The following is a 70,160-nucleotide window of genomic DNA, read 5'->3' as shown; positions in this document are numbered from 1 at the left end:
GCTCCTGCCCAGACACAAAAAAGCAAAACCATTTCCTTGTCTGACACCATTTATAGAGACTTTTCCTGCACAGTAGGCCCATGCCGCACCATCTGCCACCCTGGTGGGCTCCATGAGCCCTGAGCTCGGGCCCGCCCCTAGTGCTTGCAAAGCCTGGGCCAGAGCACAGAGGGAAGCTCACATACTGTCATCTAAATATTTGACAGTTATAAATCAAGCTAACAAACTGTGAGGACATCCTCCTGCTTTGACGCAAATACACCTTCCTAATGACCTATGACAGATTTGAATTTCAAATTCTTGAGACTTCTGAGTGTGGTGGCCCTGAGAGATGGAGGCCTTTTTTTCCTAGCCCAAAGCACAACCCTCCCCCTTTCCCTTCTCACCCTCAGCACTAGCCCACAATTTAAGGGAGCTCGTGCAGATGCCTGTAATCCTCCAACCCACATCTCCAAGCTCTGTCCACACACCACAGACCCACAGCTACCCTTGGCCGTCCCTCCTACTGGCGAGGGGGGGGCGTCACATGGGCAGCACAATCCACTCTTGAGAGGACAGAACCTGGCAGCAGGTCTAGGGCCAGCTAGACAGACAATGTCAGGATCCCAGGTATTCTGAGCAGGGTCTAGAAGCCATGAGGCCCCGGGCATGCACGTGTCGGCCCTGCAGACTTGTTGCCCCTTGAGGGGGAGCTGGGGGCTAGAGGGCTAGAGGGCTAGAGCATACCCTCTGATGTGCACAGCCCGAGCTAGAGCCCCTCTTGACCCTGGACCCCTCTGCCTCCTCCCCTTCCCATCTCTGGGGCCTAGTCAAAACATCCTAAGATCTGACCTCCATCCTCCCAGGTCATGCCAAGCTCCCTATGACCTGAGAAGGTTCTCCCCAACCCCTATTTTCTGGACTTCTTCTCAACTTGAAACATAGGATCCATAACAGAGAGCCCAGCAGTAACCAGGATCTTAACAGCAAGAATCAAGAATGCAGGCACTGGCAGGCCTTGGGACAGCTTCATGTAAGTTCAAGACCCAGGCTGGTCACAGGCCCTGGGCCTGCGCTGCACTCTCTGCTGGCCTCCAGGGTGGGAGGTCCTGCAGCGCCCTACCTTGGCCTTGGGCCTGTGAACCTTGACCTGAGGGGATATCTGGAAGAAGATAACTAGAGGAACAAGCAAGGCTTGGGAGTGAAACGTGGCGGGCTCTGGCCGGCCTGTTCTTGACAAAGCCTTACCAGCTCAAGGAACTTCCTGTTTCAGATCCTGTTCCCCCAAAACAGAGCTAAAGCACCTACTTCACAAGGTTGCCATGGGAATTAAAGGCAACTTGGCCCCGGGGAGAGATGGGAGGGGTTGCCCCGCCCTCCTGCCAGGCACCCTGCTGGCACAGCGGCCCAAGTGAAAAGCCACCTGCCAAGACCCTCTTGAAGCTGAGGGCCAGAGGTGGTTTGGCTCTGCAGGTCACATACTCTTCAGAGAGGTGTGGAAGGAGGTAAGGGGGCAGAGGGCAGGCTTCTGCTTCTGTGCCATTCCCTCCCCCCCACCCCCGTTCCGGTTTCAGCAGGGGAGCCCTCAGCGCAGCACCAGCTTCCACGATCGCCCATTTGGCTGTGGTGGTCCCGGTGCCGGCAGCTCTGGGCTTCCTAAGGGACCAGGGAGCAGCAGGCTCACAGATGGCCTGGGGGAAAGTCCATCCAGAAAGCACAAGCTCGAATCTGGGTCCTCTGTACACCTGTTAGTCTCCTCTCATGAATCCTTCCTTCGATTACCTCTAGAGAATTCCATTCCCTGCAGCAGAGCCCACGCCAAAGTCTCTACATTCATGGCTATTATACAGGCTAGGAAATGGAAATATCGTTTGCCAAAGCGAGAGGAGGAAGGGGTGGATAGCAAGTTTTATGTCCTGGGCCATTCCAGATTCCTGTAGCTCTTTACACAAGGGGATGGGAGGCTGCTGGAACTGTAGGTCAGGGAAAGTGTAGGCAAGGATGTCGAGGTCAGGGACTTTGAGAGGCTACAACTTCCCACGTCCCCATCCCTGTCACCATGCAACCCCCCTCACACCTGATCTTGTTTAGCTTGGCAAGAACCAGGAGGACTGGAGACGGGCTGTCAGAGATGCAGGGAAGGGCTCTTCAAGCCCGAGAAAGATTTGGGACAGGGCCTCCAGTTTAGAGGGGAGCTGCAGACTTGGCACTGAGGAGGGAGGTCCACAGACAGCAGGCTGGGGCCCCAGGCCTAGGGGCAGAGGAGGGGGACCCAGCCCAGGCCAGAGAGGCAGCCCCGAACTTCACCGGGAGACTGGACCCCATAGATCAAGTCACAGAATTCTCCAGTGAGGAGTGGAGGGCAGGCAGATTGCTCTGAGTCAACCAGCCAGAGACCCTGCCATCTGGGACTCATGTCGGGATGTTCTGGGACCCAAGACAAGCATGAAGGAGAGGATGCTCCTAGAGCTCAACACCACAACTGAATTCGGGAGGGGGGGGGGCAATGCTGGAACAGGGCCAGGAACAGGCCCCAGAGTGACCCTCGGAAGGAGGAGGAAGACCCAGTGAATGTAGAAGCCCAGAACCTTCACCTCTGCCTCACATCTGGCACCAGGTCTCCTTTCTTGCAGGTAAAAGTGCCTGTGGGGCTAGAGGAGGAACAAGCATTGTTCCCTGGAGGAACAAGCATTCATCCATGTGGAAGACAGCAAATTCAGGGGGGCCTACAAGCTACAGTTGGGCACTTGAAATCCGGGAAATGGGGTGAATTGGGGCCAAGAGAAAGTCCAGACCCAGAACTGGATTCTCCAACCCCATTGTCTAAAAATTCGAGAAAAGCACCTCAGCTACTCTGAAATTGCCTCAAGTGCTGCTGCCGCCCAGGAATAGACTTCAAGGGCCTTCCCAGAGGGAGGGGCTAGCAGTGCTCCATCTTTACAGATGATGCAGGAGGAGGCCTCAGACAGGGCTAGGGGAAAGCCGCTGGGTGCCATGGCCTTAAGCTTCAGCCAGGCTGGGGGACCCCGGGACAGCCCCAGCTGCAGGCCTGAGATGCTAGAGCTTGTGAGACCCCAGACTCTGCCCCCTACCCTGACCCCTCCAGCAGACATGCCCCTCTCTTCTCCCATCTCACAACGCAAGTTCATCCTGAACCTTCCCCCAGGAAACAGGACATGAGCTATGGGCTGCTTGGTAAGAGCCAAGAAGCAGCAGTCTCAGGAGACTGTGGGCCAGGCAGCTGCCACCTTGAGACAGCAGGGCGGGGTGCCCCAGGGTAGCTGAGAGGAGACGGGACACCAGCACGGGCTCAGACAGGGGCTTTTCCAGAGGGATTCCCCAGTGCCCACCAGTTCTCAGGGAGGTGAAAGCGATCAGCGCAGACCCATGGGCCAAGGGCCACCAGGGCCATGGGGACACCTGACCCGGGGTCAGAGCTGCTGCGTGCCACCGTGTGACATCACTCACAGAAGAATAGCTGGGCGCCAGCGAGTCCACTCAGAGGACCCCCATAGCGATCCAGGCTGAATCCAAGGGCTTCCCGGGGCGGGTGGGGGAGGAGTGGTGGTGGTTGGCAGCAGTTGGAGAGCAGGGGTCCGTGCAGCACAGGGTGGCCTGGGGAGATGAGGAGGTGGGGCTTGCCCAGGCCCCACCTGAGCGAGGGTTTCCCTGGATGAAGACCTGAACTCCCTGCCCAGCCAGAGACAAGTTACATCTCTTGATCCCTGAAGGAGCAGGGGCGGTTCCTAGCTGTGCAGGAAAGGGCAGCTGGGGAATGAGGCAACCAGGAGCCCAGGTCAGGGGTCAGCCCAGCCTGAGGCTGCCCTGGCTGTGGCCTGCAAGAGGCTACCTTGGGGTCCCACAGACACCTTGACCACCCAAGGCAGAACCAAGAGGCAGGCAGGCCTGGGAGAAGCCAGGTCCCGGGGGGCACGGGCCAGTGGCTGGGGTGTGCAGGACCGTGCCTGCAGAGACTTGCCTCTGAGAACCAGCCAAGACCCAGTGACGTCCCCAGTGCCCTGCAGGCACAGGGCTGAGCTTGCAGACATCTCCAGAGGAAGAGATTTTGCTGCTGTGGAGTAAGGGGAGGTGGGAGCCCAGGGGAGGGGACCTGAGCTAAGGGACTGAATAGAAGAGCAAATTTGTTGGCCCGCAGCTATGAGAAGGTCACAAAATAACCCTAGAACTGTGAACTCCTTCAAACCAAGCCCGGGCCGAGCCCAGAGAGCCATCCCGGGAGCATGCTGCCAAGTGGGAGCCCGCGTCTGCGGGAGGACTGTTGGCGAATCTTGAGGAGACGGCGGTCCTGAGGGGGCAACTCAAGGCCAGAAAGACAGGATGGGGCAGTAAACTTCCTGGAGAAGACAGAAGAACCAGATCACCTGCGGACACTGGCTTCCGTGGCACAACCCAGCAAGTGTAAAAAGAGGGGTCTCCTCTGCCCATAGCGCCCAGATCCCAGACCCCAGCTGAAATCTCCGGTACGTGGGAGCCCCAGTCAGCAAGAAGGTTTTACCCCCAAGTGCCCACAAGGCAGACTCGTTGGGTGACATGTGTCTCGTCACTGGAAGAACACCTCCTCACCCCAGGAAGAATAAGTAGGTACGAAACCCACGTGTCACGTTTGTAGGATTCACATCGGCATTAAGATACCTGGGCGTATTTAGTGTTTTGGGTTATTTGTGCTGTTTGCTCTTGAACGCACCAGAGTCCTTGAAATTCAAATGGATTGTTTGTATATCGGGAATGAATTCGGGATTGTGATTTTCCTTGAAAATACCACTCATGTGATAAGAAGATTGGTACATGACAAGAGACCAAAGTCACCCTAGGAGCAAGTAGAAATCTGTCAGGATGTAAGGCTTTGTTTGTTCTTCAAATAAATGAAGTATTTAAAAAGGAAATCAGATAGACTGCATTTCTGGATAAAGTTTGGGGCAGTTAAGGACATTTGATTAATTGCATTTTGTAAACAGGACCTAAATTAACCCAAATCCCCTTATGTGAATACGAAAATTTACTAGACTTATAAATAGAATGAGTCCTGTACCAAAATGAAAGAGCTAAAAGGTCTTTGCATTTGTACCTGAGTAATAACAGAATGAGTCTTTCTGTTCACAAAAGCAAAGTTGTCCTTGAAGACACTTCCAAATTTCCAGTAACTGCAGATGACCCTAGAACCCCTGTGGAAAGGAACGTGGGAGTCCGAGTTGCTTAGGGTCGCAGGAATGGAATGACCTAGACTGGCCTGGACCCCCCACCCCCACCCCGGCTCAGGCCCACCTTGGGTCATGGCTTTGTATCCTTGGGAATAATGAGACCCCCTCCAAAAGGAAAGGCCCATGCTGATGGAGACGCTGGAGCAAAGTGTCACAGGAAAGTGTCTGGGCAGGGTGGTACCGAGCCTCGGCCAGGCTGGGGGACCCCGGGACAGCCCCAGCTGCAGGCCTGAGATGCTAGAGCTTGTGAGACCCCAGACTCTGCCCCCTACCCTGACCCTTCCAGCAGACATGCCCCTCTCTTCTCCCATCTCACAACGCAAGTTCATCCCGAACCTTCCCCCAGGAAACAGGACATGAGCTATGGGCTGCTTGGTAAGAGCCAAGAAGCAGCAGTCTCAGGAGACTGTGGGCCAGGCAGCTGCCACCTTGAGACAGCAGGGCGGGGTGCCCCAGGGTAGCTGAGAGGAGACGGGACACCAGCACGGGCTCAGACAGGGGCTTTTCCAGAGGGATCCCCAGTGCACACCAGTTCTCAGGGAGGTGAAAGCGATCAGCGCAGACCCATGGGCCAAGGGCCACCAGGGCCATGGGGACACCTGACCCGGGGTCAGAGCTGCTGCGTGCCACCGTGTGACATCACTCACAGAAGAATAGCTGGGCAGCCAGCGAGTCCACTCAGAGGACCCCCATAGCGATCCAGGCTGAATCCAAGGGCTTCCCGGGGGGGTGGGGGAGGAGTGGTGGTGGTTGGCAGCAGTTGGAGAGCAGGGGTCCGTGCAGCACAGGGTGGCCTGGGGAGATGAGGAGGTGGGGCTTGCCCAGGCCCCACCTGAGCGAGGGTTTCCCTGGATGAAGACCTGAACTCCCTGCCCAGCCAGAGACAAGTTACATCTCTTGATCCCTGAAGGAGCAGGGGCGGTTCCTAGCTGTGCAGGAAAGGGCAGCTGGGGAATGAGGCAACCAGGAGCCCAGGTCAGGGGTCAGCCCAGCCTGAGGCTGCCCTGGCTGTGGCCTGCAAGAGGCTACCTTGGGGTCCCACAGACACCTTGACCACCCAAGGCAGAACCAAGAGGCAGGCAGGCCTGGGAGAAGCCAGGTCCCGGGGGGCACGGGCCAGTGGCTGGGGTGTGCAGGACCGTGCCTGCAGAGACTTGCCTCTGAGAACCAGCCAAGACCCAGTGACGTCCCCAGTGCCCTGCAGGCACAGGGCTGAGCTTGCAGACATCTCCAGAGGAAGAGATTTTGCTGCTGTGGAGTAAGGGGAGGTGGGAGCCCAGGGGAGGGGACCTGAGCTAAGGGACTGAATAGAAGAGCAAATTTGTTGGCCCGCAGCTATGAGAAGGTCACAAAATAACCCTAGAACTGTGAACTCCTTCAAACCAAGCCCGGGCCGAGCCCAGAGAGCCATCCCGGGAGCATGCTGCCAAGTGGGAGCCCGCGTCTGCGGGAGGACTGTTGGCGAATCTTGAGGAGACGGCGGTCCTGAGGGGGCAACTCAAGGCCAGAAAGACAGGATGGGGCAGTAAACTTCCTGGAGAAGACAGAAGAACCAGATCACCTGCGGACACTGGCTTCCGTGGCACAACCCAGCAAGTGTAAAAAGAGGGGTCTCCTCTGCCCATAGCGCCCAGATCCCAGACCCCAGCTGAAATCTCCGGTACGTGGGAGCCCCAGTCAGCAAGAAGGTTTTACCCCCAAGTGCCCACAAGGCAGACTCGTTGGGTGACATGTGTCTCGTCACTGGAAGAACACCTCCTCACCCCAGGAAGAATAAGTAGGTACGAAACCCACGTGTCACGTTTGTAGGATTCACATCGGCATTAAGATACCTGGGCGTATTTAGTGTTTTGGGTTATTTGTGCTGTTTGCTCTTGAACGCACCAGAGTCCTTGAAATTCAAATGGATTGTTTGTATATCGGGAATGAATTCGGGATTGTGATTTTCCTTGAAAATACCACTCATGTGATAAGAAGATTGGTACATGACAAGAGACCAAAGTCACCCTAGGAGCAAGTAGAAATCTGTCAGGATGTAAGGCTTTGTTTGTTCTTCAAATAAATGAAGTATTTAAAAAGGAAATCAGATAGACTGCATTTCTGGATAAAGTTTGGGGCAGTTAAGGACATTTGATTAATTGCATTTTGTAAACAGGACCTAAATTAACCCAAATCCCCTTATGTGAATACGAAAATTTACTAGACTTATAAATAGAATGAGTCCTGTACCAAAATGAAAGAGCTAAAAGGTCTTTGCATTTGTACCTGAGTAATAACAGAATGAGTCTTTCTGTTCACAAAAGCAAAGTTGTCCTTGAAGACACTTCCAAATTTCCAGTAACTGCAGATGACCCTAGAACCCCTGTGGAAAGGAACGTGGGAGTCCGAGTTGCTTAGGGTCGCAGGAATGGAATGACCTAGACTGGCCTGGACCCCCCACCCCCACCCCGGCTCAGGCCCACCTTGGGTCATGGCTTTGTATCCTTGGGAATAATGAGACCCCCTCCAAAAGGAAAGGCCCATGCTGATGGAGACGCTGGAGCAAAGTGTCACAGGAAAGTGTCTGGGCAGGGTGGTACCGAGCCTCGGCCAGGCTGGGGGACCCCGGGACAGCCCCAGCTGCAGGCCTGAGATGCTAGAGCTTGTGAGACCCCAGACTCTGCCCCCTACCCTGACCCTTCCAGCAGACATGCCCCTCTCTTCTCCCATCTCACAACGCAAGTTCATCCCGAACCTTCCCCCAGGAAACAGGACATGAGCTATGGGCTGCTTGGTAAGAGCCAAGAAGCAGCAGTCTCAGGAGACTGTGGGCCAGGCAGCTGCCACCTTGAGACAGCAGGGCGGGGTGCCCCAGGGTAGCTGAGAGGAGACGGGACACCAGCACGGGCTCAGACAGGGGCTTTTCCAGAGGGATCCCCCAGTGCACACCAGTTCTCAGGGAGGTGAAAGCGATCAGCGCAGACCCATGGGCCAAGGGCCACCAGGGCCATGGGGACACCTGACCCGGGGTCAGAGCTGCTGCGTGCCACCGTGTGACATCACTCACAGAAGAATAGCTGGGCACCAGCGAGTCCACTCAGAGGACCCCCATAGCGATCCAGGCTGAATCCAAGGGCTTCCCGGGGTGGGTGGGGGAGGGGTGGTGGTGGTTGGCAGCAGTTGGAGAGCAGGGGTCCGTGCAGCACAGGGTGGCCTGGGGAGATGAGGAGGTGGGGCTTGCCCAGGCCCCACCTGAGCGAGGGTTTCCCTGGATGAAGACCTGAACTCCCTGCCCAGCCAGAGACAAGTTGCATCTCTTGATCCCTGAAGGAGCAGGGGCGGCTCCTAGCTGTGCAGGAAAGGGCAGCAGACCCGTTCGGAGACCCGGTGGGACTGGGCAGGCTGCCCGGAAGTTGGCCTGACCACTGGCAGGTGACCCGCTGGGCCCCATACCCCCCCACCCTCTCCAAGGGCAGAGAACAGTTGCAAGCAGGCCACCGGCCAGGGGACATCATCCCCGTACATCAGCTGAGACTTGTAAGGCCCACACCCTGTCCGTCTCTCGGATCTGGCTGAATGCAGGGACGGTGGAGGCCAGGGGCCCCACAAGGCGAAGGAGGGCAGCTGGCAGAGGGCTGCCCAGGTCCTCAGGAAGAGATGCCACCAGGCCCCCTAGCCAGCCAGGCTTGTGGGGTGCAGGGGAACCCTGACCCTGTCATCTCCTGCTGGCCCCTGCTCTCTGGCACACACACTGCTTTCTCCCTTGACCAGGGTGGCGGCTGCCCATCCAGTGGGCCGCACACCTCAACCCTGCGTGCGGGGTGGAAGTGCTGGGACACCCTCTTGGCAGGGGCCAGTGAGGGGAGGGGGCCAGGGGGCAGGGGGAGGGAGGGGGTCGACATTCAACACAGACCTCGGCCCCATTGTTTTAAATAAGAAATTTATTGCAAATATAGAAATTGATTCTCTCCATACAGGAATCTCCGAGTTGAGGAAAACAATTTCGTGCCATTCAGTTTAAAACAGGAAATCGGGAGGAGGGGGAGGCAGATAGAGGGAAGAGAAAATAAATGAAGTTATTACCCCCCCCAAAAGAAGAAAAGGAGAGGTTTTGGGCCACCCCCCCACCCCGAGGAAGGAAAGGTCCACACACAGCTAGGGGTCACAGGTTCATAGCCCAGGGCCGGGAGTCCAGCTCTGCAGTACCCAAACCAGGTGCCAAGCCAGCCGCAGGTGCCCACGGGGCTGGTGGCTCCTTGTGGGGGGAGGGAGAGAGCAAGGGAGAGAGGAGGGGAGGGGGGAGCCAGGAGGGACCCCTGCCCCTGTCCAGCCCTGTGCTTGTTGGGCGAGGGGCAAGAAGCAAGAGAAAGCCCACAGCCTCCCGCGCACCCCGTTTGACACCCCCTTCCTCTCCCTCAGCTCAGCAGCAGTGAGGGACCTTTAATGAGGCTTCTGAGGCAGGCAGGAGAGGCAAAAAGTGTAAATACTGGTTCTGTCTTAGAGGTGGGAGGACGTGGGTCAGGATGGAGGACAAGGAGCCCTGCAGCTCCTGGGACGGAGGGCGCACTGCGGAGCAGAAGCCTCAGTGGGGAGGGATGGATCGAGCAAGCCCCAGCCTTCCCGCCAGCCCCCCTGGGCACGGGTCAGCCCTGCCCCCTTAGGCCCCTCAGGGTCAGACACCCCCAGTGCCGCCACCCAGAAAGAGCCCCATCCCCCCCGCTGCTCAGCCACCAGTGGGGTGGGGTAGGCTCCCTCAGAGGGGGTGGGAGCACCTGAGGAGCTTCTTGGGGATACCCAGCCACGCCTCACCCCCTTCCCTCTGGTCTGGTCCTTGCAGCTGGTGGGTTAGTCCTCCTCCCAGCGGGGCCCCTGTCAGAGGGGTGCCCTGAGCCCCTCCCCCATGCCCTGAGCACCATCCCCTCCGTTTTTATTTTTTAATTCTCCACACAGTGTCCCCCACTGGGGAACATTTTGTGGCTGTCCCTTGTCTGCACGGGAGGCCTTTACAAGCTGGGGCCTGTTACTCCTGGTCCCCATGCCTGGTTCCCCTTCCTGGACTCGGTCCAGCCCTATCTGGTTTCGAGACCCTAGAAGATTTCCTTCCTTTCCTGAGCTTCTGTTCCCTCTCTGTCAAATTTCCAGGAGTGGGGATGCTGAGCGGCTTCCAGTCCGCAACTTGAAAGAGCCCCAGGGCCAGGGCCAGCCTCTCCCGTGCCCCTCCAGCCCTTGGGGCCCTGCAGGCCTACTCTTGCTGTCCCATGGGTCTTTCCACTCCCACCACCCCACAGACAGCCCTACCCCACCCCACCCCACCCCCAGCCTGGACTGGGGGGCAGCCTCCACAGTCCTCTGGCACTGTCCCCTGGCCCCCTGGGAGCCGTGCAGAGGGGAGGGGCCTCCCGCAGGTAGGGGCAGGCCCTGGGACCCCTGTGGAGGTGTCTACACTACACTAAGGTGTTTTTTTGTTTGTACCCTCTCGCCCCAACCTCTGCTTTTCCCTTCTGGAAAACCATTAGCTCCAATAGAGGGTTAGCAGCGCCAGCCCTCCCGGTGACAGTAGCCCTCCTGGTGCCACCCTCCAGCGATAGGCACCCAGGAATTTCCTCTGGAGATGCTCTAACAGTGACAACAAAGCCCAGGCACAACCCAAGGTAAGGAGGCCTCCTCAGGAGGTCCAGGGTACAGCACCCACATCTCCTCCTCTTCCTCGCCCTCTGACTTGCCCAGTAGCTTCCCCTTCCCTTCCCTCCTGCCTGCCCACCCTCCCCACCTGCCTAGGCTCCGGCCCAGGCCCACTGTGCTCATCGCCGTTACAAACACAGGGCCTCGGCCAGCCTGACGCCTCAACGGGAATGTTCATTTGTGTCTCGTATTTTGCTCACGGCTGGGAGAAGAAGTATCCTGAACAGGAAGATATAGGACACAGATGCAAGAAAGCCTCCAAGGTGGGCTACGGTGCGCTGGCACCTTTCCCAGGTGGAGGGCACTGGCTGGGCAGCTGAAGATCCAGCCTGGCTGGGAGGCCAGAGGCCCAAGTTAGATCCTGTTCTGTCTCAAAGGTTGGCGTGATCTAGGTTGTGAAGGCTGATTACCTCCCAAGGTGGCAAGACCCTCGCCATTAAGACGGAGACCTAGCCTTAAAGCCCCCAAAGTAAGATGGCCTGCGGTTTTTAGAGGTCATCTTCAACCAGGAATGATGGGGGAATGGCAAGGGTGGGGCTCCCGCACCTGCTGCCAGGGGCCCTCCCCGGGGGAAGCTCCATCTCCACTGAGGCCAGGCCACCCTGGGCCCCAGCTCCTTCCATGGGCTCCCCCCACTCAGGGCCCCAAGCCTTCCCATAAAACCACCCATGAAGCCCTGAGCTCTCAGCCCCCAGTATTCAGCAGTGTGACTGTCCTCCCACCAACCTGATGGCCAAACCACCCAGCCCTTCCCTCTTCAGCCCCCCCCCCATCTTCATCTGAGAAGGGCAGCAAGTGGGACAAAGAGTTCCTCCCATGCTCCCTTCCCTGGGGCTACCCTTCTCTGGCAGGGAGGAGGGGGAAGGAGGAGGGCACAAACTGGGACCCACGGGGTGAGGCAACGCTTGCAGGATCCACCATTCAGAAAGACAGGAGACGGGTACGGGGTGGGGGCTGCGTTTCGGTGGCACCTGTTTTGGGTCTTTTGCAGAGCTGGTCCCTCCCCAGGTTTCAAGAGCTGCTTGTCAGATCACAACAGAGGGAATGTGGGCAAGAGGGGGTGGCGGGAGGGGGGCCTGGGAGTCTGGACAAACTGGCACATACACGACAGATGTTTGCTCAGAAAAATACAGTAAAATCGTCATGCAAATATAACAGGAATCTGCTTTCTCACACCACTGGCTTTGCCTGCTTGCTGTTCTCAGTTTTGCCAATCTGGTGTGAGGAGGGGTTGGGGGGGGCCAGGTTTCAGGGGCTGAGGGAGGTCTGCTCTGCGTTATCCTGCTGGCCCCCTCCTCTCTATTCCCCAGAAAAACAGTCCTTTCTTTGCAAATGTCACTCCCAAAGTGAGCCCTGGGCTTGGTCTGTCCCCCAAGTGGGTGTAAGAGAGGCACTCCGTTGAGCCCTGGCAACCCCCCAAAAGACCTCCCCCAGACCCTACCCCTGGCAGAAAGGTCGTTAGACCCCCCCACCCCAGCCCAGGAGATGGCACTAGCTTTCCTGGTCAGGACTGCCCCCTACACACAGTACAGGTCTTGATCCCACCCCAGTGCCCACCCTCACCCCACAGCCACACTCCCCAAATCTCAAGAAACCCAACGGGTGACAGGCCAGAGGCTAGGGGGTCTCCAACAGGGCTGTGGGGGGAGCTGAGTGGGCTCCTCCCCATCCTGAGGTGGGTGGGGAGCCAAGCAGCACATTGGCAGGTGGGCAAAGCTATAGTTGTCCCCACCGCCCACTGGCCCACGTCCTAACCTCAGCACCCTGACAGTGTGCTCAAGCCCCCACAGCCTCAAGACCCCAGGTCAGCCTCCCCACCGCCCTCAGACTCATCCCTGAAAGCCCCTAGCTGTGAGAGAGGCCACAGCCACCTGGCCCTGCCCTCCCTTACCACCCTCCACCGCCCACACTGAGAGAGAACCCCCAGGAGCCCAACAGTCCCAACTGCCAGGCCCTGGGTTGCCATGGAGACAGAAGCTGGCCAGGGAGAGGGAGGGGCCCCAAGAACCTGCCTGTGCTCCCCCCCCAGCAGGGAGGGGTGGTGCTCACTGTTTGTGCTTTGTTCGATGTTGGGTGGGGGTCTGCAAGGGGAGGAGCGGCCATTTCCATGGAAACATGGGAGCCCCTCTGGCCAGGGGGTGGGGAGGGAAGGGCAGCCAAGAAGTGGTGGGTGAGTAAGCCTGGGAAAGCCCTCCTTCCCCTGCGCAGGCCGAGAGATGCTGCCCCCGAAGTCCCACATGGGGGTCAGGCAGGTGAGAGGCCAGGACATGTGGGCACAGGCAGAGAGACCCCCGTGACACCCTGCCTCCCCACTGCTCCCAGGCATCACAGTTCACTGCTGCCCTCTGGGATGAGTAGGGGGTCCTAGAGGCCCAGAGAGGCTGGGGGGCTGGGGCAAGGGGGCCTGCACCTGAGAGGCGGTCGGAGCTGGCCCGCTGCTCTCTCCTCAGACCCCGGAAGCAGCTCCCAGGCTACTTGGAAGACACTTGAAGGGGGCTGGTGGAATGGCCCCGTGCCTCTGCTCCTTTCTCGCAAGCAAGACCTCCCATCTCTCCCGGGTGCTGGCAAGGGGGCGAAGGACCCCCAGTGTGATGAATCACAGCTCCACGCTTGGGGTGGGGGGCATGGCTGTGGGGCTTTCTAGAAAGGAAGAGCACCTGCCTGATTCTCAAGTTCCTCAGCCCCAGGAGACCACAGCTCTGGAAGGGGGTGGCGGGCGGACGAAGGGCGGGGGACACAGCATGGGGCTGGGAAGTTGGGCAAGGGTCTAACCTGCCACGTGTGGCCCTGGGGTTATCACCTCCTTTCTCTGAGCCTCAGTTTCCCCAGCCATAAAGAAAGGAAATGATGCCCAGTATCTGCCTGGTGCTAAATCTCCAAGTGAGTGACCTGTCCCCAGAGCCGGGGGTGGGAGAGGGGAATCCTCTCCCCGCCCCGGACTCCTCTGCCCCCAAACCCATCCCTAGCCCTAGAGCCCCAGACCCCACACCCCCTTTCAGCTTCTTTCCTGGCCTGCGCCCCGCCCCCCCAGCCCCGCACACCCCAGCAGAGTCCCTGGGCAGCACAGTAAAGACGACTGGTTTCGGTATCAGTGTGTAAACTTTAAGGAGAACGTGTCTTTGTTTTCCTGTCCGTTATTGTCGGGTGGTGGTTGTTCACAGTCAGGTGGTGGTCAGGTGTGTGCATGGGTGCGTGCGTGCGGGTGTGCGTGTGCGTCCACTCCTCGGCCTCGGCCCCCAGCGCCCCCCGTCACCCGCCCTCCCCGCCCCGGCCGGGCCGCCGGGCCCTTCCCCACGAGCCCCCAGCCCTCCCCCTCCGGCCTCACCGGGAAGGAGAGGGTCACAGCTTCTGCTGGGCCGAGACCCCCTTCCAGTAATCGAGGATGTCGTGCAGGTCCTCGTCCTTGGCGAACTGGACCTTCTTGCGCAGGGCGTGGCCTGCGGCCATGTACACCTCCTCCCGGTGGTGCTTCTTGTAGGGCCGGAAGCGCTCCCAGATCTTGTGCGTGCTCTCGGATGAGTACTCAGGGCTGGACGAGTAACCTGAGTAGTAGTGTCTGGGGGAGAGCTGCGAGTAGGTGGAGTCCCGCTTGGAGCGGGTCAGCGGCTTGAGGAAGGACACGCGCTGGCTCAGGCTGTCGGCGCCCTCCTCGTAGTACAGCGCCGGGAAGCTGTGCCGGTGCTCGCTGCAGTGGTAGGCGGGCTTCACCTCCAGGTGGTGGATGCCGCCGCCGCCGCCACTGCCCGCCGGCACCAGCGGGAGCCGGTCCAGCGGGCTGTTGAGGGGGCTGCCCTTCTCGATGTACTTGGAGTCGCCCTTGGCCAGCCCTGCGGCGGCCGGGTGGTCGGGCACGTCCAGGCTGAAGACCTTGGCGCTCTTGATGGAGCCGCTGGACGACACGCTGCAGGTCTTGCGGGCCACGGCGGCGTCGGCGCTCAGCTGGCGCTGGAGCGGGTGGTGGGAGCTCTCCTTGTACGGGGGCGAGAGGAAGCTGGGCCGCTCCAGCGCCCCAGGGGGGGCAGCCGAGGCGGCGGCGGCAGCGGCGGCGGCGGCCGCGGGGAGGGACTGGCACTCGAAGGCCAGCTCGGGGTCCCCGCTGCCGCCGCCACCCCCCAGAAACGAGGCCGAGTCCAGCTTCAGGGCATCGATGCAGTTGTTAATAATCTGGTTGACCTTGTCCACCTCCTTGGCGATGGTGGAGATCTCGGCGGCCGAGCCCTGGCCGTTCTCCAGGTCCGGGAGGTCATCCTCAGGCCGGGCCAGGCCATCCCCACCCGCGCCTGTGCGCACCTCGATGTAGTTGCCCTTGGTGGCCACCTTGGGGGTGTCCAGCCCAGCCTCCAGCCCCTTGGAGGTGGGCAGCTTCTCCCCAATCATGGAGGGGATGGAGGACATGCAGGACACGGGCAGCACGGGAGGTTCGCCCAGCTTCTGGGCGGCGTGGACCACAGAGCCGGCATCCACATCCGCCCCGTAGCGCATCTCCAGTATGGTCTTCTTGACCTTGACCGACTTTTGCTTCTCCTCCTGCATGCGCCGCTTGCGCAGGCAGTAGTAGACGGCGCCCAGCACGATGACCATGCCAAAGAGGCAGCCCAGGATGGTCATGATGTAGTGGGTGGTGGTGGAGGTGCTGGGCGCCAGGTCGCCCGGGACGGGGTCCCGCGTGGTGAAGGTCAAGCAGGTGTGGTTGAAGCGGCGGCTGTTGCGCAGTGAGGTCACGCAGAAGGTGTACTCGGTGTGTGCCCGCAGCTTGTCGAGCGTGACGATCTCCTTCTTGTTCTTGAGCGTCATGACGTCGGAGAAGTAGCTGTTGTTGTACTGGACCAGGACGTACATCTTGCTGTAGGGGTGCGGGATGATGACCACCAGGGTGGCCGAAGTGAAAGTGACATGGTGCAGCTTGATGGCGGGCCCCGCTGATGCGTCTGTGGTGGACGAGGCCGGGGGCTCCACCGAAAGGATCTCGTCGGGGTTGAAGCCCGAGTTCTCATCGGGCTCCCTCTGGGCGTCGGTGGAGTAGGGCGTGGGGTGGCTCGCAGGCCGGGCGGGCAACGAGCCATTGCGGCACTTGGCCTGGAGCACGGTGATGGCGTTGAGGCTGTGGTAGGGCCGGGGCACCAGCAGCGGGTAGCCAGCGAACTCGCGTGGGGACTCGCACTGTAGCCGGTCGTAGTTCTTGGTGACATTGTTGAAGACCACCAGCCAGGCGAGGAAGCCGAAGAGGTCGCACTCACAGTTGAAGGGGTTGCCGGCCAGCTCACACACCATGAGGCTGGCCAGGCTGGCGAAGGTGGCGCCGTCCAGGCGGCTGAGGCGGTTGGAGGACAGGTCGATGCTGATGAGGCTCGGGCACTCGGAGAAGGCGGCGGGCGTCACCACCTCGATGAGGTTGTGCTGCAGGAAGAGGAACTGCAGGCGCCCCATGCCGCGCAGCATGCCCTCCGTCAGGTTGCTGAGCTTGTTGTACCCAAGCTGCAGCACCTGCAGGCTCGACTGGCCCAGGAAGGCGCCGTCCTCGATGTAAGAGATCTCGTTCTTGGTGAGGTTGAGGTCGGTGAGGTTCCCGAAGCGGTTGAGCGAGGAGTAGAGCACGGCCTTGAGCTTGTTCTCGTTGAGCCGCAGGTCGTGCACGGTGCTGTTGATGTGCTGCGGGATGGTCTCATAGGGTGGCTGGTTCTGGCTGCAGATGGCCAGCCACACGTACCCCTTGTCGCCCTCGATAAGCCAGCAGTCGGCGCGCACGGCGCCCGGCCGGCACACGCACAGCAGCGCGGCAGCGCACAGCCCCAGGCGCAGCATGACGCCGGCCGTGGCCCCCCTGGAAGGCCGGGCTTGGGGTGAGGGGGGCCCGGGGCACGGGGGACCTAGCAGCGGGAGGCTGGGGCTGGCGGCACAGTCCTCCCTGGGGCCGCCACCATCTTGGGGGCGACCCCCGGCACAGGGGTCCCCCCGAGGGAGCAGACGCGGCCGGTGCCAACCGCGGTGGAGAGCAACAGTGGGGGGAGGGTCCTCCCAGGGGTGCTACTGGCAGGCGTGGGCCACCGAGGATGGGCCTGGGACGCACCCCCACCACCTGTTTCTGGAAAGGTGCACGGGCTCTCAAGACTTCCTCTCCCTCCTCCTCCTCCTCTTCCTTGTCTTCCTCCTCCTCCTCCTCCTCCTCCTCCTCCTCCGGTTCTAGGCTCAAACTTCAGACGATTCCCACGATTCCCACAGGAGGCTGGAGAATGAAGCTCTGAGGAGGGAGCGCGAGAGATGGGACAGGAAGGAAGAGACCCATCTGTCTCCTGGCTCCTGAAAGGCAGCACCGAGAGGGGGGACAGATCAGTGAAGGCTCAAAGCAGCCCCAGTGAAGCTCCAGCGGGGCCCTGCTCCTTCTCCACCCATCCCCCGGGGGCCCTTGGTGCCAGCAGCACTCTGGGGTCCCTGTTGCATCAAAGAAGGGAGGGTGGCAGGCAGCGAGAGAGGGAGGCAGGTCAAGAGGTCTGGAAGGAAGGAGACAAGAAACAAGGAATAGGAAGAAGGGGACAGAATCTGAGGACGGTGGGCAGAGAAGGAACACAGGACAGTGACAGGTCAGGTGCATGCGTGTGCACACACACACACACACAACACACCTCAGCACTCCTGTCCACACTCATCCACCTGCCTGCACAAGGACCCACATGCCCTCACGTGAGCCAGAACGCCACCCACGCCCACAGTCTTCTGTTGGACAAATGGGCCCTTACACACAAGACCACGTACCCAGGCAGGCACCTTCCAATCCAGGAAAGGAATTAAGAAGCCCAACAAAATGCCTTCTCCCCTCCATACCCAAAGATAAATAATTCATTTGTTGTGTAACCGCTCTTATTCCAAAAATAATTCCCTTGTCTCAGCTTCCACGGGGGAGGGGGAGCACAGCAGCATTACCGTGGGCAGCCCCCAAGCCGGGGTCTCCCACAGCGGGAGGGCATGGGGAGAACTCATTTCTACAAGCAGGACCAGAGCCAAGGGAGAGAGGGTGAGAGTCTGGGAGGCTAGACACACCCCCAGCATCACCTCCCTTTCCATTAGAGGGCCCTGATCCTGTAGCACAGGCCTGTGGCAGGCACCGTCCCAAAGAGTGTGGCCGAAGCCCTGGATCCCCTCCGTGGCTGGAGAGCCAGAGGCTCGGAGAGGGGCAGCGACTTGTGCCTAGTCCCACAGCACAGCCCGGGCCAGGATCAAGGCTCCCAAGGCACCAGGAGTCAGGAGGTCTGGAGCCCCCTCCACCCAGCCCAATTAGCCAGATGGAGCCAACCACCTCTAAATGTGTTCCACATTGTAAAGTGGGGACCAGATGCCTGCCCAGCCATCTGATGGGGAAGAAGTAAGGGGAGCCATGCTGCCAATGCCCGAGATGCAGAGGAGCAGGCTTGATGGCACAGGGCACGCAGCCAGCAGACCCTCGTTTCACAGGTGGGGACTGGGCCCCAGACCAGGGGAGACCTGCCCCCATCACCCAGCAAGCCAGACAGGGGCCGCTCGGCCCCATGTGGCTCCAGCTCCCACTCCAGGCTCTCTCGACTTGCAGGAAGAGCACAGTGTGCCCACCCCTCACCCTGGGCAGTGGTCAGGGACATGAGACTGGGCCAGAGAAATCCATGTTCAGACAAAGCAAGCCAGAGACTGTTCACAAGAGCCACCTCTACCTCATGCTCCTCCTGGGAAACTCCGGAAGACAGTGCTTTGAAAAGGGGCAAAAAAAAAGTATTAAACCTTTGCTGTTAAAGCAAAACCAATTTACAGCCCCTGAGCCCCAGAGGGTTAGAACAGAGGAAAGGGAAGCAGGGAGAGAAACAAGTCCAGGCAGGCAGTTCCTGTTGAGGAGGTGGCAGGTGAACAGGGCATTTGATGACCTCTCGGATCAAAGGCAGACACAGAGACAGAAGCTGTGATGATCAGGACCTCTAGGTGAGGCGAACTCACACCTCCTGGTCCCCCGCAGGGCTGGTTCAGGCTGAGGGGCTGGATGGGGATCGGCGGGGGACTGGGGGGGACAGGCAGGTGGGATGTGAGGGGGCACAAGGCAATCAGGCAGGGACGGGTGCCCACGAGCAGAAAGCATTCCTGTCCTTGGCCGTGCAGCCTCAGGGCTGGAGTCTGGAGACCCGAGCTGCCATCTGACCTGGCGACTGGCTCCGTAGGCCCTCAGTTCCTTCCCCTGCCACAGGCCCCCAAGTTGTACAGGAGGAGGCTGAGATGCCAAGCTCACCCTGCCAGAGAGCCCTCTGTCTGCACCACACCCGGCTGGGAATGGCTGGGGACTGAATTTGTATGCGGGTACTCATACAGGTGTGCACCAGCTCAGAACGCCAGCGCAGGGGTGTGCAAGCAGACGCGTGCAAGCAGACGGATGTGCAGGCGGCCGTGTGTGCACATACACACCCAAGCGCCCAGGATGCAGGCACCTGTAGCCTGCCAGAGAGTATTCTCAGGCCAAGGTGAGCTCACTTGTGTGTGGAGGGATGGGAAGGGGGTCATGTAAGGGCATCTTGGGAACAAAGGCAGATACCTGCTTACGTGTCAACACATTTAAGCACGTGTGTGTTCCACATGTATATGTATGTGTGCACATGTGCAACTTTAGTCACACGAAGGCCTCCTCCATTCCCCACCCTCTATCTTCAGATCTGAGGGGGGTTCAAGGCAGCTCCCCGCAGCCAGGTGCAGGGGGTGCAGGACAAAGCTGAGCTGGCCAGAGGAGCCTCTGGAAATCCAAAGCCAAGCTGAGGAGGTGTGACAAGGCTGGGGGAGGGTGGAGAGGGCACTAGAAGGAGGCACCCAGGCTTAGGGACAGGGGTGGTCCTCTCCCACCCCTTCTCTTCCTTTCCCAAACAGTCCAGAGAAGCCCCCACCCCCAGCTACTCTGAGCTGTGTGCAGCCAAGCCCTCAAGGTGACCCTGCCCGGGGCACCCTCTCCTGCTCCTCATGATCTCCAGGACGGCCTGGGCCAGGGCCCAGCTCCCCTCACCTCCTACCCCTCCCATGACTCAGACCAAAGGGGAGGAAGCTCCCCATCACCCTTTCCCATGTGTGTGCGTCAGCCACTCTGTCCCAGTCCCTGGGCCACCTGCCCACCGCCCCTGGAGGCCTGACACCGCCACGGAAGGCGGACAGCAAGGGGAAGAAGGTGCTGACAGCAGCACTTGGCCCCCAGCCCGGCTGCACACCCACTAAGGTGTGGGGGAGGGCTGCTGCCTCGCACCTGGAGCCCAGGGGCCTGGTGGCCATAGCGATCCCCCAGCACACAGGCCAGCAGGGGAAGCGGACTGACCCCACGCTTCGCTCCGGGGTGGGAGGTGGGGGGTGCTGCAAACAGGAGGCCAGGACTGAGCAGGATAGGAAAACAAAATACCAAAGAAAGCCAAGTGGGAGAGTCAGAGGAAGGAGATGAATGGAGAGCGAGCGTCTGAGACAGAAACCAATCAGCAGAGCAGCTCAGGGAGGCGATGGAGGGCACGGAGCCTGCGGCCCACCTGCCAGGCCGAACCGCAGCCAGGGACCAGCTCTGAGGGGGGAGCAAGCAGCCCAAAGTAGTTGTTGAAAGCAGGGCCTTTAAACCTGGAAGGGCCTGGCCCACAGGGAAGCGGGCTGGGGGCCGGGGTGGGGGTAAGGGGCTCCGGGGTGCAGCATCTGGCAAGAGCAGCGCTCAGGCTGACCTGGCCTCCCCACCCTCCACCCACACCCTGGGCCTACCCCCAGGGCACAGAGGTGCAGCAGGAATTAGAGACCTCTGGCCTGAGGAGGGGCAGGCCCCAAGTGCCTCCATGGCACCACTGTAAGGGTACCCCTGTCTCCTGCCAGCACAGAAAAGGAATGTGGCAAAATTGGGGGGTGCGGCATACTGTAGACGGATCTTGGGGTGGGCCCCCAGCCTAGCTGGCTTCAAAGTTCCCTGTCACGGGGACACCCTTGGATGGTGAGGAAGAAGAAGGGCCAGTAAGGTGGGGGTCTGAGTTCAGAGCCATGCAGCCACCACAGACTCAGAATCCTAGAAAGTCAGAGGAGGGATTAGGGGCCCTGCCCAGAGGGGAAACGGATACCAGGACCCCAGGGAAGGGTCACACGCTGCTGGTGGCAGGTCAGGCTCAGGAACAGGGTGGCCAGATCTGCCAACTTCAAATCCCTTCTGGGGGCTCCCTGCCCCACAGGGGCTCCCTGCCCAGCCACCCGGGGACACTGCTCAGGCTGCACAGCACATCATCCAGCACACAGGACTGCTCCCCAGGGCTCCCCCCACCCTGGGCTGGATGAACGGGGTGGGGGTGGGGGGACAGGAAGCCTGCCTGAGTGTCCCCCCACTGGGGGGTGGGGTGGGCGGGGGATGGGGGATGGGGAGCCAGGGTCAACAGGGGTCAGCAGGGGTCAGCAGGCTGGCCAGCTCTGAACCTGCCTCTCCACCTGCATGGTGAGTGCCTCCTATAGACCTCCCGGGCTCCTGTGAAACCCCAAGCCATGGTGGACATAGGGCAGGAGGCTCCCAAGGGGACACTGGAGGAGGGGACCCTGGTGGGATCTGGGGAACAGGTGCAGTCCATATTCCAGCCTCCCAGGAGCAGGGAGGTAAGGGTTAACTGGGGAAAGCTCATTTGCAGCAGCTGATAAGCCCTGGCACGGGCTCTGCCCTGGGCCAGGCTGGCCAAGGTTCCCCGAGGTGCCATTGTCACCGTCCGTATCAACACCATTACCCAGGATTAGGAGGGCTGAGGACTCCTGGGACTCAGCCAGAATTCTCCAGGCAGGCAGCCGCCTCACCTCACTCTGCCCCAAGACAGCACCAGGCCGGGGTCCCAGAGATGAGCTCCTACCCCGCTGCCCTCTGGGGGCCGGACCCTGAATCTTGTCGCTGCCTCCACCTCACGGGGTTCCCCGGGGCAGGCCACTCTGGGCCTCAGTTCCTCGTCTGTAAAATGGGATAATTATACCTTCACCACTGAACGGTAGTGGCAGGTAAACCATTCAGATTTCAGGTACAATGAGCCCCAACTGCAGGGCAGAGAGCAAGAAGTATGGATGTTGAAGGCAAAGGATGCTGGGATTGAAAGCTGAGCTGTTGACCTCTCTGGGGCTTCAGTCTCCTCCCCTGGGAGACAGTCATAACTATCCCTTTGCCTGACAGTGTACAGTCCTCAAATCTTCTATCAATCCTGCATGACTGGTGCTATTAGCCTCATTTTACAGATGAGAAAACTGAGGCTCACTCCTTCCCCAGCTTCCTCTAAAGAGCTGGGCCCACAGCAGGGACTGGATATGCAGGGGCTGCCAAGTGGCTTTCCTACCCACTGTGGAGGCACCCTCCTCCCTTTCAGGAGATGGGCTCCACGGGCCGAGAGACTTCAATTTCTCCATCTTTAGAAAGTACTTATTCCAGGCCAGCTGTGCTCCCCAAACCCCCAGCCCCCAGGCACACTCCTACCTCAGGGCCTTTGCACATGCTATTCTCACTGCCTAGAATGCTCTTCTCCCAGACCCCACTTGGTTCAGGTCTCTACTCAACTGCTCCCCTCAAGCCCACCTTTCCTGACACCAAATCTGAGATAACTCACTGGTCACTCAAAGCTGGCTGTGGTCCCGTCAGGGCACTCATCAATACCAGACACCATTTAGTTTCTTTATTACCAGCCTCCTTCCCCCTCCCATCACCAAATCAACGCAGGCTTTATTTTGTTCGCAACTATAATTAACCTCCATGCCTCGAACAAGGTCGGACATGTAGCAGGTGCTCAGAACACAGTGTGTGGAACAAGAGCTCAGGGCCAAAGATGGGGACAGAGGGCAGAGGGAGGCCCTAGAACCCCAGACTCCACTGAGTCAGGATGATAATATCAGAGGGAGGGGCCTCGCTGATGGGGTGCTCAGGGGCTGCAGGAAACACGCTGAGCCTTCCTGTTAGCCACATGACTCCCCTATGCTTCTCATTTACAGATGAGGAAGTGGGCTCAGAGAGGTGTAGTGATCTGCCCAAGACCACACAGCGGGGAGCCAGGGCCTGCCTTAGCTCTTAGAACCGCAGGACTTCCCAGAATTCCTGCAGAGGCAACTTCCCCCAACTTGCATACCCCTAGTGACAGGGATCTCAGCAGCCATCTGAGGCTACTTCTCGAACGGCTCTGATTGTTATCAATTCTTCTTATATGCCAACTCCGACTCCTTGTACCCCTGTCCACTGGTCCGACTGCCATCTGGAGCCACCGAAAACAAGGCCAACGGCCTCCCTTAAAGACCCTTCCAATATTTGCCCATCAGTTACCTCATGCCCTATTGTCAGTTTATCCAGACTGCACAGCCTCACCTTCTCTACTACTCCTCCTCTGCCATGGTCTCAAGTCCCCAGCTCTTGGATCCTGCTGCCCCAGATCACACTTGCTGTCAAGGTCCCTCCTAAAATGTGTCACCTGGAGCCCAGCATCAGGGCAACGTGGTCTGAGCAGGGACAGGCACCAGGGCCCTCTGCCTCCCTCGCTTTGGCACCACACTCTGTTCGAGTAGCAGGAGCGCATCCCAGCCTTGTGCCCTCACCTCGTCCTAGATGTTGACCAGACCCCCGGGGCCCCTTCTTTCGCACATACTACCGGGGAGCCCCAGTACCTTGAACATCCTCAGGCAGCCCCGCGCAGTGTCGGTTTGGGCTATCCCCCAGGTGCCGGGCTCCATCCACCCCCATTCAATCACGTCTCGTTAGGCTCAGTCTATGGTGCAGCTGCTCCACATCTCGGGGGAGCTGGCTCCTGCCCCTCGGTACCTCGGCACCCGCTCCCGGCTCCCTGCCATCCAGAGCCAGGCGAGCAGACAGCGGCTGCATCCGTATCTGTGTCACCGGGAAACGGGGAGCAGGCTGGCCACTCAGCCCTGGGGCAGGCGGGGCACGCCATGTAACCAGCTGCACACTCACCCACGTCTGACACATCAGCCTGCAGTCACCTACGAGGGGCCTGGCACTGCAGCGGACACAGGCCCTGCCTTCATGCATCCTCCAGCTCACCTAGAAGAACACCACACCAGCAGCAGCAGCAGCAAGAGCTGAGAGCTAAGGGCGGTGGGCGGGGTAGGGGGTGGTAATTGGGTTTGCACGGCCTCAACATACAAGCACTGGTCCCCTAGCCCAGTAACTTTGACCAGGGAAGGGCTCAGGCTCGTCCTCGATGCTCTCGGCTGTCACAACACACTGCTGGCTGGCTCAACGTGTCACCTTGGGCGGGTCAGCACTTTACCCTTCTGGGCCTCAGTTTCCTCGTCTGTGCAGCGGGAGGACAGCTGGGCACTGGCGTCTCCCTGGTTTACTGGGGCCATCCCCGAAGCCCTCTGTAAACTGCCCACTGAGTCACCCCCCATGAGCCCAGCTGCTCCCAGGGCTGTCGCATCCGTCATTAGCACCCACACCCTGTCCAGGCCTCAGTGGGAGGAGGAGAGCAGGAAGATGGAAGAGTTTTTGCCAAAAGGTTTTGGTCTTGAAAAACTACCCGGCAGCCAACCAGAGAGGCCTGACACTGGTTCAGAGCTCTCACAGACGGCCCACTGCCTGGTACCCACTCTCCAGCCCCGAGAGGCCCAGCACCCACCCCACCCACCGCCAGGCACCTGGGGGAGACTATGAGCCCCCTGCCCGGAGCTGAGGGTGGCCTGTTTTAAAAGTTCGCCTCCTAGTTCCATCCCAGGGGTTATCTCTGACTTTGTCCCAGAATCCTCCAGGCTAATCAAAGGACTGCCTTCCCAGCTGACCCCTGCCTCCTCCAGCTGATCCCTGCCCTCCCCTGACATACCCACCTGCCCCCTGCCCCCACCTGACCCATCCCCCAACCTGACCCCTGACCCCCTCACTGGGGCCCTGCCTCCCTGTCTGACCTCTCCACTTGGTCTCCACCTCCCCCACTTGACCCCTGCCTCCCAACCTGGCCCCTGACCCCCCGCCTGGCCCCGGACCCCCCGCCTGACCCCTGACCCCCCATACCTAGTCCCCAAGCCCCCCACCTAATCTCTGACCCCCCCACCTGGCCCCCAACCCCCCAAACTGGTCCCTCTTGGCCTCTTGGCCTCGGCTCCAGCAAACCCCAGGCCCCGCTCAGCTGCAACCCCGGGCGCTACTCACCAGTCTCCACTGGACCCGCTCTTTCACCAGTGCCTGCACACGCGCGGCTGCCTCTGCCTGCATGGCCTCCATTCATTCATTCAATAAACATTTATGGAGCACCTACTATGTACCAGGCACCGGCTAGGCCTGCCCTCCCAGCTCTGCTTGCTCCTCCTCCAGGGCCCCAAGGGGTGAACATTTCCTTGCCTTCCAACACCCTCAGGGCTATCCCAAAGTGGGGTAGCACGTTAGGAGCCCACCGGGAGAAGCGGAGGCTCTGGTGGCACAGAGTGCGGCCCCCTGGGAGGCAGCCTGGTGGGGGAGGGGCGGGCAGCCTGGGGCAAGCTGCAGACCCGGCTCCTTCACGAGCTGGGCCTAAGCACCTCTCACGTCAGCTCGTTTATCCTCAGCACCACCTTGGGAGCCAGGACCGTTATCATTCCCACTTTACAGAGGAGGAAACTGAGGTCTCAACGACTCCTGCACAGTTGGCTTTGACCCTCCGTGGCACCAGGCTCTCGGTCAAGGGATGCCATGGGATCCTGTTTCATCCAGACAGTGCTTCCAAAACATTTTTTCAATTAGTTGCCCATTGTTGAAAACTTGGGAGACTTCATTTCAAAAATCCCCATTTCTGGAATCCACTGAAACACCTGGAAAGCCTGGCTGCCCAGGATCTGCGTCCCTGCAGGGACAAAGCACATGCCCATCGGCCTCCCTGCCTCTCTGGCTGAGGCCGCCTGCTGCCGCTTCGAGGTTGTGAGCCCAGCCACGGAGGGAACCTCAGCGTGGGAATGATTAGAATCCCAGGCCTGGGGTTGGGTGGGGGGAATCCCACAAGCCTCTTGGTCTAGGACCCGAGAGTGCCGAAGTCCCTGCCTCCCTGTCCTCCCTGTCCTCCCTGTTCTGTGGCCTTGGGACACTCTAACAGCAGGCTCTCCCATCTTGGGGTGCCTCTATAATGAGTCTGGGCTCAAGAGTTCTCTACCTACCCATCAATCATTCCTTGGTCCTAAAAGCCTACTCAGTCTTGGTCTCTGTGGGTCATCAATTCTACTTTTAAGCTGCTCTGACCCAAAAGCAGACCCCACCTTGGCTCCTAGCAGGCCCACTGGGGTGGGGACCTCTAACTGGGGGAGCACCCATACAATCTCCTGGCTCTGCCTGTCACCCCCAGGGGACCCCTGGCTCTCCAATGATGTTGCCTGGGTTCTCGGATCAGGTTCAGGGTTCCTGCTGAGGTTTGAGGTTTACTGGCTCCAAAGACAATTCCTACCCCCAAAAACACTGCCAGCCAAGGCTGCTGTGGACACTGGGAGGCCCGAGGCCTCGGCTGCTGAAGCCACATCCCAGGGACAGTTTTGAGATCACCCCAGAGTAGCGCCTGCAGCAAAGGGCTCTGGAGTGTCTGGAATGGCCCTTTGCTCCCACCCTTCTCCCCATAGACCTCAAGACCCCCTCGCTCTGCTCACCTGGGACTCCTGCCCCCCCGCCCGCCACTGTCTGTTGCAGGCCCCAGCACCCAGGGTCTGCAGCCAGCCCAGGGGCTCAGCCCATTCCAACCCTGAAGCAGGCAGTGGCAAGGGGTCCCTCTCCTGGCCCTGAGACTAGCTTCTCTGGAGCAGGTGGGGGAGCCCCCAGGGGCCTGCAGCTGTGGCATTGGAGAACAAGGAAGCTCTGTCCACGCTGGAAAAGCCCCGGAAATGCAGGGGGGGCACCCCATGACTGCCGGCTGCACAGAAATCGTGGTCCAGGGCGCGTGGCCACCAAGCCATCCTCCAACAGCATGGGTCTGTCATCTTGCGGGTCTCTGATTAAAAGGCTGGGGCTCAAGAGTCCTATCCCTAGCTACCAATTCCTTGGTCCTAAAACTCATGGGTGATCCACAGAGACAGCCACCCCCGAATGTTCTAGAAGGGCGGGCCACATTCAGGTCAGATCCCCACTCTGCCACGGAACGTGCCCTCTGAGTCTCAGTATCCTCTTCTGTGAAATGAGACCAGAAGGGCCCTACCTCAGAGGGCAGAGTGAACAGCCACAGAGCAGAGTCCGGCACATAGTAAGTGCTCAATAAAGTCAGCCACCGCTAGTACGGTTACAGTGGCCAGGCTGGCGGGCGAGGCACAGCGCCCCACCCACAGTGGGTCCTCGCCACCCACTGCCCTACCGATGGTGGCCAGGAGGGATGAGGCCCGGCCCCCCTCAACAGTGTCTTCCTTTCAATCTCAAGGGCAACACACCCCTCTTTGCCTGCCCCTGGCCTCTCTCACAGGTCCGGCCCCCCAAAGGCCTGCACCCACCCCCACCGTCTGCTTGCTCCCCAGCCTGGTTTCTCTCCCATTGCCAAAGCACAATGGCTGTTATAATTAACGGATTATCTCAGTGCGACAGCTGTGGTCCTTTGAAAATTGGGTTGAATAACAAGATCCTGGCGTATGGTAATTTCTTTTCATCTCCTGTTCCCTCTTTCTCTCTCCCTCACTTCGGCCTTGTTATGCATGCAAATGCTCTCCCCTCTTCATCCTTCCCTAACACCTTCCTCCTTGGGATGGCTGGGATGGGATGGCAAGGGGACAGACTACGTAGGGTCTGCTTGCCAGTCAAAGACTTGTGGCAACGCTGCCCCCCCCACCCCCCGCCCCGGGGCCCTCTCGTGGACCTGGCACTGGGCAAAGTGCCCGACACATGTGATTTGTGCCATCCCCCTCCCGAAGTCCCTACACCTGGCTTCTCCTCCTACCTCCCATGCGCTCCCCCTCGGGCTCCCCTACGCTGGCCTCCCCTGAGGTCCTATCCTGGCCCTCTGCAACTCCCAAGCCTGCTCCCTGCCCCATCCAGCATCTCGCCCCTCCCGAGGCTTCTGACCAGGCCCACCCCCTCATACCAGCTGCCTCCTGCCCCTCCACTCCACTCCTCTCCCCACTCCTGCCTCTGCCCTGAGCCAGCCAGAAGCCCACAGCTGCCCAGCCCCTCCACACCTGGAAGCCTCTGTGCACCCCCTCTGTGATGCTTCAGCCTCTTTCCTTGCCCAAAATGAACTTCTCTATCAGCATCCTCTCTGGTCTGTCTCCCCTCTTCTGGCCTCCTTCAACTCATCCTCCATCCGGCAGAGCATGAGCCTCCTAAAGGATAAATCTCTGAGTGTGACACTCCCTTTTTCAAAAGTCTTCACTGGCTCCCTACTGATCTGGTAAGGTTCCAACAGCAGACATCTGAGGCCATCCCCTGGGGTCCTGCAGAGCGGGTTCCTGCTCTCCCCTCCTGCCTCCTCTGCCAAGTAAACCTGTCTGGTTAGGGTCCCTCCTGTGGGTTCCCACAGCCCCCAGGGTTTTCCCCATCACCACCAGAATCGGAACTGCTGCTTTTACTCTTGGACTGAGTTCTCCGAGGGAGGGCCAGATTTTCCATTAAAGCCCAGCACCAACCAGGCACCCAGTAGGTGTTCAATAAATATCTATTAACCACTGAACGAAAGAGGCCTGCTGTCTCCCTCCACAGATAAGGAAACCAAGGCTCAGAGTAATTAACGACTTGCTCAAGATCCCACCATTTGTGCAAGACAAAACCAGCATTTGAACCCAGGTCTGGGCTTCAATGCCAATCTTTTCCACCTCCTGGAGAGGGCTTGTAGGGGTCTCCTTCTGCACGGATCTCAGGGAAACTGGATCTCCTTCCAGCTGCACTCAGCTGGGCGAGAGGAGACAGGGCTCCCTGCTCAGGCTGTCACTTCCCTGAGTTTGACTTTCCACTAGGCCACATGACTCCCCACCCCCGGGCCTCAGCCTGCTCATCTGTAAAGTGGGAAGGAACCCCGCCTCACCATCTCCAAGGGTGGCTGCGGGGGCAGAAAGTCAGGTCTTGGAGAGAGCCCACCTGCTAACAACATCTGGGGGTCTTCCCACTCTCACCTCCAAAGACGGCTGTGTTGCCCGTGGCAGGCACTCCTCAGAGCTTGGGGGGGTGGGGGTTCCCAGGATGGGAGACGTCACACAGGACAGAAAAATTCCTCAGGGAGAGCCAGTGAAAGAAGCGCAGGGGGTTTGGGGATCAGATCATGAACTGGGCGAGAAGTTTCCCTCTCTCATCCTCCATGTCCTCATCTGTGAACTGGGCCCATCAACGCCCACTTTATAGGGTTGCAAAGTGCCCAGCACGGTGCGGACACCACCTTGGCCACAAGGTCCTATGAAAACATGACTGTGACGTGTACCCCAGGGGAAAGGAGAAGAGAAGGGGCAGGACAAAGCAGGACCATTGTTCCTGACTCTCCACCCGGAACAGCTCACAGAGCAGAGCTCACACCCCAACATGTCACCCTTGGGCCCCTCCCCCGCCCAGCTCCTACCCCATGGCATCCCTTTAGAACCTGGGAATCTGTGGGGATGCCCATCTACATGTCCTCTGGGCCTCTGCGCATGCTGTTCCTAAGCCTGGGTGCCATTCCACTTTTCTCCACCCCCTGTAGCCCGGACCTCATGCCTCTTCCTCCAAGAAGCCTTCAGATTTCCTCTGTGCAGGGAGAGTAGTGGTCTCACTGCTCTACCCCCATCCCTTGATTCTATCCCCATGGAATCCTGGAAGGATCCTAGAGATGGCCTCACCCCACCTCACCTCACCCACCCCCATTTTACAGGTGGGTAAACTGAGGCACAGACGAGAGACAGCAGCTCTCCAGGGAGGCACTCGAACCCAGGTACTTCTGCTGCTTCCAGCCCCGCATGCAGCTTCTCTCCTGGTGCTGAGCCGTTCAGCTTCTCCAAGCGCCCCCAGCCCAGAGCTACCTGAGGATGGGACCCCATCTTCCTCTCTGCTCCCCCACCCCCGTGCCTAGCCTAAGGCCTGGCGCATAGTAGGCACTCAGTAAATGTCTGTTGAATTGAATTGCGCTCAGGGCGGCCAGTCGTCTCTGCTCTGTAAGAGAAGCATAGAGTTAGTGGAGCTGTCCCCGTGGCAACGGGGGTGGAGCCAAGTTGGTGGGGTGAGGAGTCCGGCCTGCCCCAAGGACCCCATGGGCCCTGAGAAGGAGACAGGGTCTGGGAAGCTAGGACATTCGGACTTCCAGGAGTCCGAATTGTGCCCCAACAGGCAGCCTGGCCCTGGCAACGTCAGGCCACCCCAGGTCCTCGATGGCCTCAGCTAGCCCATGGAGAGGACACTCCAGTCCCTACAGGCTCTGAGCACTGCATAGGACAGGGACCAGAAGAGACGTGAGGAGCGTAAACACTGACTCCCAGCTCACAAGCCTCTGAGTGCTCAGCGCCTGACATGTGAAGCTGGGAGAGAATTAGGCCCAATCCTACAGATGGGGAGACTGAGGCTTGCCCGAGGCCACGCAGCCCGTGTACACGGTCCCCCTGTAGAGCGGGAGGGCAGTGGGGCATAACATCCCCCAGACAAAGACCTGGAACCCACCAAAGGGTGGCCCGAGCCCAGGCCCAGGCCGGCAAAGATTCTCCATGTGAAAAGCCCAGCGTGAGCCCCAGGGCTGCGAAGGGACAGATGAGAGGCCACGTTCTCCCCTTCCTCTGGGGGCAAGCTCTAATTCCACAGCCCCCGGGGGGTTCAAAGCCATCCTTAGATCCAGAGGCTGCAAAGGCCTCTTTTGCAGGCCCCGGTGTTAATATAGATCAGCCGAGACTATAAATACCCGGCCAGGCGGGGCACAGCCCAGCTACACCAGGAGTGGCCCAGCGGGGGCTCTGACCCCAGCCCTGCCCCACAGCCCCCCTCCCCGCTCGGGCCTCAGTCTCCTCATCTCGTCAACACAGGCTACGCCACGCCACGACCCTGACAGCTCAGGTTCTTTACCCAACAGCTTACAGTTCTCTGGCCCAGGCCAGCAGGGGATGTGCCTTTCAGGGCCCAGAGACGTGAGAAGGAAAAAAGAAGGACACAAGACAGCCTCCCCCTGGGCGCACCCGGGATGGCCTGGCCTAGAGCCCGGGAGCAGCCAGGCAGGGGCCTAGGTAGCGACCACCCATCCACTCACTCCCTCGTTCACTTGGCCAGCCACCCTGTAAGTGCCTCCCACTGGGAGCTGAGCACCCACAGCCAAGACACAGCCCTGGGTGGGGGGCCTAGCAGGGAAGCCCGCAAGATAAATGAGCTCGTCTTCCCCACCCCCAGCCATGCCTGTGTAAGGGCCATCCTCTAGTCCCATCCCAGCTTGCATCCCATGCCCCATCCCAGCTTGCATCACGGGACACGGGTTTCACACCTGCCTTCTGCCTGGACCATGACCTTGTCAAGGACAGGGACAGGGAGGGCGGTCTCACTCACCCTGCAAACCCAAGGTCCAGCAGGGCGCCCAGGAGGCGCTCCATAAATGGTCACAGGCTCAAAGGATGAATAAGGTGCCATGGGAGCATAAAAAGGGTACCCACGCACAGGGGCCGTGATATGGGCCTGGGGGAGGTGCAAGGGGGGAAGGGAGCTCACTGCGCCCAGTCCAACTGCGTGTGGGGCCCACACACTTAATCTACAGCAGCCTCGCTGCTATGCCCACTGGAAGGATGAAGAGACAAAGGCAGAGAGAGGTTCAGGGTTGCGCCCGAGGACCCAAAGCTACAAAGTGGCCCAGCCCCCACGGCCCCCAGTATGAGACAGGGCTGCTGCAGACAGACTCCCAGGACAGCCGTTCCAAACAGTAAGAGATGACGTTTGCAGAGCCGGGGACTCCCCAAAGGCCAGGCACACGCAAGGGGTCTGTGTCCCATTTTCTCATCAAAACCCCAAAACAGCCCCAAGTAGCAAACAGACGCTCACACGCCAGGCAAAGAAGCTAAGGCTCCAAGAGGTGATGCAGGGACTCCCGACCCCAGGCCCGACAAATACTCTGAAGGTCCTTCCGGTCAGTGCCACCGTGGGACCCTCCCCTTGACTGGTGGTTCTATCTCCACCTGCTCTGGGATTCATGGTCAGGCAGTGGGGACCTGAGCCCAGGCCCGACTGTGCCTGCTAGCTGGTGACCTGGGCAGTGACCAGCCCTCTCTGAACCTCAGCTTCCCCGAGAACCATCTCCTCTGCCCCATGCCACTGCTGCAAAGAGCCAAGGGGTAGACCAATGAGAGACACACCGCCCCCCTTACAAACTGTAAAGTGTTGTCCATATTTAAGGGAATTTAATGGTTACTGTGATACCTTCCTTGGCTTTTCTCTGCCATCTCTGCCCTCCTTTCTAACAAGGCTATACCAGTTTTTATCAGATGTTTGCACAGTGTCTGCCCCTATGCTAAGGGCCCAGGTACCAGGTATGTCTTTTGCAGATGACGAAATTGAGGCTCAGAGAGGTTAAGTGACTTGCTCAAGATCACACAGTAAAACATGAGCACACTTGGCCATGACACGGTCCATCTGTCCCTGAGCGTCTATAAATTCAACCTCTGTGGCCGCTAGAGTCCTCCCCAGTGCATGAATGCCCACCTACTCCCCAGTTTATCCGACTTCCCAGCTGTATGCAATATTCATATTTCCATCAGCAGCTCACACACCCCTCTCCAAAGCCTTGGGAGCCCCATTAATCATTCAGACACACCTGCATATTCATTAACTTCCGAATTAATACAGGGCCCCTTATTACTTCGGGCCTGCTGCCTGCATTAAAGACACTTCAACTTCATTCATTATTAAACTCCCCTGATAAATGATCACAACCCTCCTTCACAGAGGAGGGCAGTGCCCAGGCCCCCAAGCCAGCAGGTCTGCTCCCAGTGCCAGCTGCTGTGTGACCTTGAGCCAGGCCCTCACCCTCTCTGGGCCTCCTGCATGTTTACCTTGGTAAAACCAGACAAAGGATGGTCTCTAAGCACTGCCCAGGCTCATCAAAGTTGGTCCCGTCTCATCCTTCCGCAGACCCCTCCGTCACTTCCCTGCAGTTACATGTATCTCTGGGGCTCACATAACTCCCATAACTCTATTCTCCACAAACTGGAGCCCATCGTTCTTTCCTGGCCCTCCCCCCACCCCCAGCAGCCTCCTCCCATCTGAGCCTGGGCCTTGGGTCTGGGCACTGCCCATCATCTCAAGGAGACGGTCTGTCCCTGCGCTGAGCTGGCTCGGGAGGCCATGACCTGTCCCTGATCAGAAAGGCCACACCCCAGGCTGTGTGCTAAGTCCTGCACTGTCCCACTCATCTTAGAACAACCTCCACTTTACAGATGGGAACCCGAGGCCAGCTGCAAACCTGGGTCTCTCTCACTTAGAGTCCTGAGCTCCTCACCATCACACTCGCCACCTGAGGGCGGGGTGCTCGGCCGCCAGTTGTGCCGGCTGCATCCTTCCCTGACTGCTTCCTCTGCGTGAGAGCCCTGCCTATTGGAGCTGCGGGCAACACAGCCCAGACCCCCCATCCCTAGCAGATGCCCTGACCCGTCTCCATCACGCCTGGCGCTGGGCAGAGCCCGAGAATGAAGCACTGAGGAGGTCACCAGCACTGCCCCTGCGGGCTCTGTCCTGCCTTCCGCCTCCACCCTGTGGGCCCCTCTGTCCTGCCTTCCACCTCCACCCTGTGGGCCCCTCTACGAGCCCTGGGCCCGAGGTATCGCTCCCTCCCTTGCTGGCTGTGTGACTGTGGGCCTGTTACCAAACTTCTCTGCGCTCAGTCTCACCATCCCAATCACACTTGACTCTGCCTCTGCCTGGTCCATCCCTCACCTCCAATCCATCCCGACACCTGTCCAGCCCACACACCTGTATATCCAAGCCACCGAGGCTCTTACCCAGACAGCAACAGCTGCCTCCCAGCATCTCAAGTGTCCCCTGTGTCCCTCCCCTTCCCTCTGCTCAGCCACCAGAGACCTTTCAAAACGCCATATACCATGGGCCCACTGAAAGACCCTCTCTTCAAACACTTCCAAAAGCTTCCATGACTCCCAGGCTGAAGCCGTAAGTCCTCCTGAAGGTCAAGGCAGCCGTGAGGCTGGACTGGGCTGCCCGCTCCAGACCCACCCTCCGGCTTTTGCCCCAGGCAGCTCTCCCCTCTCTCATAGTGACTTTCCCAATTCTTGTCTGTAACAGGTGTCCACCCTCCCCACTGGGGCCACCCAGCACCAAGCACAGTGTGTTCTCCACCATGGCTCCAGCCCTGCCAGTCGGTACAGTAACCCTGTGGCCTGAACAAACAGGCCTCCGTCAGGTCCAGACAGCAAACCCACCGGGCTGTGGCCAACACCAACAGCGAGCCTGGTTGACACAAAGGAGGCTTCACCGCCCCTGATCTGTGTGCACACACAACCCCCCACCTAGTGGGATGAGAGGATAAAGCTTGTCAGACCTCATTCTCAAAGGAGGAAACTGAGGCCCAGAAAGACAAAGTGGCCTCCCAGGTCACTGCTGGTAAACAGCACTCAAGCCCTGCTGCCTGTGTCTGAGCACTAACTACATGCCAGACCCTGATCAGCCTTTTACAGGAATTAACTCAATCGACCCTCTCCCCAGCCCTGTGAGGTGGGCAACATTAATTATATCCATTTGAGAGATGAGAAAACTGAGGCCCAGAGCAGTGAAGCCACTTGTTCAAGGAAGGGCGCACAGCTTAGAAGCAGAAGGGCTGGAGACAAACGTGGTTGTGGCCATGAGGCCATCCTGCCCCTTTAGCTCTGTTCAAATCCTCCCAGGCCCTCAACTGCCAGGGGTGCTTGGATGCCAGGCATCCACTTTGCAGGCTCCATCTCCCTCCCAGCTCCCTGGCAGCAAGGATGTGAGCCAGGGCCTCCCTTTCAGGCCCCAACTTCGTCATCTATAAGGGGGTAGATGAGACACATCAAGCGGTGGCACATTGTCCACGGGCTGGCCAACTGGTCTCTGGCCTGCAGGGATCCCCGTGGGGTGGGAGACCCGAGGGGGATGGAGCAGGGAGTTCATTCAGGGCTCAGGGACAAGCAGGTATGAGGCCGGCCTGTTGTCACCAAGCACACAGCAAATCCAACAGGCAGCCAGGAGGCCAAGGGTGCGGTTGGCTGAGCCCCAGATGCCAAAGATGATTATTAACTGGGAGGGCTTGGCGCCTCGGAGGACCTGCTGCTCCCCGAGGGGGCTGGGGATCCGCACGGGGGGCCACACTTCTGCCAACGAGAAGTCCCACATCTAATGAACACCTACTGTTTGCCTGGCCTGGGATTCCTGGCCCATGGTGGAGGGAACAAAGATGAGCAAGGAATTCACAGACCGGCAGGGGACTTGGGCAAATGGAAACCCCCCCACACGCACTAGAGAGGATTGCTGTTGAAGGAAAGCCTCCTACAAATTATTTTGTAAAATAAATAACCAGCTTCTAAGTTCTCATATAAAAAAATCTGCATTTTCACAGACTGGGGCTGTCAAGTGAGGTAGCAGCCCTGGCCTTGTGGAGGCCTCCTGGCCACACACCCCGCATGAGCCCAGAGGGTTGGGTGGGACCAGGCCGAGCCCATGCCCTGTTGCAGCCCCAACACGGGAGCTGGCACACAGCAGGCGCTCAGTAGCTCTGGCCAAGCGAACCCCATCAGTGCACTCGTGTCCAGGACCAAAGCCACTGTGTGTGGAGACCCCCAGAGGACCTCGCTCCTTCCACTTCCTGACCCTCTGGAGGGCTTCACAGAACCATCAGAGCTGGCAGCTCCCTGAGCACGTCTGAGCCCTGGGTGTACAACACCTGAGGAGACTGCAGCCCCTCCTTCCAGGGGGTCCCCTCCAGCCCCAGCCCCTGAAACACAACGGCTCCTCCAGGCTCCGTCCCCGACCTCCCCACAGCTGCTCTCCCATCCCACCTGCCCTCAGATGCCCCAGACTTGCCAGGCCAGGTCACCTTCTAGAACAAGCCCATGCCTGCCCACACGTCTCCTCCTGGTCAAGGTCACCACCACCACCTGGGCCTGAAGGCCCAGGGTTAGAGGCCGAGCTCCCTGCTGGCATGAGAAGCTTCTGTGAGGTGGGCTGTACCTTCCCCAGCTCCTGCTCCAGCCACATGGCCCTCCTCACATTACCCGCCACTCCACCCCACATTGGCACTGGCACCTCCCTCTCCCTACACTCACTGCCAATACCTGAACCCCTACTGTCTTCAGCTCAGGTATCACCTCCTCCAGGAAGCCTGCCCTGAACCCTAGGTCTGCCTTCACCATTCCACAGCAACCCCATGCTCACCAGCTCCAAATGGTGTCCCCCTAAATAGTCACCGTCTTCCTTCCGGAGGGCCAAGGCAGCACCATGTCCCCTCTGTGTCCCCCCACCCCCACTAGATGGGGGCCTGGCCCAGAGGAGGTACCTGGGGCACGGGGACTGAAAAAGCAAAAAAAAAAAAAAAAAGAAAGAAAGAAAAAGAAAAAGAACCGCCCAGCGCCCCCAGAGGTGCGTCATTCCCAGCTGGTCTCTATCCCCACCTCCACCCCCCACCTCCCCACAGGCTGAGGTGTGCTCTTTATTACTACTGGTGACAAGAGGGCCTCCCAGCTCCTTACCACTGCTGTTATGACCATTAGGGCCTCTACCGACACAGTGGCTCCCGAGTCCACCCTGGCCCCAGCCCACTCAAGGCAGCGTGGTCAGTAGGTGCAGAGAAACAGGGGAAGGAACCCACACAAAACTAGCCTTATGGGGCACGTGCGGCCCCCATTAACAGATGAGAAAGCTGAGGCTCTGAGAGCATGCAGCCAACCTGAGGCCTCCCGCCTGGTGGGGGCCAGCCTACCTTGGGACCAGAGGCTGACTCCTGCCCCCGCCCCACCCCCGCCAGACTCCAGGAGCACGGAGCATGCTGGGCTGGGCATTTGACAGGCCAGCCCACTGCCAGGAGGCATGGAGGCAAGTGCACCAAGGCTGGGGTACCCTTGCTCTGTACCCCTCACAGCCGTCCCTCATCTGTCCCCAGGTTGCGAGGCTGCCCTGCTGTGCTCAATGAGATGGAAGGACCACAGCCCATTAACGACTTAACCATGGAGCATCTCCAAGGCCTGCTGAAGGTGGATTAGTTCACCTAATCCTCAGAGACTCTGCAGGGGGCAGGTCCTAACAGTCCCCCCATTTTACAGACAACAAAATGGAGGTGCTGGGTTCCACAGACCCGCCCCAAGCCAAGCAGCTGGGAGTGGAGCTGGGTACCCACCCAGCTCTGGGGACAGAGAGCCTTGCACGGGGTTGGGGGGGGGCAGTGGTCCTCAGTAATGATGATATTCCTTCCCAGCTCAGACCTTCCCTTTCATCCTTCAGAGGCATCCTGAAGGGACGGGCCTCTCCCATCACGCACCCCCCACCCCCCACCGCCGTGCCAGCCACCTGCTGTGTCGTTCTCTTCCACCCCCTGGGAGCAGACCTCTCTCGCCCTCTACAGCCCTGATCAAATGCCACCTCTTCCACTGAGCCTTCCCTGAGCTCTGCTGCCCTCTCTCCTCTCCTGTGCCTCTGCCATGGCACATGGAAGCCCCCCCAGACGGGTACAGTCTCCTAAGGGGTCTGCCCAGACTACCCCGCCCCCACCCATCCTCTGCCCAGCTGCCAGAGGAAGCTGCCTGAAGCACAGCAGGCTCATGGCTCACTGCCCTGCTCAGAAGCCTCTGATTGCCTCCGTGGTCCTTATCCCGGCATTCAAGACCTCTCCTGATCTGGCTTGGACTTGTCTCTGCAAATCTGCCCTGCAGCACCATCCAGTAACCAAGACACCGTCAGAACAAACCGCTCCCCGCTGCATGCACACGTGGGCACACATGCACTGGGCCGCCTCGGCTCCTCCCCTGACCCCTCCTCCAGCCTTGATCCCACCACCTGCCTCTCACCTGACCCCAGAACAGCAACACTGAGAAGTCCAAGTGCCCACCATGCCCCCGGCTGCTGGAAGACTGCACATCCCAGACTCCTCCTGGCCTGGATGGAGCTCCTGAGCCCTACCTCCTTCCCAGACTCCCAGATCCTCCTTCCCAAATCCATCCCAGACCCTCATATCCTCATATATGGGCTTACCTCCTCTGAACTCAGGAGGTCTTTTGAGACCTCTTGGCCTTTCCCCTGGAGATTCCCTTCTGCCCCGCCCCCACCTCATGTAGGGTTCAAAGCCACCTCCTACAGGAAGCCCTCCAGCCCGCCGGGGCTGCACTCACGTTAGTCTGCCTTCCCCCTTGGCAGTGCAGTCCCTGGTGCCAGGCACGGTCCTCATTGAGCCCCCAGACCCTCAACACCTTGCACAAGGCCTGGCTCATACCAGATACTGGAGAACTGTCTGAATAAATGCACTTCCCTCCTGTACCTTCCCCGAGCTCCAGGGGACAGAGGGGACAAGTTCACGAGCCAACAAGCACCAGTGCACATCTGCCCCCTGCCCGCACCTCCACCAGCCTCCAGTGGCACACCTGAGCCACTGCAGGAGCTGCCCGCACCTTCCTCCCTGCCGCCACCCTCACCTGCCTGCTGACTCCCATTAGGTCACAATAAAACCCACAGCCTTCCCGACATGGTTTCCTCACCTCTCTGCTCACCACCACCCCCACCCGGGCCGGCTCCACCCCCCAAGGTGCCCTTAGGTGACTGAACCCTCACTAAATCCCCAGGAGGAGGATGTGAACTGGCACCACCCCCAAGGCATCGATGAGGAAATCGAGGCACAGAGAGGGCGATCACCTGCCCAAAGCCAGGTGCCCCTCTGCCTCCTAAGGCCAAGCCTTCCATGACCCCAGCCCACCCAGCAGGTCCCTGGGAGAGGGGACAGCGAGCAGGGCGGGGAGAAGATCAGAAAGGAAGGCACCCCTTACTCTTCAGCCTCAACCTCCCCCCAGGGGGCCACCCCAAATGAGACAACCCCATTCAGAGAAGCTGACCACCACTCACACATATACCCCCCATCCCACGAATCCTCAGGCCCCTCAGATCCCCTTCTCCGCACCCCTGCCTCCTAGCTCCAGGCTGACTGCAAATTCTATCCAGAGACAGACCCCTACAGTGTGCAGATGACCACCCCCCACTGTCACAGGCCCAGGGACAGCAGCAGGGACGGCCACTCCCTCCAGAGGCCCAGTCACCCATGTCTACAGGGCCCGTCGGCCTTCTGGATAGGCCAGGGCTGTGTGGACAGGGCTGCAAGATGGGCCTCCTGGCAGGTGCCTGGAGACAAACCCCCTGAACTGCCGAGAATCTCACCCATCAGAGCTGGAAGAAGCTGTAAGCCTCTGAGCTGTCACTCACTAGACGAGATGAAGGACCGGGGCCTACAGAGATGCAGCTGCGCCCCACGGCCTCCTCAGCTTCCTCCCACCCACGCTGTGCCTGCCTATGGAGGACAGCCTCTGAATCCCTGGAAGGCAGCATCCTACCTGATGCCCCCCAGGACCTCCCTACCCAGCCCAAAGCAGGAGTTCAGGAGCTGCCCTGAGCAAACAAATGAGGGCTGGATTCAAATCCCTCCACGTCCACCTGGGCCTTTGCTTCGCCATCTGTAGCCTGCCCTGCCTTCTTAATATTTTTTATTTATTTATTCATGAGAGACCCAGAGAGAGAGGCAGAGACACAGGCGGAGGGAGAAACAGGCTCCCTGTGGGGAGACCAATGCAGGACTCGATCCCAGGACCCCGGGATCACACCCTGAGCTGAAGGCAGACGCTCAACCACTGAACCAGCAAGGTGCCCCCCCACCCTGCCTTCTTTGCAGGGGAGCGAAAAGGTAGAGATCAAATGAGGGCATTAGCTCAAAAGTGTCTTTAAAGCTATCAATCAGATGGTTGAGCATCTGACTCTTGAGTTGGGCTCAAGTCATGATCTCAGGGTGGTGAGATCTGACCCCCATGTCAGGCTCCACGCTCGGTGGGGGGTCAGCTGGAGATTCCTTCTCTCTCCCTCTGCCTCTCCCCCACCTCCCTCGCTCTCAAATTAATAAATAAATAAATCTTTAAAAAAAAAACCCATACATCACTACACACCTGGAAGGGACTTCTAATTCCAAACGGGTCTAAAACAAAGGCTGAGATGATAGATTTCATCCACTCATTCATTTAATACCACTTCTCATGCCCTGGGGCAGGCACGAGGCACCCCAGGGATCAGGATGGTCCTGGCTCTGCCCTGAGGAAGCTCACAACTGGAAGGGAATTATAATTACAAGACACCAGTAATTGCAGGATGGGCAGGGGACGTCGGGGAGCCCCGGGGGCTCCCAAGGCCAGGTTAGGGGTGTCCAGTCAGGCCTCCCAGAGGAAGGGCCATGTAGCTCTCAGGGCTATTGGAAACAAAGGGTCCCCCAAAGAGCCAGGTCAACGTGCAAAGAGGTCATGCCACCCCCCAAGTCAACATCGTCCCGGGCGAGCTGTGTCGTGAGCAGGACGTAAGCCCATAAGGTCGGCACCACCACCATCCCCATGTTACGGATGAGAACATCAAGACCTGGAGCAACCTGCCTCAGGCCTCACAGCTCTTACACAGCAAAACTGGTGGTCTTTGGGCCTCCAGCACCTTCTGAGGCCTCCCCCAACCAGGGACAGGGTGGGGAGGGAACAGGCTCTAGAATATTCAGCCTCTGAACTAAGGGCTGCTCTGTGAGCAGCCAGGTCACCTGGTCTCAGACACAGCAAGGAGAGTCCGGGCCGCAGGAGCTAGTCCACACACACAGTGGCCGTCAGGAAATGGCCACAGCTGGATCTGAAGAAATCCCCGCACACCCGCCAAAACAGACCCTCCGGACCTGGGCAACTGCTGGACGCCAGCCTTGGGGGCGGTGGGCCCCATGCCCCGGGAAGCGTGAGGTTTCCTGGTAACTATGCTGGGCCCTGGGCCGGGCAGCCCTCCCTTTAATGCATGCAAATGAAGCGCATAAATTTCTGCTTACTTAACTTCACAAATGTTAACAAGCTCATAAAAAATCAGTTATCCTTCCTCAGCTCCACAACACTCTCCCTCTGCTTAATTTTGTTTCTCCAACCCTCCCCCCACAACCCAGAGAGAAGCACAAGCTATCGCAGATCTGGGGGTTCCCCCTTGGCCAAGCAGGTCTGCCCTTCCTCCCTCCACCCTCTGGGCTCAGAGGAGACACCTCCACAGAGGAATCAGAAGGCCCCCGGATGCGGGGGGGGGGGGGACCCTCCTATCCCCCCCCCCCACCACGGCTGTGTGACCTTGGGCTCTGGCCGAACCTCTCTGGTATAATAGCCACAAAGTACCCCACGCCACCTGCCTCCAGGTTGGTGTTAGGATCACACAAGATAATCCCACTAAAGTGCTTACTTCGCTCCTGGCACAGAACGAGCCCTCAATAAATGTTAGCCCTTGTTATTATGTAAAGGAGAGTTAAATACCCCCCAGTTAATCCATTTGTAGAGTTTGCCTTCTGGGGCAGGCTGGCAGCTCCAAACGCTGCCCGCGGATCACTCTGGTTGGCTTGCTCACTGTTGATAAAAACTGGAGTTTGATACCATCGGGCTCTGAGTGCTGGCGGGCACCACAGGCCCCACCACACCCTATTGTCCCATGGACCGGATTCCAACCTTTAAGTGACCTGGCCCCCGTGGGCACTTGAGTTTTCCACCCCTGGTTTATGCCGCCAGAAGTTTCTCCAACTGGTGATCTCATTGAACACAACATGAGGCCCAGGTGGCAGACGAGGAAACAGGCTCACGGAGGGCCAACGATATGCCCACGGTCCCTGGGGGAGGAGGCGCTGTGGGGCAGCCACCAGTCCAGGCCCAGCCCCACTGTGCCAGCTTGCGAGACGCCTCCAGGGCACACGGAGGAGCAAATGGCCCCTTAGCCGGGTGGCAGGAGAGACAGGCTTGGCCCCCGTGAGCTCAGTGCATTCGGGACCAGGTGGGTGGCGGAGTAGGAGCCAAGGCCTGCCCTGAGCCTCATCCCAACCTGGCGATGGTGGGCCAAGCCACGTGCCACTCCTATGTGCCACACCCCCACAGAGCCCAGCATCAAAGGGCCCTCCAAGGATGCGGGACAGGGCTAGAGCTGGCCTGTTCCCCTCATGGCCCCTCAAAATCCTCCCCCTTGGATGGACCTCCAGGGATGGCTTAGGCCAGAAACTGCAACTCGTTCGTCCACACTAGCTCCTCTTCTGACGTCACAAAGCATAAGAAGCTGAGACAGAACATGAAGACTCCTAACTCTGGGAAACGAACTAGAGGTGATGGAAGGGGAGGAGGGCGGGGGGTGGGGGTGAATGGGTGACGGGCACTGAGGGGGGCATTTGACGGGATGAGCACTGGGTGTTATTCTGTATGTTGGCAAATTGAACACCAATAAAAATAAATTTATTATTAAAAAAAAGAATTTTAAGTATATATAAAAAAAGAAGCTGTGGCCCCAACCTGCTTCCATCAGGGTTATACCAGCTACATCCCCGTGATCCCCCATCTCTCAGAAATGGAAACTGAGGCCCGAGCAGGAGGAGGAATGGATTCCCTATGGTTCCACAAAGAGAGGCTAGCCTTCTAAGACCTGTCTTGTGCTACCGTCCAGCCAACACCAGCCAGCACGATCCAGAAAACAGGGCCCAGACCAACGCCAGAGGCCAGCCTGTGACACCAGCTACCCCCTCCAGGCCTTGACTTCCCCATCTGCAATATGGCCAACTTCAACACAGTGAGCCGTTCTGAGAGAAGACAGTGGGGGCGGGGGGTCCTCAACACCAGGTCAATGTGGCCATCTCTGTGTGTGCCTCAACTTCCCCAACAGGGCAGTGGGGCTTCCATCCCTTTTGCCTTCCCCAGAGACCCTCTCACTGGTAGCCCCCAGCCTGCATCCAACGGTGGCACCAGGAGCAATCAGGTAGACACCACACTGGGGGCTAGGTAGGTGCAGAATCTACTACACAGATGCTGCTATGCCCGTTTTTCAAACAAGGAAGCAGAAGCACAAAGAGCTAAGTAATTTGCCCAAGGCTACTCTGCAAGAAACAGCAGGTGGACTGATGTGCAGACCAAGGAGCAAGGATGGAAAACCCAAGCCTGGTTACAAGAGCGCAGATGAGGCAGAGGATGAGCCAAACCAGGTGGGGATGGGAGGAGGAGGAAGGAGTCCAGTGCCTGGAGCCTGGGAGGCAGCCCCATCACTGCTGCCGACCATAGAGGCCGCCTGACCCTAACAGCACCCGTCACCTCCGGGACCTCAAGTTCAGGCCACAGTCACTCTCCCTCTCTTGCCAGCCTCAAACGGCTCCCTCGAAGCCCCTCCTTAGGCAGGTCCAGCCATCGTCCTTTCCTACTGAACAAAGCCTGGCTCCCAGCTTTGTAGGTCTTGCCCCAGCTCCCACCAAGCCAAGCGTGCCTGAATGCAAACTCGAACCCAGCTCTCGAACATTCCCACCCACTACTTCCCGATTTGGGGAAAATCCCCAAAGCACCCCCACCCAGCTGCAGAGGGAGAGGGTGGGGCCTGGGGCATGAGGGATGGGCCATGGAAGGCAGGGGCGGGGCCTGGCTGAGGGGCGGAGCCGTGAAAGGCAGGGGCGGAGCCTGGCAGGTGTGGGGCCCACCATGGAGAGGTAAGGCTGGATCCTGGGATCCGTTGCCTTGGTAACCTGACTAATTGATTCCGATTGGAGCTCCATCTGTGCCTTGGCTGGATGGGTGTTTTGGGCTCACGGGTGTTTGTTTTGAAGGGAAGGGGAGATTAGTGGGAGGAGCTGTGAGGCTGCTGGTCGGGGCTGGAGAGCCTGACGCCCCGCCCCACGTGCACAAGCTGCATCCCCACCCCGCAAAGGAAGAGGCAGGCTTGGTCCCCAGAGACCATCCCAGACGCTCCCTTCTCCCCAGGGGGCGGCTCGTCCCAGCCCAAACACTCCCTGGCCCAGACAACAGACAGCAGTGTCTGTGGTGCACGCACACAAGCGCACACGAGCACACACACATGCACATGCCGAGAACATGGGCTCTGCGGTGAGAGAGCCTTGGGGTCAGAGGCCAGCCCAGCTTTCTGAGCCTGAGCTTTCCTATCTGCAAAATGGGAACACCACTCCCCTCAAAGGCTCTTCAGAGAAATAGAGGGACGTCCCCTGTGTACCTGGGGACCTCCTTATCCTGAGATCAGGGAAGGCTTTGTGGAGGGAGATCCTGGTGATGGAATCACCTATGCAGCACCCAAAGGGTAGCAGTCTGAGGAACTGGAAGGAGGCCAGTAGGACTGGACCACGGCCTGTGAGAGGAGAGGGCGCCTCGAGACAGGAGCACTGAGCCTGGGCCAAGTCTCAGCAGGTCTCCGAAGCCAGGGTAAGGATTTTGGATCTTGGCCCAAGGAAAATGGGGGGCCAGTGACATGCTAGGGAGTCCCACCAATGGGAGAGTACAGAATGAACTGCAGGGACAGGAGTGGAGGGGCAGCCTTTGAGGAGCTGCTATGATGGTGGCAGAATGACCAGGAGATGGGAGGAGGCTGCGAGAGCAGGGTTCAGTGACACATAGGGTCACCTTCAGGATGAAGACAGGAGGCTGAGCATAGTGTTCAGGGATGACTCCCAGGGTTCAGGAACGGCAGTGCCCACCCCAGAATAGAAAGCTTCAGAGAAAGAACAAATGGGTCAGGATGCTGGATGAGAGGAGTCCAGGATGGAACAAGTTGAATTTTAGAGGTGAGAAGAACCCCCACAAAGGATGTGTCCAATCAGCAGGTGGCCATACCCAATGCCTACCAGCCAGTGGTGGGGCATAGCGGAGGACAGAGGCCTGGGTGCTCCCTCCCACCACTCCCCTGTACAGGGAAGTGGAGCACCACGCAAGAGCAGAGGCTGACGATCAGGCCAGGAAGCTGACTCCCCAGGGACAGGCATGGCCTGGAGTGGGCACTGCCGAGCAGGGGCCTTCCACATGGCAGCACTTGGAGCCAGACCGCCTGGGTTCAAATCCGGGCCCCTTAACATCACCAGCTGTGAGATCCCCGGCAAGCCTCAACGTCCCCATCTCTAAAATAGGACTACAGGTGATGCCTATCCCACAGGTTGTATGAGGAGGGCCTCCTCCTGCATTCCCCGAGGTTCGGGATCTCAAGGAACCTGCTCCTTCAGGGAGGGGGCAGGATGCTAACCCTTGTAGAGCACCCAGCACAAGCCGAGCCGTGCACCTCACAGGTGTTACAGACCATAGGAGGGGTGCTCAAGGAGGAAGTGCCCGGAGTCAGCTTGTCCGGGGCTGAACCCTGGGTCCTTGCTTTCTAACTACAGAACCAAGAGCAGCCCCCTGCCTCCCCTCCAACCTCTGCTTCTGGGAATATGAAATGGAGATAAGGAGGGCATCTGCCCATGGCTCATGGGATTGTTGTGTGAAATATGAAACCCCATTAGCATGTGTCACCACCCAGCACACAGCAAGCACTAACTAAATTATCACTGTGGTCATCCTTACAGCTTCCTCCCCAAGAAAGCGAATGTAATGATCCCCACGCAAAAAATGAGAAGGGCAAAGGCCTCACTTACCCTAGCATCCGGGACCTGAATTGGCCACCATCTGACCCCAGGATCCTCCCTCCCCAGCCCAAAGGGCCTCTCAGCCCAGGATAGGGCCAAGCAAGACTGCCTGGGTCTGAACCCTGCCATAACTGCTCTGAGCTGTGTGACTCCGGACAAGTCACTTCACCTCTCTGAGCCTTAAGTTCCTGCCCTAAAAAATGAAGGACCCTTTGCCTGCACCACTGAGGACTAAAGGAGGAGATACACAAAAGGTGTTCAGCCCAGGAACTGCACACAGCAGGTGCTCCATAAATGACAGCAGATGCGAAGACCGGAAGGAAAGAATGATGGCCCACGAGCCTCCAGTGGGGCCCTGGGAGTGATGCCCTCTCCTCCCCCTGCCCCAGCCAAGGAAGCATATCCCCAGAGGGCTACAGCCGGGAGGTCCACCCCAGGTGCCACCCCCACCCTGGCATTCCTCCACCAGCCCCACCATCCAGCCGTTCCCCAATCATGCCCTGATCCACCCCCACCCATCACCCCCACCGCCTCCTGCACTGAGCACACAACCGCATGAGCCCCCACCCAGCCCCATGACCAACCCGGCAGCCCCTTCCCTCCACTCTGCATCTGCTCAATTAGGGAAACGGGGGAGCGGGGGAGCGAGGGAAACAAAGACTTAATTTCTGAGCTAATCAGTCTGCCTCATGCTAATTACCATCCTCCTGGGCATTAGGGCAGGCTTCCTGGGGGAGGCGGGGGAGGCTGGTCCTCAGGAATGACACCCCCTCCCCCAAAGCCTGAGATGGCCCAGAAATGGTGAGGGAGAGAACTAGGGACGCTTGGGCAGGAATTTCAGTGTGGGACGCGCTGGATGTGGCCCGAAGTGGGGGTGGAGGTGGGGGCACAGCAGGGAATGTGACTGGGGCAGAGTCCCTTAGGTCCTATCCTCCCAGAGTCCCTTTCTGGGACTCCTGCCCCATCCTGGGAGCAGCCAGACTTGGGGGAGGCCCCAGAACAGGCATCCCATTAGGTGTCCAGCCCACGGCCTTGGCAGAGAGATGGACAGATGGATACTTTTAAGCTAGAAAATTGAGCGATAATCAGAGTGAAGCTTTTGGATCATGGCACAGAGTGAGCGCATTGAACGTGTGCTTGTGGGCTTGCATGTGTGTGTGTGTGCGCGCGCGCACGTGCTACTTGCATCTGTGAGTGCACACGAGAGGGCTTGGGACTGGGAGCCAACAAGTCTGACCTCAATCCCCGGCTCTACACTGGGTAAGTCCCTGCCCCTCCGAAGTCCAGGCTTTACCCGGAGGGAGCAGGAAGGGCCGATCGCTAGGGTCACTTAGTTAACAAATGGATACCAAGCACCTACTACGCACACGCCAGGCTCCGTGCTGGGCACATGGGCTCAGCTGTGGACAGACAGACAAGGTTTCTGTCCTCATGGCTTCCACTCTTCCAAAATTCCATGTTCCGATCACCACAGGGTGGGATGGAAAGAAGTACCCTGCAAGGCACCGACCCCATGGAGACGGGCCAGTGTGACCGGGACGGGCTACCAAAGGCAGGGCTGGTCACTGCATTTCTCAGAAAAGGTCCTGCCCAGCAGTGAAACTTCAGATAACTGTGACTCACTGGGGGTCCCAGTGCAAATCCCTTCCCCTGTTTGGGCCTGTTTCCCCATCTGCAACAACGACAGAGCAGAGTGAGATGGTCTCCAACTCTCACAAGCGAGGACTCTCGGTCGTCTCCCCATTATGGGTGCGTGTACATGTGTGACATCAGGGGTGGTGGTATGCTCCTGACACACACACATACACACACACACACACACACACACACACGCAGCTGACTGTCCCAGCCCTGGGTCCAGGAGCACAACAGACACACTGGATGGACAGGTACACCCAGTGATGAGAGGGGCTGCCCTGCACCCCCAGGGGCTCATCCTCTCCCAATCAAGGCTCCCAAGGGTGCACACTCACCCCTACTGGCACAGGCCACCCCTTCAACCGTCTCCCTCTTGCCTTGTTGTGGAGTCATCACAGCTGGCCACCACATCCTGAGTGCCTGCAATGTTCCTGGTGCTCCCTACGCCTCACTGCACAGAATTCTCACAACGGCCCTCCCAGGTAAGCACTGTTACCCAGTTTGACAAAGGGGGAAACTGAGGCTCGGCTAGGTCAAGTGACTTGCTTGGTAACTGATGAGCTGGGCACTCAAATCCAGCCTCATCCCAAGCTGCCACACCCACTGTGCACCAGGAGCACCTTCCTGGACCACCCACAAGGCTCAGACCAGGGGACCAAGCTGGCCCAGACCCTGCCGGAGCACTGCTCTCTACAGATTATCAAGGGCTCCACACTGCAAGGCAGTTGGGGGCAGGGAGAGCCCGAGAGCCAGATAGCCCAGGTTCAAATCTCAGTCTCACCACTGACTCTCTCTGTGACCATGGGCAGGATCCTTAACCTCTCCGCACCTCAGTTTCTCCATCTGTAAAATGGGGGTCAAGACATTTTGTTGGATAGTTGAGAGGATTTAATTTCTGTAAAGTTCTTAGGACAGAGCCTGGCACATGGTAACCATTACTTGGCTGTTGTTAAATTAAAGGAATAAATTATTCCCCTTGACTCTATGGATGGCCTGAGAGTTGGGTCCCCCAGAGGGCAAGGGGTACAGCTGAGATTCAAACTCTTGAGTCCAGGACTCCCTCCCCAGTACTTTCTCCTTACAGCACCAAGGTAGCTTCAGCTACCACAAGAACGAAGAAGTCCCAGGACTGACCCTGGCTCAGGCCCCGGGAGGTAAGTAGAGGCTATATGGAGACAGAGGTCAGAGCACAGGCTGGGAGCCAGGCCCTGCACCTCCTTCCCTGCCCCACCCCCAGCTCCAGAAGCCCCAGGCACTTTCATGGCCACCCAGGGGCCCTGGGCAGCCAGGTGCCAAAGCAGCTCTCCTTGGTGCCAAGGGCCCAAGGCCAGTGGTCCTGGGACATGGCAGGCAAGGAGCGGCAAGGGGCAGTATGGCCCCCCAGCAGCTGCTTCCAGCATTCTGCCCCAGGGACAGCCGGGGGCTTCCTGGGCCCACTCCTCCCCAGGTTCCAAGAAGCCCCACAGGCATGAATCCCATCCAAAATAGGGGTCCTCCCTGAAGCCTTCAGTTGCAAGGGAAACCTAGACCACATTCAACCTCAGAAGCTGATCCCCACAGACAAGCTCACCCACATCACAGGGCAGCCCCCCCCCCCCCCGGGCCAGAGGTGCGAATACCTGAAGTCGTGCACCATTGGTGAAAGTGGAACACATGCAACCAACCCAGCCCACTCCACCCCCCAACAGGGAAATGGCCGTGCAAGGGGACCCTGTGCCAAGGCAGATCGGGACCAGGCCCCCGTGGTGGGGTCAGGGGCAGGGAGTGAGGGGTAGAGGCTGCAAGGTGAATCCCACGTGGGTAAGACCAGATGGCGCACATGTGTTTGCAGGTGCCTGGAAACACGGGGAAGGGCCCTACCAGTGATGGGGCAGGGGCGCCAGCCCGGCGCCCTGTTTTATGCACAGAGAGCACGTGTCAGTTCTTAGTTAGAAAGCAGGTGTTTGCACACACATTCCTTCACACGTACACACTCCAACACTCAACAAACACACATAAATCACCCAGTGCATGCAGACGCACAGCCAGCCAGCCACGTTCCTTGCCTGACCCAAGGAAGGGACACGACAGCTGCCACAGAGATGGGCAGAGTGGAGAGATGAGAGACAGAGAGGAGACGGGAGACACGGATGGAGGGAGAGACAGAGACAGAGCCAAGAAAGCTCTGCTCAGACCCTGGGGTGACCAGCTCAGAAGCGGCCACTTCGGGCAGGCCCAGGGGCCGCAGAAGGTGAAAGGGCCCACGCCCAAAGCTGTGGGACCGGGGCTCTGCCCTCATCCCGGCCGCTCACAGTGCAATGACCCTGGGCCCGTGGCTCTCTGGGGGGATGCAGACCCTGATGCCATGTGGAGGCCCGGCTCCCACCTCTCCCTGCACCCCTCGCTGCCTGCAAGCGGCCCTGTGGGCCCAGAGGTCTCTGAGCACAGCCCCGTTCCTCCTCCCTAGAGCTCCCCCCTGAATCCATGAACCCCATTCCCAAAGCCCCCTCCCTCTCTGCAGCCACTAACCCCAGCCCCCGTCAGAGAGGGCAGGAGCAGGCCAGTGACAAGGACAGCAAGTACCACACGCCCTGCGAGCCTGGAGAGGAGTGCATGCAGCCTGCCTGCTTCGTCTTACTTAATTCTCATGAAGGCGCTTGATCCCATTTTGAGGATGGAGAGTCTGAGGTCTGGAGACTGATCTGCCCAGAACCATGCGCACAGCCAGCAAGGGGACAAATGAGCTGGGATGGGCCCAGACCACCTACTCCAAAACTCAGCAGCAGTGTCCACGTCTTGTCCGGCAGGAACTGGGGAGAGTGGGAGGGACCCAACAGGCAGACACCCCCACATTTCCTAACCTGGCACCCCAGGCCTCAGGACTCCGTAGGCCAGCCAGTCCCCAACAGCCTGAGAGGTGGTGGCTGGGAGGGCCACTGAAGCCCTGCCTACCTGCTCCTGCCCCCAGGAACCCCAACAACAAAGTGAGCATGTATTGAGCACTCTCTGTATATATGCCAGGAGCAGGGCACTTTATAGGATCAATCCTAGGAGGAAGGTACTATTTTTATTCCCATTTTACAGAAGTGTGGCCACTCAGAGTAGAATCTGGGGTTGGATCCAGGCCTGGGCCCACATGCCTGACCCCTGTGTCACCCCATGTTCCAGCCCTGGGAGTTTCTCTGCTCTGACCCAGTGACACCAAGCCGATACCCAGGAGTGTCAGACAGAGGCAAGACGGGCCTCCTTCGAGTCCCTGCTTAACTCAAGGACTCCAAGGTGCCATCATTTGAGTCACCTGCTCTCCGCTGCCAACCTCTCCACGGCCTGCCTCTTCCCAGGATGCTCGACACTCGGGATCCCCAGCCAGCTCCCACCTCCATCCTTAAAGTGCAGCCCTGGGTGGGGAGGGGACGGTCTGTGTCTCCCCTGACCTCAGCTAATATCCTCAAGATGAGGAGCTGGGTCTCAGCCTGAGGCCCAGAGAGGGTGTGGGATTAGCCAGGGTCACACAGCAAGTCAGAGGCAGGAAGGAGAGCTACGGCCCTTGGCTTTACCTCACAGATCAGCACAGTCTGCCCTCCCTCCTGTGTTTATAAACACTGAAGCTAGGTTGGCTGAGCTGTGCCTTTCCTGAAGGAAAGGCATTTGGGATTTTTAGCAACTTCTAGAATGCCTCAGGCCTTACCAACCATGCAGCCCCAGTAGCCCTCTGGGCCTGCTGTGTGTAAACACTCCTCTCTCCATCCCCTGCAGGAGCCCAGCACCCTCCGCAGGCAATGTCCCCATTTCACGGATGAGTAAACAGAGAGCTTCATCGGGTGCACAGGACCACTCAGGGTCAGGGTGCAACCCACAGCGCCTTGCTTCCCAACCACAGAAGATGCCCTCCCAGAGCCCCTGCCCAAAATCTAACCCCTTCCTGATCTTTAGGGACTTTCTTCCAGGAAGTCTTCCCAGAACTCAGGGAGCCTCCACGCAGAGGGACTGTTCCTTGTTCCCACACTCCCGAAGCCGACTGAGCCTCTGCCCTCAGACCTGGGCTCCTGGGAGACAGGGGACTCCCTGAAGTCAGGGCTACGCCTCCCTCAGACCAGGATACTGATGGCAGAGACTTTCTTCTCACTATGACGAGGGACTCCCTGAGGACAGGGCCACTACACTCTCCTTCCTTCAGACTAGGAAGTACCGAGGGTGGGACGCCCACCCACACAGCCGCCCACCCAGAGAACACTCGGCACCCATGGCACAAGCAGGACCCCTCCTCCTCTCTCTCTCCCTCCTGGCAGTCCTCCAGGCCTGGCCCGTACCAGGCAGCCTCCTCCCCTCCCCCGGGCCCTGGCCATGAATCCCACCTCTGTTGGGCACCACAGACCCCACTTTCTCCTCCCCAAACAAATGGGGTCTTGAGTAAGCCACTGGGACTGCACACAAGGCCAGATCTATTCCCGGGGCTAATGTCGCTGCCAGCAGGGGGCCAGGGGGCGGGGCGGGGGGAGCCAGGCTGCGAGGAGCAGGCTGTCTGGGCCACAGCCTCTCTTAAGGCCCAGCCTCCAAAATCAGGGCCAGGGCTCTCTCAGCTATGTCCTGGTGGGGCTACAATCAACAGCCCACTCCCTGGGTAACATCAGAGCAGGCCCACCCCAGACACCCTCATCATGCCTGCCCTGGCCCGACACAATGCCAGCAGGAGCCTCTGAGCCCAGGTCCAAATCCCTGCTCTGTGCCCTATGGAGAATCTCCCCCAACCTGAGTCAGGTCATCTGTAAAATGGGCACAACAACCCCTTTCCACCCGGGCTGATGCGACTGCGGAGGGGGACAGACAGGAAGGCCCCCGGCACATGGCCAGTGCTCAAAGGAAAACGAGGCTCCTTCTTTCTTTGATTTTTCTCTTTTTAGGGGGTGGCACAGGCAGAGGGGAGAGCACAGGCTGGCAGGGCAGAAGACGGCCCTTTCCAAGCGCTTGAAATGTCTCCTATTCAGAAGTGAGAAGTGCATCCCTCAGGAATGAGCAGCGGGGCCTCCCAGCACTGGGGTGATTCAGCAGTGGCTGTTTTTCTACCCTGAGGAGAGGGCCTTGGAGTCAAGCCTGCAAATCGAAGCTCAAAGCCCACTGCCTCCCAAAAGCCTATCTAGATAAGCCAGGATATCATCTCCATTTTACAAACAAGTAAACTGAGAACACAGAGTGGTTAAGTAATGGGCCTAAGGGCACACAGCTAGTGAGCAGCAGCTGAACTGATCGCTTCTGACAATTCAGGCTGCTACAGAAAGCTCTTCCTTACGGCCGGAGCCTCCCCACGTCCCCAGCAAGGTAGCGAAGCACAGCAGAAAAAGCACTGAACCCAGAGTCAGCCCAGTTGGGGCTCAGAAGCCACCCACTTTCTGCTGTGTAGCAACGGCCACTTTACCAGGCCTCCCGGGCCTCACTTTCCTTGTGGGATAAATGGGAACAACAAGACTGGCGTTCCAGGGTGGCCGGTAGGGTTACCCACCACGTATTTATTGAACACCTACTATGGGCCAGGCCCCCTTCGAGGCATTTGGGATAGAGCAGGGTACATGACAGGAAAACCTCCTGCCTTCATGAGGTGACACGTGGCAGTGGTGGCAAGGCAGATGATAAATAAGCAAAAATAAAAATAAAAATAAAAATGGCATCAGCTTATGCTAGGGGCTAAAGGAAACACAGAGAAGGAAGAGACCCAGAGCCACAAATAGAGCGGTCAAAAAGGGTCTCCCTGGGGAACTGGGGACAGCCCTGTAACCAGCCCTGCAACCAGCCCTGCAAGCAGCAGTGAGCACAGGAGGAACAGCCGCTCTTGCAGAAGGAACAGCTAGTGTGAAGGCCGAGGAATTCAGGGAGACTCGGAGCCTGGGGGAAGTGCCCAGCCCCCCCCCCCCCAAGCTCCAGAAAGAGCAGCTGGTGGTGTTAACTGCTATAAACGCGCCTTGGGAGCTCCTTGCGCCCTGCCTTCCCCCTCTGGAAAATGGGATGCTGTGCAGATTCCAGGGAAGCCTGTCTGCTCCACTCACCCCCAATTCATTTTTATTCCTCCCATTTTGCAGGCGGGGAAGCTGAGGCTCCCCAGACCCCACAACCCATAAACGGTAACCTGAAGATGGGAACCAGGGTCTCATAATCCCAAACCCTGTGTCCTGCCGGCCTCCTGGGGCCTCACGAGTCCCAGAGCACTCACACACTCACTCCCTCTCCCCCAGGTTACCCCGAGACCATGCTGTCAGAAAGTCTCTTGAGATGAACAGAGGTCTGGGCCTCGCTGGCCCCCTTCTGCCATCTGGGGCCAACAGCCCCCTCTACCCCCGCACCTACCCCCACTCACCCCCCCACCCCCCCACCCCCGCCCAGCTTCCTGCAGGTCATTGGCAAGGTAGGGAAGGGCTCATGGGTTCAAAAGAGCAGCTGCTGCTCCAGGAAGCCCCTCCCAGGCGGCAGACCCTGTGCTCACATGGGCAGAGTCAAGTGGAGTCTCATCGCATCCAACATACAAATACAAAAACTGAGGCCCTGAAAGAGAAGAACCCGGCCCGGGGCCGCCCACCTGGAGAGCAGCAGAGGCTCTGAACTCAGGTCTGAACTCAGAAAAAGAGTCGTGCTGTCACTCACCCTCCAAATCAAATATCCTCAAAGTCCCCCTTTGGGCATTCTTTTCCTTCCATCATCTGGCCTGTCCCCTGGTAGTGGGAAGGGCTGGCCCTGAGTCCAACTCTCCCAGGACACCACCAGCCACTTGCCAGGCACATTGCACCCAGGCCGGGGTTGGCCGAGCAGGCTCAGGATGCTCAGACCCTGCGAAGGAAGCCAGGAGCCCTCCGAGTGAGGTGCTCCTGCAGGCCCCTGGAGCAAGCAGCCAGGGAGTGTCCAACCGGCACACCTGGTTCTATACTGGCTCAGCACCCAAGGTGCTGCATGACTGTCAGGAGGCCCTTCTCTCCAGCCTTGCTTCCTACCATCAGGTCACTTCCTCTGGGGCTCAAGGGTCAACAGGAAGGGAGCAGCAAGGCAGATCACCAGTGAGAAGTCACCTCTGTCCTCCCCCAGGCAAGTCAAAAAATCATTTTTCAAAGTAATTATGAGGGTGGTGGTGGCTGACACCTATGGAGAGTCTACTACGTGCCGGGAGCCACACCGGGACCATCACACACATTATCCCGAGTGCCAGCAAGCCCCCGATGCATGTGCATCACCTGCATTTTACAGCCTGGGAAACTGAGGCACAGGACCGTAACAGCTGTAAGTACCCGAGTCAGGATTCAAACCCAGGACTCTGCTGTTCCATGCTGCTTCCTACTGGAATTTTTTAAGTGAACTGTTTGCTTAGGCAAAGTACCTAGCCCCCCCCCCCAGGGAAGACAGAGATAACTCTCAGTGGGTGGTCACAGAGGGGCAGGCTTCCCAGGGAGGAGTCAGGACTGGGGAGCTAGACATCTGGGGAGGCAGGGGCTCAGGGGTCCAATCCCAGCCCCAGTGCATGCCTGCTGTGTGACTGTGGGCAAGGTACCTCCCCCGTCTCAAAGGCAGGTGTCAAAGCCGGGTATCCCGGGGCAGAGCAAGCCTGAGGGCAGGGGGCAAAGTCACTTGGGGCCAAGGAGAGAACAAGCATCCAGATGGGGGACTTGTAGACTCAAAGACCCCAAGAGGCTCCAGGCTCCAGGAGGCAGAGGTGGGGAGCCTGGTACGGAAGTGAGAGGGAAGAAGAGGCAAGACGGGGTCTTGGGAGGGCCCTGTACAGTAGCAGGGTCCCCAGTCTGGCCCCAGGGACAGACAGGATGAGCATGGAAGGGACAGGCACAGCTCAGCCCCACCCAGTATGCCTTGCTCCCCAGGGACCCCACTTAACCCCTGGCCGGCAACCCCAAGTCCACCCCAAGTCCACGCCGCAGCCCCTCCCCTCCCTGCCTCACCCCCACCAACCCCCCCACTCTCTCCCTGCAGGGCACCGCTAGGGCACCCACCACCAGCCCTTCCCCAGGGCCGTCAACACCTCGGCAGCCACAGCCCCTCCACGTGGGGACCACCGCGCCCTGGAGACGGCATCTCCCTCTCCTTAGCAACCACCAACACCCAGGCCCAGACAGCCAGCCTCCTCCCTCGTCTCCTCCTCTCTCCATGGAGACCACAATGCCACAGAGGCGGCTCCCTCGCCAAGGCAACCACCGTCACTCAGCACCCGCCCGGACCACAGCTCCCTCCACGTGGCCACCACCAACACAGCCACGGTGACAGTGACAGCCTCTCCTCTCGGGGCAGCCACCAGCCCCAGCCTAGACCTAGACAGAGCCGCTCCCGCCCGCCCGCCTGCAAGCCCGCGGCCTCCAGCTGCCTGACGGCTCCCCCAAGAAATTCCAGACGCTGGATCAGACCCGGTATCGATTCTGACCTGCCTGTCTGTGCTCCCAGCCCCTCAGGCTGGCCCCCAACACATGAAAGCCCCCCCACCGCCCGAGGGAGGAAAGGAGACCACCTGGAAGCCGACCCCTGCCCCAGGCCGTGTGCAGGTGCCCCGGCCCTGCTGGGGCACAGGCAGGCTTAGGGCAGGATTGGGCCTCCTCCCACCCACCACGGGGGGCCTGTCCCAGCTCCTGGAAAGGCCCGCCGCCCTGCCAGCTGCCTCACAGCCCGGGGAAGGGATGCCCGGGAGGAGCCGGTGGGCGCCCACAGCCAGGGGCGGACAGGGCAAGGCAGGAAGGGACCCAGGGGAGCCGGGCAGGCCACGCTCCAGCACAGGTCCCAGGCCAGGTCATGTGAGCCGGGCTCACACAGCCACACAGTCGCGCACAGTCAGAAGGACCCTGTCCTTACCGATGTCTGCAGGCTAAGGGGGGCCCTCCGGCCCACGAGGTCTATCCCTGGCCTGGTCTCAGGGAGGCTCCGCGCTGGCGGCGGCAGCAGGAGCAACGGGGTCTCAGTCCCGGTCTGGCTCAGGCGGCAGCAGCTTCTCACCCAGGTCTTCTCCTTCTGCGAGGAAGCGAGGGGGAGAGAGGGGAGGGAGGGAGGGAGGGAGAGGAGAGGAGGAGAGAAGGAGGGGGAGGGGGCAGCAGGAGGGAGGGAGGAGGGAGAATGCTGAAGTCTTGAAGGGTACACTCACTTCTTTCTTAGGTTTCCCATGGCAACCGAATATACCACAAATGAATATCAGTGTGAGAGAGAGGGAGGAGGCAGAGAGAGGGGAGGGATGGAGGGAGATGGAGGCAGAGATGGAGAGAGATGGGGCAGACGGAGGCAGGGAGGTGGAGAGATGGAGGCTGGGAGGTGGAGAGATGGAGGCTGGGAGACAGGGGAGGTGGAGGCTGGGAGGTGGAGAGATGGAGGCTGGGAGACAGGGGAGGTGGAGGCTGGGAGACAGAAGAGATGGAGGCAGGAAGGTGGGGGAGATTGAGGCTGGGAGATGGAGGTGAAGAGATGGAGGCTGGGAGATAGAGAAGATGGAGGTGGAGAGATGGAGGTAGGAAGATGGGGGAGAGGGAGTCTGGGAGATAGAGGTAGGGAGGCAAGGAGATGGAGGCAGAAAGATGGGGAGCGGGAGGCAGGGAGATGGAGGCTGGGAGATGGGGGGATGGAGACCTGGAGATAGGGAGATGGATGCTAGGGGGATGGAGTCTGGGAGATGGGGGAGATGAGGTTGGAAGATGGAGAAGAGGGAGGCTGGGGGGTGGAGTCTGGGAGATGGGGAGATGGAGGCTGGGGGGAGGGAGGCTGGGAGATGGGGGAGATGGAGGCTGGCCGGAGGGGAAGAGGGAGGCTGGCTACAGAAAGATGATGGAGAAGAGATAGAAGTCTGGGTCCCCATCCTCCCCCACAGGTTCGGGAGTGAGGGGAGGGAAGGGGCCACAGGACTTCTTTCAAGGCCTCCAGGTTCCCGGGAGAGGGGCAGCCCACGGATAGGGAGATTCTCTGGGAGCTGAAGGGACCCCATTCCTACCACCCCACCCAGCCTAGCCCATGGTCCTAGCACCCTGCAGGGGTGCTCCCAAGTCCAGCCAGACACCCCACTCAGCAGACCCAGGTGGGGTGGCCCCCACACCCTCCCACAGCCTGTCGCCAGGTGCTCACATACACAGCCCCTCCCTCCTCACACGGCAACCACACCACCTCCCAATGGCCACCCCAACACCGACCCCACCTAATCCTACAGCGCCAGGGAATGAGCACCTGTCCTAGCCTATCATCTCTCACTGATGCTCCGGCCTGCACCCCGCCCCCCAGCGTGCCCACAGCCTGCGTCCTGCCAGCTGCAGGGCTGCCGCGTAGACTCACATGCCCTAAGGGTAACATACCTGCCTGACTTCCACCTGAACAGACACACAGACTTCCAGACAGACGTGCCTCCACCCAACCTTCCTCCATCTGGGTGCACAAGTGCACATGCATACACTCATCCTCTTCCCCCAGAGGCCCCTCCTCTGTGTGGCCCCCACCCCCCACCAGCCCAGATGGCAATCCCAGCCCTGCTGCACAGGCAGGGGCTCACACCTTGGCCCCCTCCACACCGCCATTCATAAACACACGTAGCTGGCAGCTGGCCGCCTCAGAACAGAGGCACACGCACGGGCCCCACTCACAGGCACAGAACGAGGACCGACCAGCTGGCTCCTGGAGAGGGCTCCGGGGCCCAGGTCCCCAGGGGTACCTCCCCCCACACTTGACTCTGAGCCCCCACACACACACTATACCCTCACACACACACCAGCACCCACAGGACCCCCAGGCAGCAAACAACAAACCAGAATTTCACATTCCCTCCGACATACGTGTGCACATGGATGCAGATGCACTGTACACAGCTGCCCACAGAACCCCGATACAGGGGCACCCCCTGGACACACAGACTCACACGCCCAGGGCCACTGCACAGACACCTGTCCACACACCCATGGAAATGCACTGGAGCCCACTCACCCTGGACGGCCCCCAACACACACAGGCTTCACCATACACACTCAAACATGCCCACAGGCACAGGGGCCTCGACACAGCCCCATACACTGTGCCCCCACACACCAGGAACCACTCCCTAACCCACCCCCCACCCCCTGCAGACGCAGGGCCCCCCACCCCCCCACAGGTGCAGGGCCACTATCCCAGGGCAGTTCTCAGGGGCGCCCCCAGCCCATCCACACCCACCTGACACACACACACCCCCTCACCAACAAGTCGCAGGCCTTTCGGGTCGCCCCTCCGCCCCCTTCCCAGGCACGCCCCGCGGCCTGCCGCCTGCCAGCCCCTGCCCTGCACCTCGGGTTTACGATCTGTGCACCGAGCTGAGCCCAGAGGCCGTGAAATTGGCTGAGAGCGGCAAGGGATTCGGTTGCAAATTCCAAGCACAGGGAAGTAAGGCAGAAACTGGCGGGCAGCAGGCCACCGAGCTGGCGGGAGGGGGGTACTGGGGCTCCGTGTGCACCCCCGCCCACCCCGCCATCATGCATGTGCCCTGCGAGGGCTGTGCAGGTGCACCCTGGGGCTGCCCGGGACGGGCCTCAGACTGGCACTAGGGATGGACACACCCCCAGACCCGCCTGGGCCAGAGCACCCACGGGATGACAGCCCTCAGGCCCCAGCTAAGCAACTCTGCACTGCCGCCTCCAGGAGGCCTTCTAGGCTCTCCATCCTCTTCTGGCTTCTCCACTCCCACCTCCACCGCCTGGCAGCCTCTGGCCTCTGATCACATGCACAACTCCAGCCTCACCTCCACCTGCGCTCTGGCACCAAAGGAAGAGAGAGGGAGGGCACGGTCTGTCCAAGATGCCAGGCAGGCCCTCTCCTGTGTCACTTCATCCCCACCGCACTTCAGGTCTTTACCAGCTGTGCAGGCTTGAACCTGTGCCCACCAACTCTTCTTGCTCCTTCGTCTGTCTATACAACAGGAATATGCAGAGGGTCGTTCTGGGGCTTTAAAAAGGGCCACTAGGGGCGCCTGGATGGCTCAGTGGTTGAGCGTCTGCCTTGGGCTCAGGATCAAGTCCCGCATCGGGCTCCCTGCGTGGAGCCTGCTTCTCCCTCTGCCTCTCTCTCTCTCTCTGTGTCTCTCATGAATAAATAAATAAATAAAATCTTTAAAAAATAAAAATAAAGAGGGCCCACTGAGCAAGCTTAGAACTGCAGTCGGTGACCGTGGAGACAACTAGTCAGTAGAGGCCTGGCCTCGCCGCAGACAAGGGACCGCACTTCTGTGAGCCCAGGCTCCTCTGAAAAATGCAGGTGGTTTGCTGCCTCCCCACCTATGTGGGAAGATCCAGAAGATGCAGCCTCCTCGGCTGCCCTCCAACCAGCAAACGTGGGTGAATTAATATTCTGGAAATGCATTGAAAATGCAGGTTCCCGGGGGCACACGTCAACCTTACTGAATTAAAACCTCAGCAGCTGAGGCCCAAGAATCTGCATTTTTAACAAACACACAAGAGACTCTGGTGCCCACCCCCTTGCCTGCCCCCTGACAGAAAGGCTAACACTCACTTTCTTGGCCCAAAGTTTACGTCCTATGTGACTGATCCCTCAACTACACGCCAGACTCATTTTCCCAAAATCCACTCCGGGCTTTCCGACCTCCAGACCTTGGCTCACATGGTGGTCTCTCACCTGGCTTGCCCCCACCCAGAGTCCGGCTGGACCTCTGTCACTGTCCTCCAGCCAAAATTAAACAAGATAATGGACAGTGTTGTGTCCCATGCCTGGCTCACAGCAGGTGCACTGTCACGGGAATCCTGCCGAACCCTGAGCAGAAGTAGTTCCCAGCCTCTCCTGCCCAGCTTACCAGGCTGGCTCAGCACCTGACCCGCAACCTGTAGGGCCAGCCCCCTCGAGGTGGGGTCACAGACAACCAAGAACCCCTTGTCACCCAAGCCCTACTGTGTGCAGGCCTCACGCAGGGCGCTTGGCAGATGTTCCACATGTCCCATCTCTCTTCCAAGGCAGGAACTCCTCTCTGTGAGTTCCTGCCTGAGCCCCAGACCCAGTGGTTTTATCCCTGGATGAGATATGCTCGTGCACACACGTTTGTGTGTGTGTGTGTGTGTGTGTGTGTGTGTGTGTACTGAATGCGAAATGCACCAGTCAGTCCATCCTCAATAGCATGTAAATAAGAAGAACTTCTGCAAGTAAATTTTGAGGGCCTACCGGTCCATGCCTGTGTGGAGCTGCCGTACTCGTAGGAGACAGACAGGAAATGCTAAACAAGCAGAACCATGAACCCCCTCCTCCCAGGTAATGAGAAGCACAAGAACCAAGGCAGGTGGGCTGCCAACCCCACTGCCTGCGTCTCTCCACCATCCACGGAGAATTTCAAGGAGGACAAACATGGGCCAAGGAGGGAAACTGAGTCAGGCCCGAGTCTGGGGACTGGGCCCAGAGCAGACGGGTCAGGCAGCCCTTCAGAACTGCTCCCCACCTTCCCCAGGGAGAGGTGGAGACCCGATGTGCAGGTACACACACAGTCACACACACACACACACACTTGCACACCTATACAGTCACATACACGCACAGGTGCACACAGACACACATGCCCTGCCCCCTCCCAGCCCCTCTGCATGTTCCAACTGGGGAAGCTCCCAGCCCCTTCTCACACATCTGTGGGGCCCCCCAGCCTGGCTCTGGAAACAGTTTCTATGTATTTTAGGGGGTGAACACAGAAGCTGGAAGCAGAGGGAGGGATACATACATACACACACATACACACACACAGCCCAGGACCCACTCCAGAGAACCAGGCATGAATAAGGGAGACAGATGGGAAGGGGGAGGGAACTCATCTAATTGACACCTACTATGTGCCAGACACAATGCTCCACACTTGACATTCTCTTATGTAACCACACTGGAAAAGTTAGGAACCAGGCATCATTATCCCTACTCTATATTGAGGAAGCAGGGCTTCTGGAAGAAAACTTACTCTCCCAAGACACGCACAGTTAAAAAGAGGCAGAATTTGGACCCTGGGGCCCTACTCTTTCCGAGAGTGAGACAGAAGGAGGATATGGCCGAGTGGCCCAGGGGGGGACCACAGCTGAGACAGCCTTGAAGCCTGGGGAAGATACTGATCTGGGAGCAGCATCCCTTCCATCACCCAGGTCCTCTGCCTACAGAGGACCCACTGTGTGCCGGTGCTGTGCTCGGTGCCACAGGGATGCACAAGAGAATGTGCTGCTGTCAACAGGGATGTCACAGGTCACCTGGTGGGGGAGGGGCACAGAGGAGCTTGGGACAGGCCTGAGGCTCCCCGCCTCTCTGTCCCTGCAGCCACTGCCACACCCACTGCTTCTCCTGCTGATAGATGAGCAAGGCAAGGCCCAGAGGGGTCCCTCAGTGAGGAACACCCTGAGATGGAAAGGTCCCCTGGCAAAGGAGTTCATCGATTCACGGTGCTGATATGGGACTTCCAGTCCTGGCTCCACTGCTGTGTGGCCCTAAGCTGGTCTGTAACCTCTCTGTTTCTTGTGTGGGAAATGGGGAGTAAGAATAGCTGTGCTGCAGAAGGTTCTGCAGGATTAAACACTTACAAAGAGCTTCATCCCGGGCCTGGCTCTCAGGCTCAATGAGTATTAGCTAATATCATGATTATTATCGTCACTGTAATTATTGCTGCCAGCGGCACCATGCAGCCTCGGCTTGCCCAGGTGGCTCCCTAGCCCTCAGAGCCTCGCTGGGACCTCCCTGGGGACTGTTTGCAGAGCAGAGGGGGAGGGGCTCTATTATTCCAACCCCCAGTCACCCCACCCACCCCACCGGGACTAGGGGCCTCCTGGTAATAAGTAATAATGGCAGTGACTCTGCCCCAGGTGCTAATTGAGCCACAAGAAGGTGAATTTAATAGGGGACTGGACTGAGCAGCGGGAGGCAGAGGATTGAGTTAACCTTCTGGACTACTGGTTAGGGAGCCTCAGCTTCCAGGCAATCCTGCCTCCTGGCTTTCTGCTCTGCATGGCCCAGGGTGCCACCGCAGACTTGGGGGTGGGGTGGGGGGCACAGACCTGGACCCAAGGGCACTGAAGCTGGACTGGGTGAGGGTAACCATGATGGGTACCTCCCAGCCCTGCGCGTGGATGCCACACTTTCACACTCGCTCACTGAGCCTGCAAGACAGCAGCCGCTGCCACCTCACAGACAGAGGAGAGAGCGGCTGACCCCCGTGTCACACACTGCTGCTCGCTGCTCGCTGCTCGCTGCTCGCTGCTCAGTGGTGGAGGTGTCACTGAACTGGTTCTGCTTCCCAAGCAGACATCCCGCAGGCTTCAGGGGATGAGGAAGCCACACTGGGGAGCGGGCATACAACGCACTGGAGAAGGCTCAGCAGCCAGAAGCACCCATTTCTATCACCCTGCCTGTCCCTGAACCTTGTCGAGTGGGAGAATGAACCAGACTGGACTGGGAGTCTCAGCAGCCTCTGCAGTCACCAGTGACCCCTGGGCCTTGGGCACTCCCCACCCCCACTGCACAGAGCTCTCTGTCCTTCCATTAAAAAAAAAAATGAAAGTGCCCTGCAGGAAGGGACCTGCCAATCCAGAGTGTCTCCCCGCACCCGCCAAGCTGGAGAAGGCAGATGGGGGCAAGTTCTCACTAAGGAATGAATCAACAGACAGCTTACTTTACCCTTCAGACCTCAGTTTGCTCATCTGTCAAGTGTCCGCGTGATGGCAGCCTGCCTGCCAGCCCCACAGGACGGCTCTGGGGATCCGAGGAGGGAAAGAGAAGTTCTTTACAAAGTTGGACTCTGAGCTGGGGGACGGGAGGCCGGGGGCCGTGGTGGACTGAGCCCCCACTGTGGGCCAGGCACCCAGCACCCCAAAGGCCCGTTGTCTCCTGGGACACCCCTCACCTTTCCAACCACCCCTGCCCCAGGTTCAGATGACAAACTGAGACCCAGAGAGGCGACAAGAATGCCAAAGTCACAAAACACAGAGTACAACATAGGACTGGAACTCTCGAGGCCCTGTCTCCCTGGCTGTGCTGTCACACACATTTACACACACACTCTCACTGGCTAACACAAATCTCCATGACCTAGCTGGAACTGGTGAATAGGGACTGCCAGGGGGAGGAGGAAAGGCACCCCATATGAAATGTGGAGGGCAGAGAAGATGCCCTATTAAGGCAGGATGCCTGCAGGAAAGGGGCTCCACATCCACTTGGGGCATCTGGAGAGGGACCCCTCACTCAGAGGCTCCATCCTCCTCCCCATCTCACCGCTCACACATAGGGGACATAACCAGACTCGGCCGCACCCCCCCACACACACACTGACATCACACCCTGAGGCTGCTGGGGGTGACCCCTTATCACTGCCGTCCTAGTGACGTCACTGGCAGCCTGGAGCTGATGTCACACCCAGAGGTTCTCACTGACGTCACACCCACAGGCCGATGCTGATGTTACGCACACTTCCCCCTGAGACCCCCTCCCCTGCAATTACTCCTCTTTCATGCTGCCCAGCGGCAGATGGCCCAGAAGTCCCCACCCACGTACACAGCTCCAGGGGCACAGCTCACTCCGGACAGGCGTTTACAGGCAGGGCCTGCGCGTGCATGCGCATGTGTGTGCGTTCCCCATAGGACACACGTTTACACACATGAGCAGGCCCACGTGCCCTGCTGATGGCCTAGACACAACACGTCCCACAGGTGCCCGACAGACCACGGGAACAGGTGTGTGAGCCATGGACACACATGTACACAGGCAAATCCTCCCAGCCCCACCCCCACGATGCAGCTCCCTGTATGAAAATGTCCCTCAATGACTAAATCACTAAATCAGGCAGTCGGGACTGGCGCGCCTTCTACCACATTCCTCCAGGTGTTGCCAGCACCCCCTCCTCCCCCCACCCCCCCACCCCAGCCTCTCTCCTCCTCCTCCGACAGCCTGGCCTGATGACGGCAACAGCCGCAGACCGGACGCGCGCACACACAGTCCAGCCCAACACCTGTGTCTCGGCAAGGGGACCCAGGCAGTGTCCCCCAGAGGCAGCCACTGGGGTAGGAAGAGTTCAGAGGGAAGGGGCGCAGCGCTACAGAAAGTGCCCTCAAGTACTAAGCCTGATGTTCCTCCGAGGCTAAGCCGAGGGCCAGCGCCACCATCCCCTTCTGATCTCTCTCCTTGGGCATGCCTGACACTCTGTGGCTGCTTCTGTCCTGGACACACGCCTCCCGAGTGCACACACATACACACGTAACCAGCTCTGTCCCCTCCAGACATTCCAAGGAAATCCTGCTGGGCCACAGACAGTGTGTGTGTATGTGTGTGTGTGTGTGTCCACCCTGCACACAGCCCTGTGTGCACACACAGGGCACACACATCCCTCCCCACGTGCACATAGCGCCCCACCAGCTAACACGCCCACCCCCCTGCCCCCCAGCTTTTGCCAGTTGCTGGAGTCCACACATGCAAACACACACGCAGCCCGGCAGTGGCCCTGGCCCTGCCAGAGCTGCAGTCTATGCCGGTCTCCGCCGCTTCCCAGGGCTGCCTCCCTGCTTGCCCCGCACCAGCACCACGGAGAAGGGGGCAAAGCCTTTGCAAGGGTCCCCACCCACCCAGGGGACCCCACTCCCCGGATCTGGATCTGGCCCTTACCAAACCCATCGCCCTCCTGCGGGTAAAGGGGGTAAAGCCCCACCCTGCCCCCTCCCCCCTGGAGCAGCAGCCATCAAACCCCCCTCACCGGCTGCGAAGACGAATTCCTCGGCCGGCAGCACCCCGTGAGAGAGGGGGGCGAGGGCCCCGATTCGCAAGGATGGGGGCTGAGAGGTGCGCTGTGGCTCTGCCGGTGCAGCCGTCCACCCTCCAGCCTCTGCACCACCCCCCGAAAATGCTCACCTCACCGCCGTCCTCCGCGTCCTCCGCCCGCCTCCGCCCACCGCCACCAGCACGCTCCGCGGGGCCCGGGGGCTCGCGGTGGTCCCCAGACCCGGGAGCCCCGCGGGCGGCGTTCCTGGCCCCATCCTCATCCTCATCCTCCGCCCCCCGCCGTGGCCCCCTGGCCCCACCCCCCGCGGAGAGGGCTGCCCCCGGTCCCAGCGCTCACTCCCACCGCCGCGGCCGCCGCGGGCGCTCGGGCCGGAGCAGCCACTCACCTCCAGCCCGGCCGGGGTCCGGGCCGAGCGCCGCTTCCGGAGGCGGCGGCGGCTGCGGGGCCTGCGCGGGTGTGAGTGCGAGTGAGTGTGAGCGCGGCGCGGCGCGGCGCGGGTGCGGGTGTGCGCGGCGTGGCCCGCGTGTGCGTGTGTGTCCGCGAGCCCGCGTGTGCGCGCAGACCCCCGCCCCCGCCTCGCCGGGCCGCCGCCGGGGTGGGAGCGCAGCGTGCGTCAGGGCCGCGGCCGCCGGTCTGTCCGTCCGTCCGTCCGTCCGTCCGCAGGCGCGGCCGCAGCAGACCCCGCCCGCGCTCTCCCGGCCCGATCCTTCCACAGACACGCGCGCACGCAGACCCGCGGCCGCGGGGCGGGGGCCGCGCCCGGCTCCAACGCCGCAGCTGCAGCGCCCGGGGAGGCGGCGGCGGCGGCCGCGGGGACCGCCGAGCCCCGGCCCCGCCCGGCCCCCGCCCCGCTCACCCCGCGGGCTCCGGTCCCGCCGCCGCCGTCGCGGGCGCATTCAACAGCTGGAGGCAAACTTGCCGCGGGGCGAGCCGCCCGGTGCGCAGCGCCCCCCAGCGCCCGCCCGGGGACGCCCGCGGCCCCCCGACTCCCCTGGGCGGCTGGACCCCTCCTCACCTCGTCCCGGCCGCCGCGGGCGGGGCGAGCTCGAGCTCGAGCTCCGCGCTCCACCGCGGGCGACCCGCCAAGCGCGGCCGCTGCGTTCCCATTTGACGGGCGAGCCAACTGAGGCTCCCGGAGAGGAATGACTCGCCCAAGGTCACGCAGCGAGCGTGGCCGCAGAGACAGCCTTAGACTTCAGATCTCTACCCTTGCGCGGGGGCTCGGGGCCGCGGCTCCCTGCCCTTGGCCCCCGACCCCTGCAGACTTCTTAGGCCCTGGCCCCTCCCCGGCCGATGCCCCCACACACCTGGGCCACCCGCGAAAGGGGAGAAGCTAGGGGGAGGAGGTAGGAGATGCAGAAAGTTCTGGCATCGGGCCCTGTACGCCGGCACCTGGGCGCACGAGCACCTCGTGGGGAGATTCGGCTTGTGCCCGTCAGACCCGAAGAAACAGGCGCCTTCTCTGGGCTCCCAGGACCCGCGAACCCACACGCTGAAGCCCCGCCTGGAGCAGGTCCTCTGTGTCTCCATCACTTCTATGGGGCGCATGCGCCAGGGCCCGTCCTCAGGTGGTGCTCAGCAGACCTGAGGTCCGCGCTGCAGGAGGGCGGCAGGAGCGTCCCGTCCAGGCCAGGAACGGCAGCGACTCCCCGGAGCCCCTGCCCGAGCTGAATCTCTGATGGATGAGTAGGAGGTGGTCAGCTGGAGAAGGTGGAGAGGGGTGTATCAGGCTGTGGGAACAGCCTGTGCAAAGGCACAGAGGCGTGAAACAGCCAGGTGTGTGTGTGCAGGGAACTCCACAGAGCCGGGTACCACTGGAGCGGCAAGACCGTCTGTTCAGAAATTCCTCCCTCCTGTTAACTGAGAACAGGAAAGCAGGTCCAGGATGGGATCGGGAGGGCGGAGAAGAGCTGGGACGCAGGCCACCTTTATCTCCCCAAGGAGACAGACAACAGAGCGTTGCACCTCTGCCCTCCCCAGCAGCACTGCAGGCTGCTCAGCGCACTCCTACCCACCCTTCAAGGCCCCTCACTGCAGATCCTACGAGTCACTATGCCGTCCCTGCCCTCTGAACTGAGCGCTCCTAGAGGGCAAGGGCTTCCAGGACGTCCCCCCACCCCCACCCCCCCGCACAGAGCTGGGCGTGAAGCCCGGTCCTCCCCTCCCCCGCCAAGTCCTGGCGAGAAGAATCTCCCCCCCCACACACACCCCACCGCCTCGTCCACCTCAGGAGGCGACACAGCGGCCCCTGCGCCCTCTGGCGGATGGAGTGCCCCACTGCACAGAGCTCCCCCTGGTCACCCAGTGACCGTGGCTCCAGCGTGCAGACCCTCCTAGGGGATGAGGCCCGCCTAACGCGCTCCGGCCCCAGAAACCCAGCCGGGATCTCAAGGAACACCGGGCAGCGGGCAGCCAAACAGCCTCTTCTGGTTCTGCTGCGTGACTCTCCCAGCCATCTGCCGAGGGGCAGGTCGCACCCCTCTCTGAGCCTGGTTTCCCTTTGGTGAAATGAGAGTAGCCAAAGCAGCCCTGTCCTCATCACCACGCTGTGCTTGCCCCGTGAGCGCTGCCTTCCCACCTGGGACCCCCAGATCTAGCTGACTTAGCTCTGGGGTGACTTCAGCTCTAAAATGTTCTAAGTGAGACTCTCTTCCTGGAGACTGCCCTTCCTAGGCCGACATGGGCTGGAAAGACTTTCAAACTCTTAACTTAGTCACTGCCACTAAATAGGAGATAGAGTTGGTCTGCCCCCCCCCCCCCATGGTGGCCCACACCATCAGGACACTTCATTGGGCTTTCTCTAGACCAGTACTGTCCAATAGAATTTTCTGTGATGGTGGAAGTGTTCTAGTTTTTTAAAGATTATTTGTTTATTTATATGAGAGAGAGCGCACGTGCAATGGGAGGGAGGAGTGCAGGGAGGAGCAGAGGGAGAGGGACAAGCAGACTCCCAACTGAGCGTGGAGCCCTACGTAGTAGCTCGATCCCATGACCCTGAGATCATGACCTGAGCCGAAATCAAGAGTGGGATGCTCAACCAACTGAACCACTGAGGCACCCTTCCTTTCTTTCTTTCTTTCTTTTTTTTTTTTTTTTAAGATTTATTTACTTACTTATTTGAGAGAGAGAGAACTAGAGATGTGGTGGTGGAAATGTTCTATCTGCACTGTCCAGCACAGTAGTCACTAAGCACATATGGCTGTTGAGTGCTCGAAATTGTGGCTAGTGTGGTTGAGCAGGAGCTGAATTTTAATTTTTGTTTTATTAATTTAGATTTAAACAGCTGTAGGAGGCTAGTGACTATCATGTCGGATAGTGAGGGTCCAGAAAGACAGCAGCACCCTCACTAAAATAGAGGCCCATAGGGAGCACACACACACACACAAACACACACACACAGCACCCTCAGCATCCCGGCCGGACCAGGGAGCAGGGGTGATAAGGAGACTGTCTAGAATCTCTCTAGATGGACAGGTAAGGTTGAGACAAACGTGGGCAGCAATATGTCCATCCCCGTCGTCACTGTCCTAGATCAGGTCTTGCCATCTTTCACGTGGACACCTGCGCTGTCACCTCATCATCACCCTCCAAGAGTTCCCATGCAGCAATGCGGTGTGTTTCATTTCTCATGACAACGCCATGGGATTGGCAGCAGCTGCCTGGGTGCTCCCTCTGCAGAAAGTGTCATGACCCACTGGTGATGTCTGCCTTCGGTGCAGACACGGAGACGAGTAGTATGTCCTCTCTGCCACGAAATAAAACCCAAACTCCTTAACCTGCCCAGATCAGGCCCTTTGCAGTGGGGCCTTTACTTACCCCCCACCCCAGCATCTTCTCGTATCACCCCACACATGCTCTGGGTCCCAGCAACACCAAGACCTGCCCTTTCCAGAACATGCCATGAAATCCTCATCTTATAATCTCCATACCATTTGTGCTTTTGACGCTGCTATTCCCTCAGCCTGGATGCCTTTCCTCCTCCCATATTCCCTCTCCACCTGTTCACTTCCAGTCTTTCATCAGGTACTGCTCAAAGGCCACCTCCTCTGTGAAGCCTCCCCTGAGCACCCCTAAGCTGAGCTGGCCAAGTTACTTCTTCCTCCACTGGTTCCTGCCACACTCTGTGTAGGTCTGAATGACAGCAGTACTATTATTCATCCTCACATGTGTCCTCCCCCAACTTACTCCTCACCCATCACCTCCATCATAGCAGCTACTGGATATGGTGGCTGACTCAGGACCAGACACTGTGCAGAGCGCTTTTGATCCATTATTCTCATTAATAAGTCACTGAAGTGGACATTAGGGGGCTTTTGTTCTGGGCACCCAGCATCTATCTCCCTTCCCACCAACACTACAATCGCCTCTCTCCCCACCTACGTGTGTGTATGTGTGTGCGTGCGTATGCTGTCTTGGTGGAACGCGAATCAGAATGCCTGCCCACCCACCCCCACCCCCGCCCCTGCTGGGCTCGTTGAGCCCTCGTAGGTGGAATGATGTGTGGACAGGAAAAACCACCGAAGCAGAACCATCCCAGAAGCCTTCATGCCAGATGACAGGCAGGTACTTCCAGCTGCCTGGACCCCTGTCCTGAATCCCAGATCCCATGCGTTCTGGAATCTCCCAGTGGTGCTGGTGAGCTGCCTCTAAGAGCCCACCCACGAGCACCCCTTTCCCCTGAGTTGACCAGACGTGGATCACACCCAGGTGAGCCCACTGCCCTGGCCACATGGCCACAGGGACATTTTTCCAGAAGCTCTTCCTTTCTGCAGGGCTTAGAGAGTGGAGCAGTAAGTTCCAGAGGAACCCAGGAATGCTAACAGCTCCCCGCGCTGTCTAAAGCGAACCGTGAGATCTACCCTTTGTACTTAGATGAATTGTTTTTCACTTGGTCTACGTGACATTTTGATTTCTGCCAACTACGTGGCAGTTGATTAAGAAGATTAGGTTAAGATGCTTTTAGTGAAACATACAGATACCAGAGTGTGTATGAGGTGTCACATTCCTGTTTTGGATCCAAACCAAAAATCAGCTTTTTCTGCTGTGCCTCTGCTGCCGGAATTAAGGCTACAATCACAAGAGACAAGAACCAGTGATGAGATGCAGGACCCCCCAGAAGGGAAAATCTGAAGCTTCCCCACCCCCAGACCTCTGCACCTTGCCCACCACAGAGCCATCCCAGGGGAATATGATGACATGGAGACCGAGCTTCTGGGGAAGGGCGGGGGGGGTCCTTTACATGGGAGTGTTTTGTTTTGCTGGCACCATAACAGGTCACAGTATGCAAAGTTGAAGGCAGGGAAAATTCCCAGGCCTAATAGGATGAGAGGATTTGGGGCTGGTCAGGAGGAAGGAGGGATGCAGGGAAGCCCCCAGAGAATGGACTTTGGAGAACACACACACTTCCCAAAGGGATTCTTAAGTCATTTTGCTGTGGAGTGTGCAGTATAATCCCCCTCCCCACTTCATCCTCCCTAAACCCCTTCCCTTCCCTGCTTCCTTTAGGAAAATCTACATGCTTATCATATTAGTCATCTG

General features: G+C 59.3%; 1 protein-coding gene across 2 annotated transcripts; it reads right to left on the bottom strand.

The window, feature by feature from the left end:
• Positions 1–14,141: 14,141 nt before the first annotated feature.
• Positions 14,142–65,056, bottom strand: ELFN2 (extracellular leucine rich repeat and fibronectin type III domain containing 2). 2 transcript variants are annotated; one of them, XM_041754381.1, is made up of 3 exons: positions 65,008–65,056; positions 55,748–55,903; positions 14,142–17,156 (listed from the first exon to the last, which is right to left on the bottom strand). In XM_041754381.1, exon 3 carries the CDS (start codon positions 16,659–16,661, stop codon positions 14,199–14,201), a length of 2,463 nt encoding a protein of 820 aa, XP_041610315.1. In that variant the 5' UTR covers positions 16,662–17,156; positions 55,748–55,903; positions 65,008–65,056; the 3' UTR covers positions 14,142–14,198. The 2 variants fall into 2 exon arrangements, with proteins under 2 accessions (XP_041610315.1, XP_041610316.1); XM_041754382.1 differs by lacking the exons at positions 55,748–55,903; positions 65,008–65,056 and adding an exon at positions 24,976–25,054.
• Positions 65,057–70,160: the final 5,104 nt, after the last annotated feature.

This window comes from Vulpes lagopus, chromosome 5 (assembly GCF_018345385.1).
Source record: "Vulpes lagopus strain Blue_001 chromosome 5, ASM1834538v1, whole genome shotgun sequence".
Taxonomy (NCBI): domain Eukaryota; kingdom Metazoa; phylum Chordata; class Mammalia; order Carnivora; family Canidae; genus Vulpes; species Vulpes lagopus.
This window is presented reverse-complemented; position numbering and strand designations above follow the sequence as displayed.

What these genes read in the sequence shown, in the direction of transcription:
- ELFN2 (XM_041754381.1), bottom strand. Translation starts at nt 16,661, where the DNA reads ATGCTGCGCCTGGGGCTGTGCGCTGCCGCGCTGCTGTGCGTGTGCCGG.